The following is a 72,089-nucleotide window of genomic DNA, read 5'->3' as shown; positions in this document are numbered from 1 at the left end:
CGTTATCCTCTAAAATATTGATCCAAACCAGGTTTAATGGAATCTTTCAGTGTGGTACCACATTACTACGTGATCCAATCCAGAAATAGCCCAGGATCTAGCCATGAAGTATGAGAAATATGCGAAAATATGAGCCTGATGAGGGCAAATCCTAGACCTAATCCAGACCTAACATGCGTTATTCTCTAAAATATTGATGGAAACCAGGTTTAATTGACTGTTTCAGTGTTGTACTTCATTACTACGTCATGCAATCCAGAAAAAGACCAGGATCTAGCCATCAAGTATGAGAAATATGCGAAAGAATGAGCCTGATGAGAGCAAATCCCAGACCTAACCTAGACCTAACATGAATTATTCTCTAAAATATTGATCGAAACCAGGTTTAATTGACTGTTTCAGTGTTGTACTTCATTACTACGTGATGCAATCCAGAAAAAGTCCAGGATCTAGCCATCAAGTATGAGAAATATGCGAAAGAATGAGCCTGATGAGAGCAAATCCTTGACCTAACCTAGACCTAACATGAATTATTCTCTAAAATATTGATCGAAACCTGGTTTAATCGACTGTTTCAGTGTGGTACCACATTACTATGTGATCCAAACCAGAAAAAACCCAGGATCCGTTCAACAAGTATATGAAGAATGCGAAAGTATGAGTCTGATGAGTGAAAATCCCAGACCTAACCTAGACCTAACATGCGTTATCCTCTAAAATATTGATCCAAACCAGGTTTAATGGACTGTTTCAGTGTGGTACCACACTACTACGTGATCCAAACCAGAAAAAACCCAGGATCTGTTCAACAAGTATGTGAAAAACGCAAAAGTATGAGTCTGATGAGTGAAAATCCCAGGGCTAACCTAGACCTAACATGCGTTATCCTCTAAAATATTGATCGAAACCAGGTTTAATCGACTGTTTCAGTGTGGTACCACATTACTACGTGATCCAAACCAGAAAAAACCCAGGATCCGTTCAACAAGTATGTGAAGAATGCGAAAGTATGAGTCTGATGAGTGAAAATCCCCGACCTAACCTAGACCTAACATGCGTTATCCTCTAAAATATTGATCCAAACCAGGTTTAATGGACTGCTTCAGTGTGGTACCACACTACTACGTGATCCAAACCAGAAAAAACCCAGGATCTCTCAACATGTATGTGAAAAACGCGAAAGTATGAGCTTGATGAGGGCAAATCCCAGACCTAAACCAGACCTAACTTGCGTTATCCTCTAAAATATTGATCGAAACCAGGTTTAATTGACTGTTTCTGTGTTGTACTTCATTACTACGTGATGCAATCCAGAAAAAGCCCAGCATCTAGCCATCAAGTATGAGAAATATGCGAAAGAATGAGCCTGATGAGAGCAAATCCCAGACCTAACCTAGACCTAACATGTATTATTCTCAAAAATATTGATCGAAACCAGGTTTAATTGACTGTTTCAGTGTGGTCCCACATTACTACGTGATCCAAACCAGAAAAAACCCAGGATCCGTACAACAAGTATGCGAAGAATGCGAAAGTATGAGCCTGATGAGTGAAAATCCCAGGCCTAACCTAGACCTAACATGCGTTATCCTCAAAAATATTGATCGAAACCTGGTATAATCGACTGTTTCAGTGTGGTACCACATTACTATGTGATCCAAACCAGAAAATGACCCAGGATCTGTTGAACGAGTATGTGAAGTGTGCGAAAGTATGAGTCTGATGAGTGAAATTCCCAGACCTAACCTAGACCTAACATGCGTTATCCTCTAAAATATTGATCCAAACCAGGTTTAATGGACTGTTTCAGTGTGGTACCGCACTACTACGTGATCCAAACCAGAAAAAACCCAGGATCTGTTCAAAAAGTATGTGAAAAACGCGAAAGTATGAGCCTGATGAGGGCAAATCCAAGACCTATCCCAGACCTAACTTGCGTTTTCCTTTAAGATAATGATGGAAACCAGGTTTAAGTGACTGTTTCAGTGTTGTACTTCATTACTACGTGATGCAATCCAGAAAAAGCCCAGCATCTAGCCATCAAGTATGAGAAATATGCGAAAGAATGAGCCTAATGAGAGCAAATCCCAGACCTAACCTAGACATAACATGAATTATTCTCTAAAATATTGATCGAAACCAGGTTTAATTGACTGTTTCAGTGTGGTCCCACATTACTACGCGATCCAAACCAGAAAATAACCCAGGATCTGTCAAACGAGTATGTGAAGTGTGCGGAAGTATGAGCCTGATGAGAGCAAATCCCAGACCTAACCTAGACCTAACATGAATTATTCTCTAAAATATTGATCGAAACTAGGTTTAATTGACTGTTTCAGAGTGGTCCTACATTACTACGTGATCCAAACCAGAAAAAACCCAGGATCCGTTGAACAAGTATGTGAAGATTGCGAAAGTATGAGTCTGATGAGTGAAAATCCCAGGCCTAACCTAGACCTAACATGCGTTATCCTCAAAAATATTGATCGAAACCTGGTTTAATCGACTGTTTCAGTGTGGTACCACATTACCATGTGATCCAAACCAGAAAATAACCCAGGATCTGTTCAACGAGTATGTGAAGTGTGCGAAAGTATGAGTCTGATGAGGTCAAATCCCAAACCAATCCCAGACTTAACTTGCGTTATCCTCTAAAATATTGATCGAAACCAGGTTTAATCGACTGTTTCAGTGTGGTACCACATTACTACGTGATCCAAACCAGAAAAAACCCAGGATCCGTTCAACAAGTATGTGAAGAATGCGAATGTATGAGTCTGATCAGTGAAAATCACAGGCCTTATCTAGACCTAACTTGCGTTGTCCTCTAAAATATTGATGAAAACCAGGTTTCATTGACTGTTTCAGTGTGGTACTACATTACTACGTGATGCAATCCAGAAAAAACCCAGGATCCGTTCAACAAGTATGTGAAGAATGCGAAAGTATGAGTCTGATCCCCTCAGGGGCTGCCAGCCTTTCAGCTGCAGTACGGGCTTAACGAACCCGGGGTACCCGAGTCATACACACACCGTAAGCCTCCTGTTGGTCGTCACAACGACCCATTCACAATTCCCTATTGGTTTTGTGAATGGTACGTGACGGCAGGAGGAACGGGGGTCTTGGCTTAACCGCCTGGGCCACGAGTATGGCGACTCTATAAAATCGCCCTCCAATCCTAAGCTATGGTGCGCGGCGATGGGATGCATGGTTGGGGGAGAAGGCCCAATCCCAAGCGACCACCTCCGGGGAACCTGCCGAACCCCCGGAGTATATAGGCTTACCCGGGTAAGGCGGCTCTGCCCGGGCGGACCTTTTCTTCCGACCTGCTCGTGGGAATATTATGGAGTTCAATATTAAAACGGGGATGGGACGGGGTAAGTCAGAGGGGGAGGACGAAGGCGGTGTTGGGACTGGAGTGACGGCGCTCGCGCCGCCTCCAGCGCCTGGCCCGGCTTCGTGGAAGGTGGAGGAGGACGACGAGACTGCGTCAGTCTCGTCCTTCTCCTCCACCAGGAGCCTCATAGGCTCTAAGAGGAAGAGGGCGGGGCAGGCCGTCGTCGAGGTGGGCGGGGCGATGAGCCCGTCGGTGAGGCTGAGTTGCCTCAGGGACGAGGTGACCGAGGAGATATCGGAGAGGATCTCCTCGTCCCTGAGGCGGGTGGAGAAAGTCGCCGCTGCCTGCGCCTTTAAGGGGCAGAAAAGCGGTGGCGCGGAGGCCCTGAAGGCCGCGGCGGAGGAAATGAGGGAGGCGGCGCGGGAGCTCAGAGGGCGGAACGCCCGTCTGCAGCTCCTGTTGGAGGAGGAGCGACAGGGGAGGAGGAGGGCAGAGGCGCTGTGGAACAGCGCGGCCCTCCCTCCCATCCTCCCTCCTCCTCCACCGCCGCGTCCCTCGGCGGAGGTAAATAAGCGGAGTGCGGCGGCAGTGGTGCGGGGCACCGCGGGCCCCTCCACCCGCACTCCGCCCGTGAAGAAGTCCCCGTCCTCCTCAGAAGACGATCTTCTGAGGAGGATTGGGGACATGATTGATGGCAAGCTGACCGCCTTCCGGGAGGAGCTCCTCGCCGGAAGAGCGGTCAGCAGGAAGGCGGTGCCTCCCCGACCTGTTCCGGTACAGTCGGGGAAGGCAAAGAAGGGCGGAGTGAAGGCTCCGCCCAGCGTTGCGGCACCAGGGCCCCGGGTCGCGACCCCCAAGGGGGGTGGTGTACCCGTGGTCGCGGTGGTCGCGTCCTCCACGGCACCCTCCCAAGGGGGGGTGGCGTGGAGTGAGGTGGTGGGGCGGAAGGCGAAGCGGGCGGCGAGGAAGGCCTCGCAACCGCGGCCTCCGCCTCCGCCGCCGGCGGCCAAGGTAAAGGCCGCGAAGGTCGGAGAGGCACGACCAGGTCGTCCCCCAAAAACGGCAGCGGTGACGCTGACCGTTGCGCAGGGGGGCGACCTGACCCTCGCGGAGGCGATGCGGCTCGCCAGGGAGAATATCTCCCTGGAAGAGCTGGGCATCGCCTCCGTGAGGGCGAAGAGGGCCGTGACCGGGGGTCTCTTGCTGGAGATCCCCGGTGCAGAAGGCGGCGCGAAGGCGGATCGTCTCGCCCAGAGGCTCCGGGAGCAGCTGGGCGAGCGAGGTGTCCGGGTCGCCCGGCCCACGAAGCGCACGGAGATGCGCATTTGTGGGCTGGACGACTCGGTCAGCGCACAGGATGTGTCCCGTGCCCTTGCGAGGGCGGGGGACTGTCCTGTGGAGGACCTGCGGATCGGAGAGATCCGCAGGTCGCCCTCCGGCCTCGGGTCGGTGTGGGCCCGGTGCCCCCTCTCCGCCGCCCGTAAGGTGGCGGAATCCGGGAGGGTGTTGGTGGGGTGGGTTTCGGCGCGAGTGGAAATCCTCGCGCCGCGCCCGCTCCAGTGTCACCGCTGCCTCGAATTGGGGCACGTGAGGCAGTGGTGCACCTCGCCGGTGGACCGCAGCGGTCAGTGTTACCGCTGCGGTGCCAAAGAGCACCGTGCGAGCCAGTGCTCGGCGGCCCCCCACTGCCCGCTGTGTGCGGACATGGGGAGGCCAGCCGATCACAGGGTGGGGAGCAAGAAGTGCTCCCCCCCCCCCTCCCGGAAGGAGAGGAAGAGGCGGGCTGCACCGGCTCCGGTGCCGAGGGCGGTGGCATCGTCCTCCATGGAGGTGGACGGTGCTACGGGGACGGACGGCCGGGAGGAGGCTGGCGCGGCCATTAATTAATGCCGCCCCGCCTCCTCCTCCAGGCCAACCTCAACCACTGCCGCGCGGCACAGGACTTGATGTCCCAAGTCCTCGCGGAGTGGGGGGTTGGCCTGGCGGTCGCCGCCGAGCCGTACCGCGTCCCTGATCACCCTCATTGGGTGGGCGACGCGGACGGCTTGGTGGCGACGGTATGGGGAGGGGGCGACGGGTCCCCACCGTTCTCCTTGTTGGAGCGCGGTCGGGGATTCGTCGCCGTGGACTGGGGGGGAGTCGCTGTGGTGGGGTGCTACATTTCGCCCCGTAGCGGTCACGCTGCGTTCGAACTGTACTTGGCCGAGGTCGCGGCATGCGTGCAGCGCTACGCGGCCCGGCCGGTGCTGGTCCTGGGGGATTTTAATGCCAAGTCGGTGGCTTGGGGATCCCCCAGGACCTCCGTTCGCGGCGGGATCCTGGGCGATTGGGCGGCGGGGCTCGACCTCCGGGTATTGAACCGGGGGTCGGAGCACACATGCGTGCGGCGATATGGGGGGTCCATCGTGGATGTTGGATTCGCGACCCCCAACGCCGTGTGCATGGTGTCGGGTTGGCACGTGGTCGCTGGGGCAGAGACACTCTCCGATCACCGGTACATCCGGATGGAGGTCTCTGCCGCCGCGAGTGCATCCCGACACGGCCGCCTGCGTGGCACCCCACCACGCCGCTGGGCGCTTCGGCGCCTGGACAAGGACGCCCTGATGGCAGCTGCCCTCGCTGCAACTTGGCCGCAGGGAGCGGCCGAGTTGCCGAGCATAGAGGAGGAGGTCGCCCGGCTCGGAGCATTGGTCGCGGGTATTTGCGACGCGGGGATGCCTCGGGTCGGGCGGGCTTCTCCTCGCCGGGCGGTGTACTGGTGGTCGGACGCGATCGCGGAGTTGCGAGTCGCGACTGTCCGCGCCCGACGCCAGTACACCCGCGCGCGCCGTCGTCAACGTACAGGCGACGGCGTGGCGCGAGCGAGGGCAGCTGATGACCTGTATGGAGCATACCGCGTGGCGCGGGTTGCTCTGCAGGTCGCCATCAAACGGGCCAAGACCCAGGCATGGAAGGAGCTCCTCCAGACCCTTGATGACGATCCATGGGGGCGCCCATATAAGGTGGTGCTGAATAAGCTCCGCCCGTGGGCGCCCCCCGTCACCGAGGGTCTTGACCCCCGGCTGCTGGAGGACGTGGTCAATACACTCTTCCCAATTGGGGAGAGGGGACCGCGTCCTCCGGCGGCGGCGGCTGTCCCAGTGGAGTGGACGGCCGAGCTGGGGGTCACGCAGGAGGAGCTGGCAGCGGCCATCAGACGGCTCGGGGTTCGTAACACGGCCCCGGGTCCGGATGGTGTGCCCGGCCGGGTTTGGGTCTTGACCCAGGGCGTCCTTGGGGCCGACCTCAGGCGGTTGTTCGACCGCTGCCTGAGGGACGGGCGATTCCCCCCCAGTTGGAAGGTGGCGAGGATGGTCCTCCTCCGGAAGGAGGGTCGGCCCGCGGAGTCTCCCTCCGCATACCGGCCCATTTGTCTCCTCGACGAGGTGGGCAAGCTCTTCGAGCGTGTGATTGCTGCCCGCCTCGTCGAGCACCTGTCGCGGGGTGATCCCGGTCTGGCCGACTGCCAGTTCGGTTTCCGGGGGGGCCGATCGACTATCGACGCGATAGGTCGTGTGAGGGCCCTCTCGGAGGCGGCCGTCTCCCGGGGAGGGGTGGCATTGGCAATATCCTTGGATATTGCCAATGCCTTTAACACCCTCCCCTGGGAAGAGATAAGGAGGGGACTCGAATATCATCGAGTCCCCCTTTGTCTCAGGGCGGTCGTCGGGGATTATCTCCGCGGCAGGTGGATCGAGTATCCGGGCCGGGATGGTGATATGCGGAGGGAGGTGTACTGCGGTGTTCCGCAGGGGTCGGTCCTCGGGCCACTCCTGTGGAACATCGCGTACGACTCGGTGTTGCGGGCCGGCCTCCCCGACGGCGTCAGCACGGTGTGTTATGCGGATGACACACTGGTGCTGGCCGTCGGGGCGCACTGGGGGAGGGCCATGCGTCGCGCGGAGGAGGGGTCGCAACGCGTCGTCGACCGGATCAGGGGGATGGGGATGACGGTGGCGGTCCATAAGACCGAGGTGATTGCGTTTCATTCACGTCGGCAGGATCCGCCACCCCCTCTCATCCGGGTGGGTGGGGCTGACATCGAGGTGAAGCCCCAGATCAGGTATCTAGGGCTGATCCTCGATAGCCACTGGCGTTTCGAGGAGCATTTCCGCTGCCTGGTCCCCCGGTTGGAAAGGATGGTTGCGGCTCTGGGCCGGATCCTGCCCAACCTGGGGGGCCCGGCGGGCCGAGTTCGTCGCCTCTATGTGGCAATGGTCCAGTCGGTGGCCCTATACGGGGCCCCCGTCTGGGCGGACGACCTGGCTGCCTCCCGGCGCAGCATGACTATGCTGCGTCGGGTGCAGAGGCGCATGGCGCTCAGGGTCGTCCGCGGGTATCGGACCGTGTCACATGAGGCGGCGACGGTTCTAGCGGGGATGCCGCCCTTGGACCTGCTCGCGCGGTCGCACGCGGTGATGTATCGGCACCGCGTCGATTTGAAGCGCCAGGCCCGGCAGTCCGTGTTGCTCGCGTGGCAGGAGCGGCTGGCTCTGCCAACCGCGGGGCACCGGACTGTCGGGGCTGTTCGGCCACTCCTGAAGGAGTGGCTGGACAGAGGCCATGGCAGCCTCACCTACCGGCTGGCACAGGTATTTTCCGGGCATGGCAGCTTCGGAAGATACCTGTGCCGGATAGGGAAGGAGCCGACGGCGCGTTGCTGCCACTGCAACGCTGAGCAGGACACGGCGGATCATACCCTGGAGGTATGCCCCGCGTGGGAGGGGGAGCGCCGTGTCCTGGTCGGCGTCGTCGGGCGGGATGTCTCGCTGCCGGGCGTGGTGCGCGCCATGCTCGGCAGCGAGGAGAAGTGGAGGGCCGTGGCCTCCTTCTGCGAGAACGTAATGTTGCAGAAGGAGGCCGCGGGGAGGGAGCGCGAGCTTCAGCGGCGCGCAGAAGCTCGCGCTCGTGCGGTGGCCCGAGGTCGTCGCCCGGTCGCGAGGCGTCGCGGGCGGCCGCCTCGGCGTGGCGGATGACCTAGGCTGGGAGGGGGGTCCTGAGGGGACCCTCCTCCCGCCAGGCGGCGCCGGGTCGGACCGGTTGGGGGTAGGAGTGCCTCCCCCTACCGGTCCGACGCAAGGGGAGGCACCCTCGGCGGTGTGGTGCGGCCATGAACGCCCGGCCGCCGAGGGGTGGAAACGGGGTCGCGAGCGGTTGCGAGTTGGGGCTCGCAGCCGCCACTAAACGCGGCCCCGGGACGGATAGCGGCGGGATGGAGTGGCCCCGTCTCGCCGCTATGAGGCAGTGTGTCTACTGGGGGGACCGATTGTCCCCCCGGGGGATGGGCGCGAAAGCGCGGGCACGGGGAGGATACCGGAAGAATGCTTCGAGCGATTCCCGGTATCCTCCCAAAGCGTGCCGAAGGGTCACCGTGGGGTTTTTAGTGGGTAGGTCCCGCGCCTGTCGTTGTACGGGCGCGGGGAATCCCACACACCCCTCCCACCTCTCCCCAAGGAGGTGGGAGGGAGTCTTTCGAAGATTTTCCCCACGACAAAAAAAAAAAAAAAAAAAAAAAAAAAAAGTATGAGTCTGATCAGTGAAAATCTCAGGCCTTACCTAGACCTAACTTGCGTTGTCCTCTAAAATATTGATGAAAACCAGGTTTCATTGACTGTTTCAGTGTGGTACTACATTACTACGTGATGCAATCCAGAAAAAGCCCAGGATCTAGCCATCAAGTATGAGAAATATGCGAAAGAATGAGCCTGATGAGAGCAAATCCCAGACCTAACCTAGACCTAACATGCGTTATCCTCTAAAATATTGAGCGAAACCAGGCTTAATGAACTGTTTCAGTGTGGTCCCACATTACTACGTGATCCAAACCAGAAAAAACCCAGGATCAGTTCAACAAGTATGTGAAGAATGCGAAAGTATGAGTCTGATGAGTGAAAATCCCAGACCTAACCGAGGCCTAACTTGCGTTATCCTCTAAAATATTGATTGAAACCAGGTTTAATTGACTGTTTCAGCGTGGTACCACATTACTACGTGATACAATCCAGAAACAGCCCAGGATCTAGCCATGAAGTATGAGAAATATGCGAAAGTATGAGCCTGATGAGGGCAAATCCTAGACCTAACCCAGACCTAACATGCGTTATCCTCTAAAATATTTATCAAGACCAGGTTTAATTGGGTGTTTCAGTGTGGTTCCACATTACTAAGTGATCCAAACCAGAAAAAACCCAGGATCTGTTCAACATGTATGAGAAATATGCGAAAGAATGAGCCTGATGAAAGCAAATCCCAGAACTAACCTAGACGTCACATGAATTATTCTCTAAAATATTGATCGAAACCTGGTTTAATTGACTGTTTCAGAGTGGTCCTACATTACTACGTGATCCAAACCAGAAAAAACCCAGGATCCGTTGAACAAGTATGTGAAGATTGCGAAAGTATGAGTCTGATGAGTGAAAATCCCAGGCCTAACCTAGACCTAACATGCGTTATCCTCAAAAATATTGATCGAAACCTGGTTTAATCGACTGTTTCAGTGTGGTACCACATTACCATGTGATCCAAACCAGAAAATAACCCAGGATCTGTTCAACGAGTATGTGAAGTGTGCGAAAGTATGAGTCTGATGAGGTCAAATCCCAAACCAATCCCAGACTTAACTTGCGTTATCCTCTAAAATATTGATCGAAACCAGGTTTAATCGACTGTTTCAGTGTGGTACCACATTACTACGTGATCCAAACCAGAAAAAACCCAGGATCCGTTCAACAAGTATGTGAAGAATGCGAATGTATGAGTCTGATCAGTGAAAATCACAGGCCTTATCTAGACCTAACTTGCGTTGTCCTCTAAAATATTGATGAAAACCAGGTTTCATTGACTGTTTCAGTGTGGTACTACATTACTACGTGATGCAATCCAGAAAAAACCCAGGATCCGTTCAACAAGTATGTGAAGAATGCGAAAGTATGAGTCTGATCCCCTCAGGGGCTGCCAGCCTTTCAGCTGCAGTACGGGCTTAACGAACCCGGGGTACCCGAGTCATACACACACCGTAAGCCTCCTGTTGGTCGTCACAACGACCCATTCACAATTCCCTATTGGTTTTGTGAATGGTACGTGACGGCAGGAGGAACGGGGGTCTTGGCTTAACCGCCTGGGCCACGAGTATGGCGACTCTATAAAATCGCCCTCCAATCCTAAGCTATGGTGCGCGGCGATGGGATGCATGGTTGGGGGAGAAGGCCCAATCCCAAGCGACCACCTCCGGGGAACCTGCCGAACCCCCGGAGTATATAGGCTTACCCGGGTAAGGCGGCTCTGCCCGGGCGGACCTTTTCTTCCGACCTGCTCGTGGGAATATTATGGAGTTCAATATTAAAACGGGGATGGGACGGGGTAAGTCAGAGGGGGAGGACGAAGGCGGTGTTGGGACTGGAGTGACGGCGCTCGCGCCGCCTCCAGCGCCTGGCCCGGCTTCGTGGAAGGTGGAGGAGGACGACGAGACTGCGTCAGTCTCGTCCTTCTCCTCCACCAGGAGCCTCATAGGCTCTAAGAGGAAGAGGGCGGGGCAGGCCGTCGTCGAGGTGGGCGGGGCGATGAGCCCGTCGGTGAGGCTGAGTTGCCTCAGGGACGAGGTGACCGAGGAGATATCGGAGAGGATCTCCTCGTCCCTGAGGCGGGTGGAGAAAGTCGCCGCTGCCTGCGCCTTTAAGGGGCAGAAAAGCGGTGGCGCGGAGGCCCTGAAGGCCGCGGCGGAGGAAATGAGGGAGGCGGCGCGGGAGCTCAGAGGGCGGAACGCCCGTCTGCAGCTCCTGTTGGAGGAGGAGCGACAGGGGAGGAGGAGGGCAGAGGCGCTGTGGAACAGCGCGGCCCTCCCTCCCATCCTCCCTCCTCCTCCACCGCCGCGTCCCTCGGCGGAGGTAAATAAGCGGAGTGCGGCGGCAGTGGTGCGGGGCACCGCGGGCCCCTCCACCCGCACTCCGCCCGTGAAGAAGTCCCCGTCCTCCTCAGAAGACGATCTTCTGAGGAGGATTGGGGACATGATTGATGGCAAGCTGACCGCCTTCCGGGAGGAGCTCCTCGCCGGAAGAGCGGTCAGCAGGAAGGCGGTGCCTCCCCGACCTGTTCCGGTACAGTCGGGGAAGGCAAAGAAGGGCGGAGTGAAGGCTCCGCCCAGCGTTGCGGCACCAGGGCCCCGGGTCGCGACCCCCAAGGGGGGTGGTGTACCCGTGGTCGCGGTGGTCGCGTCCTCCACGGCACCCTCCCAAGGGGGGGTGGCGTGGAGTGAGGTGGTGGGGCGGAAGGCGAAGCGGGCGGCGAGGAAGGCCTCGCAACCGCGGCCTCCGCCTCCGCCGCCGGCGGCCAAGGTAAAGGCCGCGAAGGTCGGAAAGGCACGACCAGGTCGTCCCCCAAAAACGGCAGCGGTGACGCTGACCGTTGCGCAGGGGGGCGACCTGACCCTCGCGGAGGCGATGCGGCTCGCCAGGGAGAATATCTCCCTGGAAGAGCTGGGCATCGCCTCCGTGAGGGCGAAGAGGGCCGTGACCGGGGGTCTCTTGCTGGAGATCCCCGGTGCAGAAGGCGGCGCGAAGGCGGATCGTCTCGCCCAGAGGCTCCGGGAGCAGCTGGGCGAGCGAGGTGTCCGGGTCGCCCGGCCCACGAAGCGCACGGAGATGCGCATTTGTGGGCTGGACGACTCGGTCAGCGCACAGGATGTGTCCCGTGCCCTTGCGAGGGCGGGGGACTGTCCTGTGGAGGACCTGCGGATCGGAGAGATCCGCAGGTCGCCCTCCGGCCTCGGGTCGGTGTGGGCCCGGTGCCCCCTCTCCGCCGCCCGTAAGGTGGCGGAATCCGGGAGGGTGTTGGTGGGGTGGGTTTCGGCGCGAGTGGAAATCCTCGCGCCGCGCCCGCTCCAGTGTCACCGCTGCCTCGAATTGGGGCACGTGAGGCAGTGGTGCACCTCGCCGGTGGACCGCAGCGGTCAGTGTTACCGCTGCGGTGCCAAAGAGCACCGTGCGAGCCAGTGCTCGGCGGCCCCCCACTGCCCGCTGTGTGCGGACATGGGGAGGCCAGCCGATCACAGGGTGGGGAGCAAGAAGTGCTCCCCCCCCCCCCTCCCGGAAGGAGAGGAAGAGGCGGGCTGCACCGGCTCCGGTGCCGAGGGCGGTGGCATCGTCCTCCATGGAGGTGGACGGTGCTACGGGGACGGACGGCCGGGAGGAGGCTGGCGCGGCCATTAATTAATGCCGCCCCGCCTCCTCCTCCAGGCCAACCTCAACCACTGCCGCGCGGCACAGGACTTGATGTCCCAAGTCCTCGCGGAGTGGGGGGTTGGCCTGGCGGTCGCCGCCGAGCCGTACCGCGTCCCTGATCACCCTCATTGGGTGGGCGACGCGGACGGCTTGGTGGCGACGGTATGGGGAGGGGGCGACGGGTCCCCACCGTTCTCCTTGTTGGAGCGCGGTCGGGGATTCGTCGCCGTGGACTGGGGGGGAGTCGCTGTGGTGGGGTGCTACATTTCGCCCCGTAGCGGTCACGCTGCGTTCGAACTGTACTTGGCCGAGGTCGCGGCATGCGTGCAGCGCTACGCGGCCCGGCCGGTGCTGGTCCTGGGGGATTTTAATGCCAAGTCGGTGGCTTGGGGATCCCCCAGGACCTCCGTTCGCGGCGGGATCCTGGGCGATTGGGCGGCGGGGCTCGACCTCCGGGTATTGAACCGGGGGTCGGAGCACACATGCGTGCGGCGATATGGGGGGTCCATCGTGGATGTTGGATTCGCGACCCCCAACGCCGTGTGCATGGTGTCGGGTTGGCACGTGGTCGCTGGGGCAGAGACACTCTCCGATCACCGGTACATCCGGATGGAGGTCTCTGCCGCCGCGAGTGCATCCCGACACGGCCGCCTGCGTGGCACCCCACCACGCCGCTGGGCGCTTCGGCGCCTGGACAAGGACGCCCTGATGGCAGCTGCCCTCGCTGCAACTTGGCCGCAGGGAGCGGCCGAGTTGCCGAGCATAGAGGAGGAGGTCGCCCGGCTCGGAGCATTGGTCGCGGGTATTTGCGACGCGGGGATGCCTCGGGTCGGGCGGGCTTCTCCTCGCCGGGCGGTGTACTGGTGGTCGGACGCGATCGCGGAGTTGCGAGTCGCGACTGTCCGCGCCCGACGCCAGTACACCCGCGCGCGCCGTCGTCAACGTACAGGCGACGGCGTGGCGCGAGCGAGGGCAGCTGATGACCTGTATGGAGCATACCGCGTGGCGCGGGTTGCTCTGCAGGTCGCCATCAAACGGGCCAAGACCCAGGCATGGAAGGAGCTCCTCCAGACCCTTGATGACGATCCATGGGGGCGCCCATATAAGGTGGTGCTGAATAAGCTCCGCCCGTGGGCGCCCCCCGTCACCGAGGGTCTTGACCCCCGGCTGCTGGAGGACGTGGTCAATACACTCTTCCCAATTGGGGAGAGGGGACCGCGTCCTCCGGCGGCGGCGGCTGTCCCAGTGGAGTGGACGGCCGAGCTGGGGGTCACGCAGGAGGAGCTGGCAGCGGCCATCAGACGGCTCGGGGTTCGTAACACGGCCCCGGGTCCGGATGGTGTGCCCGGCCGGGTTTGGGTCTTGACCCAGGGCGTCCTTGGGGCCGACCTCAGGCGGTTGTTCGACCGCTGCCTGAGGGACGGGCGATTCCCCCCCAGTTGGAAGGTGGCGAGGATGGTCCTCCTCCGGAAGGAGGGTCGGCCCGCGGAGTCTCCCTCCGCATACCGGCCCATTTGTCTCCTCGACGAGGTGGGCAAGCTCTTCGAGCGTGTGATTGCTGCCCGCCTCGTCGAGCACCTGTCGCGGGGTGATCCCGGTCTGGCCGACTGCCAGTTCGGTTTCCGGGGGGGCCGATCGACTATCGACGCGATAGGTCGTGTGAGGGCCCTCTCGGAGGCGGCCGTCTCCCGGGGAGGGGTGGCATTGGCAATATCCTTGGATATTGCCAATGCCTTTAACACCCTCCCCTGGGAAGAGATAAGGAGGGGACTCGAATATCATCGAGTCCCCCTTTGTCTCAGGGCGGTCGTCGGGGATTATCTCCGCGGCAGGTGGATCGAGTATCCGGGCCGGGATGGTGATATGCGGAGGGAGGTGTACTGCGGTGTTCCGCAGGGGTCGGTCCTCGGGCCACTCCTGTGGAACATCGCGTACGACTCGGTGTTGCGGGCCGGCCTCCCCGACGGCGTCAGCACGGTGTGTTATGCGGATGACACACTGGTGCTGGCCGTCGGGGCGCACTGGGGGAGGGCCATGCGTCGCGCGGAGGAGGGGTCGCAACGCGTCGTCGACCGGATCAGGGGGATGGGGATGACGGTGGCGGTCCATAAGACCGAGGTGATTGCGTTTCATTCACGTCGGCAGGATCCGCCACCCCCTCTCATCCGGGTGGGTGGGGCTGACATCGAGGTGAAGCCCCAGATCAGGTATCTAGGGCTGATCCTCGATAGCCACTGGCGTTTCGAGGAGCATTTCCGCTGCCTGGTCCCCCGGTTGGAAAGGATGGTTGCGGCTCTGGGCCGGATCCTGCCCAACCTGGGGGGCCCGGCGGGCCGAGTTCGTCGCCTCTATGTGGCAATGGTCCAGTCGGTGGCCCTATACGGGGCCCCCGTCTGGGCGGACGACCTGGCTGCCTCCCGGCGCAGCATGACTATGCTGCGTCGGGTGCAGAGGCGCATGGCGCTCAGGGTCGTCCGCGGGTATCGGACCGTGTCACATGAGGCGGCGACGGTTCTAGCGGGGATGCCGCCCTTGGACCTGCTCGCGCGGTCGCACGCGGTGATGTATCGGCACCGCGTCGATTTGAAGCGCCAGGCCCGGCAGTCCGTGTTGCTCGCGTGGCAGGAGCGGCTGGCTCTGCCAACCGCGGGGCACCGGACTGTCGGGGCTGTTCGGCCACTCCTGAAGGAGTGGCTGGACAGAGGCCATGGCAGCCTCACCTACCGGCTGGCACAGGTATTTTCCGGGCATGGCAGCTTCGGAAGATACCTGTGCCGGATAGGGAAGGAGCCGACGGCGCGTTGCTGCCACTGCAACGCTGAGCAGGACACGGCGGATCATACCCTGGAGGTATGCCCCGCGTGGGAGGGGGAGCGCCGTGTCCTGGTCGGCGTCGTCGGGCGGGATGTCTCGCTGCCGGGCGTGGTGCGCGCCATGCTCGGCAGCGAGGAGAAGTGGAGGGCCGTGGCCTCCTTCTGCGAGAACGTAATGTTGCAGAAGGAGGCCGCGGGGAGGGAGCGCGAGCTTCAGCGGCGCGCAGAAGCTCGCGCTCGTGCGGTGGCCCGAGGTCGTCGCCCGGTCGCGAGGCGTCGCGGGCGGCCGCCTCGGCGTGGCGGATGACCTAGGCTGGGAGGGGGGTCCTGAGGGGACCCTCCTCCCGCCAGGCGGCGCCGGGTCGGACCGGTTGGGGGTAGGAGTGCCTCCCCCTACCGGTCCGACGCAAGGGGAGGCACCCTCGGCGGTGTGGTGCGGCCATGAACGCCCGGCCGCCGAGGGGTGGAAACGGGGTCGCGAGCGGTTGCGAGTTGGGGCTCGCAGCCGCCACTAAACGCGGCCCCGGGACGGATAGCGGCGGGATGGAGTGGCCCCGTCTCGCCGCTATGAGGCAGTGTGTCTACTGGGGGGACCGATTGTCCCCCCGGGGGATGGGCGCGAAAGCGCGGGCACGGGGAGGATACCGGAAGAATGCTTCGAGCGATTCCCGGTATCCTCCCAAAGCGTGCCGAAGGGTCACCGTGGGGTTTTTAGTGGGTAGGTCCCGCGCCTGTCGTTGTACGGGCGCGGGGAATCCCACACACCCCTCCCACCTCTCCCCAAGGAGGTGGGAGGGAGTCTTTCGAAGATTTTCCCCACGACAAAAAAAAAAAAAAAAAAAAAAAAAAAAAGTATGAGTCTGATCAGTGAAAATCTCAGGCCTTACCTAGACCTAACTTGCGTTGTCCTCTAAAATATTGATGAAAACCAGGTTTCATTGACTGTTTCAGTGTGGTACTACATTACTACGTGATGCAATCCAGAAAAAGCCCAGGATCTAGCCATCAAGTATGAGAAATATGCGAAAGAATGAGCCTGATGAGAGCAAATCCCAGACCTAACCTAGACCTAACATGCGTTATCCTCTAAAATATTGAGCGAAACCAGGTTTAATGAACTGTTTCAGTGTGGTCCCACATTACTACGTGATCCAAACCAGAAAAAACCCAGGATCCGTTCAACAAGTATGTGAAGAACGCGAAAGTATGAGTCTGATGAGTGAAAATCCCAGACCTAACCGAGGCCTAACATGCGTCATCCTCTAAAATATTGATTGAAACCAGGTTTAATTGACTGTTTCAGCGTGGTACCACATTACTACGTGATACAATCCAGAAACAGCCCAGGATCTAGCCATGAAGTATGAGAAATATGCGAAAGTATGAGCCTGATGAGGGCAAATCCTAGACCTAACCCAGACCTAACATGCGTTATCCTCTAAAATATTTATCAAGACCAGGTTTAATTGATTGTTTCAGTGTGGTCCCACATTACTAAGTGATGCAAACCAGAAAAAACCCAGGATCTGTTCAACGAGTATGTGAAGTGTGCGAAAGTATGAGACAGATGGGGTCAAATCCCAGACCTATCCCAGACCTAACTTGCGTTATCCTCTAAAATATTGATTGAAACAAGGTTTAATCGACTGTTTCAGTGTGGTACCACATTACTACGTGATCCAAACCAGAAAATAACCCAGGATCTGTTCAACGAGTATGTGAAGTGTGCGAAAGTATGAGTCTGATGAGGTCAAATCCCAAACCAATCCCAGACTTAACTTGCGTTATCCTCTAAAATATTGATCGAAACCAGGTTTAATCGACTGTTTCAGTGTGGTACCACATTACTACGTGATCCAAACCAGAAAAAACCCAGGATCCGTTCAACAAGTATGTGAAGAATGCGAATGTATGAGTCTGATCAGTGAAAATCTCAGGCCTTACCTAGACCTAACTTGCGTTGTCCTCTAAAATATTGATGAAAACCAGGTTTCATTGACTGTTTCAGTGTGGTACTACATTACTACGTGATGCAATCCAGAAAAAGCCCAGGATCTAGCCATCAAGTATGAGAAATATGCGAAAGAATGAGCCTGATGAGAGCAAATCCCAGACCTAACCTAGACCTAACATGCGTTATCCTCTAAAATATTGAGCGAAACCAGGTTTAATGAACTGTTTCAGTGTGGTCCCACATTACTACGTGATCCAAACCAGAAAAAACCCAGGATCCGTTCAACAAGTATGTGAAGAACGCGAAAGTATGAGTCTGATGAGTGAAAATCCCAGACCTAACCGAGGCCTAACATGCGTCATCCTCTAAAATATTGATTGAAACCAGGTTTAATTGACTGTTTCAGCGTGGTACCACATTACTACGTGATACAATCCAGAAACAGCCCAGGATCTAGCCATGAAGTATGAGAAATATGCGAAAGTATGAGCCTGATGAGGGCAAATCCTAGACCTAACCCAGACCTAACATGCGTTATCCTCTAAAATATTTATCAAGACCAGGTTTAATTGATTGTTTCAGTGTGGTCCCACATTACTAAGTGATGCAAACCAGAAAAAACCCAGGATCTGTTCAACGAGTATGTGAAGTGTGCGAAAGTATGAGACAGATGGGGTCAAATCCCAGACCTATCCCAGACCTAACTTGCGTTATCCTCTAAAATATTGATTGAAACAAGGTTTAATCGACTGTTTCAGTGTGGTACCACATTACTACGTGATCCAAACCAGAAAAAACCCAGGATCCGTTCAACAAGTATGTGAAGAATGCGAAAGTATGAGTCTGATGAGTGAAAATCCCAGACCTAACCGAGGCCTAACATGCGTCACCTCTAAAATATTGATTGAAACCAGGTTTAATTGACTGTTTCAGCGTGGTACCACATTACTACGTGATACAATCCAGAAACAGCCCAGGATCTAGCCATGAAGTATGAGAAATATGCGAAAGAATGAGCCTGATGAGAGCAAATCCCAGACCTAACCTAGACATCACATGAATTATTCTCTAAAATATTGATCGAAACCTGGTTTAATCGACTGTTTCAGTGTGGTACCACATTACTATGTTATCCAAACCAGAAAATAACCCAGGATCTGTTCAACGAGTATGTGAAGTGTGCGAAAGTATGAGTCTGATGGGGTCAAATCCCAGACCTATCCCAGACCTAACTTGCGTTATCCTCTAAAATATTGATTGAAACCAGGTTTAATCGACTGTTTCAGTGTGGTACCATATTACTACGTGATCTAATCCAGAAATTGCCCAGGATCTAGCCATGAAGTATGAGAAATATGCGAAAGTATGAGTCTGATGAGTGAAAATCCCAGGGCTAACCTAGACCTAACATGCGTTATCCTCTAAAATATTGATCCAAACCAGGTTTAATGGACTCTTTCAGTGTGGTACCACACTACTACGTGATAAAAACCAGAAAAAACCCAGGATCTGTTCAACAAGTATGTGAAAAACGCGAAAGTATGAGCCTGATGAGGGCAAATCCCAGACCTATCCCAGACCTAACTTGCGTTGTCCTCTAAGATATTGATGGAAACCAGGTTCAATTGACTGTTTCAGTGTTGTACTTCATTACTACGTGACGCAATCCAGAAAAAGCCCAGGATCTAGCCATGAAGTATGAGAAATATGCGAAAGTATGAGTCTGATGAGTGAAAATCCCAGGGCTAACCTAGACCTAACATGCGTTATCCTCTAAAATATTGATCGCAACCAGGTTTAATCGACTGTTTCAGTGTGGTACCACATCACTGCGTGATCCAAACCAGAAAATACCCAGGATCTGTTCAACGCGTATGTGAAGTGTGCGAAAGTGTGAGTCTGATGAGGTCAAATCCCAGACCAATCCCAGACTTAACTTGCGTTATCCTCTAAAATATTGATCGCAACCAGGTTTAATCGACTGTTTCAGTGTGGTACCACATTACTATGTGATCCAAACCAGAAAATAACCCAGGATCTGTTCAACGAGTATGTGAACTGTGCGAAAGTATGAGTCTGATGAGGGCAAATCCCAGACCTATCCCAGACCTAACATGCGTTATCCTCTAAAATATTTATCAAGATCAGGTATAATTGATTGTTTCAGTGTGGTCCCACACTACTACGTGATCCAAACCAGAAAAAACCCAGGATCTGTTCAACAAGTATGTGAAAAACGCGGAAAGTATGAGCCTGATGAGGGCAAATCCCAGACCTATCCCAGACCTAACTTGCGTTGTCCACTAAGATAATGGTGGAAACCAGGTTTAATTGACTGTTTCAGTGTTGTACTTCATTACTACGTGATGCAATCCAGAAAAAGCCCAGCATCTAGCCATCAAGTATGAGAAATATGCGAAAGAATGAGCCTGATGAGAGCAAATCCCAGACCTAACCTAGACATAACATTCTCTAAAATATTGATCGAAACCTGGTTTAATCGACTGTTTCAGTGTGGTACCACATTACTACGTGATCCAAACCAGAAAAAACCCAGGATCCGTTCAACAAGTATGTGAAGAATGCGAAAGTATGAGTCTGATCAGTGAAAATCTCAGGCCTTACCTAGACCTAACTTGCGTTGTCCTCTAAAATATTGATGAAAACCAGGTTTCATTGACTGTTTCAGTGTGGTACTACATTACTACGTGATGCAATCCAGAAAAAGCCCAGGATCTAGCCATCAAGTATGAGAAATATGCGAAAGAATGAGCCTGATGAGAGCAAATCCCAGACCTAACCTAGACCTAACATGCGTTATCCTCTAAAATATTGAGCGAAACCAGGCTTAATGAACTGTTTCAGTGTGGTCCCACATTACTACGTGATCCAAACCAGAAAAAACCCAGGATCAGTTCAACAAGTATGTGAAGAATGCGAAAGTATGAGTCTGATGAGTGAAAATCCCAGACCTAACCGAGGCCTAACATGCGTTATCCTCCAAAATATTGATTGAAACCAGGTTTAATTGACTGTTTCAGCGTGGTACCACATTACTACGTGATACAATCCAGAAACAGCCCAGGATCTAGCCATGAAGTATGAGAAATATGCGAAAGTATGAGCCTGATGAGGGCAAATCCTAGACCTAACCCAGACCTAACATGCGTTATCCTCTAAAATATTTATCAAGACCAGGTTTAATTGGGTGTTTCAGTGTGGTTCCACATTACTAAGTGATCCAAACCAGAAAAAACCCAGGATCTGTTCAACATGTATGAGAAATATGCGAAAGAATGAGCCTGATGAAAGCAAATCCCAGACCTAACCTAGACGTCACATGAATTATTCTCTAAAATATTGATCGAAACCTGGTTTAATCGACTCTTTCAGTGTGGTACCACATTACTATGTTATCCAAACCAGAAAATAACACAGGATCTGTTCAACGAGTATGTGAAGTGTGCGAAAGTATGAGTCTGATGGGGTCAAATCCCAGACCTATCCCAGACCTAACTTGCGTTATCCTCTAAAATATTGATTGAAACTAGGTTTAATCGACTGCTTCAGTGTGGTACCACATTACTACGTGATCCAAACCAGAAAAAACCCAGGATCAGTTCAACAAGTATGTGAAGAATGCGAAAGTATGAGTCTGATGAGTGAAAATCCCAGGGCTAACCTAGACCTAACATGCGTTATCCTCTAAAATATTGATCCAAACCAGGTTTAATGGACTCTTTCAGTGTGGTACCACACTACTACGTGATACAAACCAGAAAAAACCCAGGATCTGTCCAACAAGTATGTGAAAAACGCGAAAGTATGAGCCTGATGAGGGCAAATGCCAGACCTATCCCAGACCTAACTTGCGTTGTCCTCTAAGATATTGATGGAAACCAGGTTTAATTGACTGTTTCAGTGTTGCACTTCATTACTAAGTGATGCAATCCAGAAAAAGCCCAGTATCTAGCCATCAAGTATGAGAAATATGCGAAAGAATGAGCCTGATGAGAGCAAATCCCAGACCTAACCTAGACCTAACATGAATTATTCTCCAAAATGTTGATCGAAACCAGGTTTAATTGACTGTTTCAGTGTGGTCCCACATTACTACGTGATCCAAACCAGAAAAAACCTAGGATCCGTTCAACAAGTATGTGAAGAATGCGAAAGTATGAGCCTGACGAGTGAAAATCCCAGGCCTAACCTAGACCTAACATGCGTTATCCTCAAAAATATTGATCGAAACCTGGTTTAATCGACTGTTTCAGTGTGGTACCACATCACTACGTGATCCAAACCAGAAAATACCCAGGATCTGTTCAACGAGTATGTGAAGTGTGCGAAAGTGTGAGTCTGATGAGGTCAAATCCCAGACCAATCCCAGACTTAACTTGCGTTATCCTCTAAAATATTGATCGAAACCAGGTTTAATCGACTGTTTCAGTGTGGTACCACATTACTACGTGATCCAAACCAGAAAAAACCCAGGATCCGTTCAACAAGTATGTGAAGAATGCGAAAGTATGAGCCTGACGAGTGAAAATCCCAGGGCTAGCCTAGACCTAACATGCGTTATCCTCTAAAATATTGATCCAAACCAGGTTCAATGGACTGTTTCAGTGTGGTACCATACTACTACGTGATCCAAACCAGAAAAAACCCAGGATCTGTTCAAAAAGTATGTGAAAAACGCGAAAGTATGAGCCTGATGAGGGCAAATCCGAGACCTATCCCAGACCTAACTTGCGTTGTCCTTTAAGATATTGATGGAAACCAAGTTTAATTGACTGTTTCAGTGTGGTACCACATTACTACGTGATCTAATCCAGAAATAGCCCAGGATCTAGCCATGAAGTATGAGAAATATGCGAAAGTATGAGCCTGACGAGGGCAAATCCTAGACCTTACCCAGACCTAACATGCGTTATCCTCTAAAATATTTATCAAGACCAGGTTTAATTGACTGTTTCAGTGTGGTACCACATTACTACGTGATCCAATCCAGAAATAGCCCAGGATCTAGCCATGAAGTATGAGAAATATGCGAAAGTATGAGCCTGATGAGGGCAAATCCTAGACCTATCCCAGACCTAACATACGTTATCCTCTAAAATATTTATCAAGACCAGGTTTAATTGATTGTTTCAGTGTGGTCCCACATTACTACGTGATCCAAACCAGAAAAAACCCATGATCCGTTCAACAAGTATGTGAAAAACGCGGAAAGTATGAGCCTGATGAGGGCAAATCCCAGACCTTTCCCAGACCTAACTTGCGTTGTCCTCTAAGATAATGATGGAAACCAGGTTTAATTGACTGTTTCAGTGTTGTACTTCATTACTACGTGGTGCAATCCAGAAAAAGCCCAGCATCTAGCCATCAAGTATGAGAAATATGCGAAAGAATGAGCCTGATGAGAGCAAATCCCAGACCTAACCTAGACGTAACATGAATTATTCTGTAAAATATTGATCGAAACCAGGTTTAATTGACTGTTTCAGTGTGGTCCCACATTACTACGTGATCCAAACCAGAAAATAACCCAGGATCTGTCAAACGAGTATGTGAAGTGTGCGAAAGTATGAGTCTGATGAGGTCAAATCCCAAACCAATCCCAGACTTAACTTGCGTTATCCTCTAAAATATTGATGGAAACCAGGTTTAATCGACTGTTTCAGTGTGGTACCACATTACTACGTGATCCAAACCAGAAAAAACCCAGGATCCGTTCAACAAGTATGTGAAGAATGCGAAAGTATGAGTCTGATGAGTGAAAATCCCAGGCCTAACATAGACCTAACATGCGTTATCCTCAAAAATATTGATCGAAACCTGGTTTAATCGACTGTTTCAGTGTGGTACCACATTACTATGTGATCCAAACCAGAAAATAACCCAGGATCTGTTCAACGAGTATGTGAAGTGTGCGATAGTATGAGTCTGATGAGGTCAAATCCCAAACCAATCCCAGACTTAACTTGCGTTATCCTCTAAAATATTGATGGAAACCAGGTTTAGTCGACTGTTTCAGTGTGGTACCACATTACTACGTGATCCAAACCAAAAAAAACCCAGGATCCGTTCAACAAGTATGTGAAGAATGCGAAAGTATGAGTCTGATGAGTGAAAATCCCAGGCCTAACCTAGACCTAACATGCGTTATCCTCAAAAATATTGATCGAAACCTGGTTTAATCGACTGTTTCAGTGTGGTACCACGTTACTTTGTGATCCAAACCAGAAAATAACCCAGGATCTGTTCAACGAGTATGTGAAGTGTGCGAAAGTATGAGTCTGATGAGGGCAAATCCCTGACCTATCCCAGACCTAACATGCGTTATCCTCTAAAATATTTATCAAGATCAGGTTTAATTGACTGTTTCAGTGTGGTCCCACATTACTACGTGATCCAAACCAGAAAATAACCCAGGATCTGTCAAACGAGTATGTGAAGTGTGCGAAAGTATGAGCCTGATGAGAGCAAATCCCAGACCTAACCTAGACCTAACATAAATTATTCTCTAAAATATTGATCGAAACTAGGTTTAATTGACTGTTTCAGTGTCGTCCCACATTACTACGTGATCGAAACCAGAAAAAACCCGGGATCCGTTTAACAAGTATGTGAAGAATGCGAAAGTATGAGTCTGATGAGTGAAAATCCCAGGCCTAACCTAGACCTAACATGCGTTATCCTCAAAAATATTGATCGAAACCTGGTTTAATCGACTGTTTCAGTGTGGTACCACGTTACTTTGTGATCCAAACCAGAAAATAACCCAGGATCTGTTCAACGAGTATGTGAAGTGTGCGAAAGTATGAGTCTGATGAGGTCAAATCCCAAACCAATCCCATACTTAACTTGCGTTATCCTCTAAAATATTGATCGAAACCAGGTTTAATCGACTGTTTCAGTGTGGTCCCACATTACTACGTGATCCAAACCAGAAAAAACCCAGGATCAGTTCAGCAGGTATGTGAAGAATGCGAAAGTATGAGTCTGATGAGTGAAAATCCCAGACCTAGCCGAGGCCTAACATGCGTTATCCTCTAAAATATTGATTGAAACCAGGTTTAATTGACTGTTTCAGCGTGGTACCACATTACTACGTGATACAATCCAGAAACAGCCCAGGATCTAGCCATGAAGTATGAAAAATATGCGAAAGTATGAGCCTGATGAGGGCAAATCCTAGACCTATCCCAGACCTAACTTGCGTTATCCTCTAAAATATTGATTGAAACCAGGTTTAATCGACTGTTTCAGTGTGGTCCCACATTACTACGTGATCCAAACCAGAAAATAACCCAGGATCTGTCAAACGAGTATGTGAAGTGTGCGAAAGTATGAGCCTGATGAGAGCAAATCCCAGACCTAACCTAGACCTAACATGAATTATTCTCTAAAATATTGATCGAAACTAGGTTTAATTGACTGTTTCAGTGTGGTCCCACATTACTACGTGATCCAAACCAGAAAAAACCCAGGATCAGTTCAGCAGGTATGTGAAGAATGCGAAAGTATGAGTCTGATGAGTGGAAATCCCAGACCTAACCGAGGCCTAACATGCGTTATCCTCTAAAATATTGATTGAAACCAGGTTTAATTGACTGTTTCAGCGTGGTACCACATTACTACGTGATACAATCCAGAAACAGCCCAGGATCTAGCCATGAAGTATGAAAAATATGCGAAAGTATGAGCCTGATGAGGGCAAATCCTAGACCTAACCCAGACCTAACATGCGTTATCCTCTAAAATATTTATCCAGACCAGGTTTAATTGGGTGTTTCAGTGTGGTTCCACATTACTAAGTGATCCAAACCAGAAAAAACCCAGGATCTGTTCAACATGTATGAGAAATATGCGAAAGAATGAGCCTGATGAGAGCAAATCCCAGACCTAACCTAGACGTCATATGGATTATTCTCTAAAATATTGATCGAAACCTGGTTTAATCGACTCTTTCAGTGTGGTACCACATTACTATGTTATCCAAACCAGAAAATAACCCAGGATCTGTTCAACGAGTATGTGAAGTGTGCGAAAGTATGAGTCTGATGGGGTCAAATCCCAGACCTATCCCAGACCTAACTTGCGTTATCCTCTAAAATATTGATTGAAACCAGGTTCAATCGACTGTTTCAGTGTGGTACCACATTACTACGTGATCCAAACCAGAAAAAACCCAGGATCAGTTCAACAAGTATGTGAAGAATGCGAAAGTATGAGTCTGATGAGTGAAAATCCCAGGGCTAACCTAGACCTAACATGCGTTATCCTCTAAAATATTGATCCAAACCAGGTTTAATGGACTCTTTCAGTGTGGTACCACACTACTACGTGATACAAACCAGAAAAAACCCAGGATCTGTTCAACAAGTATGTGAAAAACGCGAAAGTATGAGCCTGATGAGGGCAAATCCCAGACCTATCCCAGACCTAACTTGCGTTGTCCTCTAAGATATTGATGGAAACCAGGTTTAATTGACTGTTTCAGTGTTGCACTTCATTACTACGTGATGCAATCCAGAAAAAGGCCAGGATCTAGCCATGAAGTACGAGAAATATGCGAAAGTATGAGCCTGACGAGTGCAAATCCTAGACCTTACCCAGACCTAACATGCGTTATCCTCTAAAATATTTATCAAGACCAGGTTTAATTGACTGTTTCAGTGTGGTACCACATTACTACGTGATCCAATCCAGAAAAAACCCATGATCCGTTCAACAAGTATGTGAAAAACGCGGAAAGTATGAGCCTGATGAGGGCAAATCCCAGACCTATCCCAGACCTAACTTGCGTTGTCCTCTAAGATAATGATGGAAACCAGGTTTAATTGACTGCTTCAGTGTTGTACTTCATTACTACGTGATGCAATCCAGAAAAAGGCCAGCATCTAGCCATCAAGTATGAGAAATATGCGAAAGAATGAGCCTGATGAGAGCAAATCTCAGACCTAACCTAGGCATAACATGAATTATTCTCTAAAATATTGATCGAAACCAGGTTTAATTGACTGTTTCAGTGTGGTCCCACATTACTACGTGATCCAAACCAGAAAATAACCCAGGATCTGTCAAACGAGTATGTGAAGTGTGCGAAAGTATGAGCCTGATGAGTGAAAATCCCAGGCCTAACCTAGACCTAACATGCGTTATCCTCAAAAATATTGATCGAAACCTTGTTTTATCGAATGTTTCAGTGTGGTACCACATTACTATGTGATCCAAACCAGAAAATAACCCAGGATCTGTTCAACGAGTATGTGAAGTGTGCGAAAGTATGAGTCTGATGAGGTCAAATCCCAAACCAATCCCAGACTTAACTTGCGTTATCCTCTAAAATATTGATGGAAACCAGGTTTAATCGACTGTTTCAGTGTGGTACCACATTACTACGTGATCCAAACCAGAAAAAACCCAGGATCCGTTCAACAAGTATGTGAAGAATGCGAAAGTATGAGTCTGATCAGTGAAAATCTCAGACCTTACCTAGACCCAACTTGCGTTGTCCTCTAAAATATTGATGAAAACCATGTTTCATTGACTGTTTCAGTGTGGTACTACATTACTACGTGATGCAATCCAGAAAAAGCCCAGGATCTAGCCATCAAGTATGAGAAATATGCGAAAGAATGAGCCTGATGAGAGCAAATCCCAGACCTAACCTAGACCTAACATGCGTTATCCTCTAAAATATTGAGCGAAACCAGGTTTAATGAACTGTTTCAGTGTGGTCCCACATTACTATGTTATCCAAACCAGAAAATAACCCAGGATCTGTTCAACGAGTATGTGAAGTGTGCGAAAGTATGAGTCTGATGGGGTCAAATCCCAGACCTATCCCAGACCTAACTTGCGTTATCCTCTAAAATATTGATTGAAACCAGGTTCAATCGACTGTTTCAGTGTGGTACCACATTACTACGTGATCCAAACCAGAAAAAGGCCAGGATCTAGCCATGAAGTACGAGAAATATGCGAAAGTATGAGCCTGACGAGTGCTAATCCTAGACCTTACCCAGACCTAACATGCGTTATCCTCTAAAATATTTATCAAGACCAGGTTTAATTGACTGTTTCAGTGTGGTACCACATTACTACGTGATCCAATCCAGAAAAAACCCATGATCCGTTCAACAAGTATGTGAAAAACGCGGAAAGTATGAGCCTGATGAGGGCAAATCCCAGACCTATCCCAGACCTAACTTGCGTTGTCCTCTAAAATATTTATCAAGACCAGGTTTAATTGGGTGTTTCTGTGTGGTTCCACATTACTAAGTGATCCAAACCAGAAAAAACCCAGGATCTGTTCAACATGTATGAGAAATATGCGAAAAAATGAGCCTGATGAGAGCAAATCCCAGACCTAACCTAGACATCACATGAATTATTCTGTAAAATATTGATCGAAACCTGGTTTAATCGACTCTTTCAGTGTGGTACCACATTACTATGTTATCCAAACCAGAAAATAACCCAGGATCTGTTCAACGAGTATGTGAAGTGTGCGAAAGTATGAGTCTGATGGGGTCAAATCCCAGACCTATCCCAGACCTAACTTGCGTTATCCTCTAAAATATTGATTGAAACCAGGTTTAATCGACTGTTTCAGTGTGGTACCACATCACTACGTGATCTAAACCAGAAAATACCCAGGATCTGTTCAACGAGTATGTGAAGTGTGCGAAAGTGTGAGTCTGATGAGGTCAAATCCCAGACCAATCCCAGACTTAACTTGCGTTATCCTCTAAAATATTGATTGAAACCAGGTTTAATTGACTGTTTCAGCGTGGTACCAAATTACTACGTGATACAATCCAGAAACAGCCCAGGATCTAGCCATGAAGTATGAGAGATATGCGAAAGTATGAGCCTGATGAGGGCAAATCCAAGACCTATCCCAGACCTAACTTGCGTTGTCCTTTAAGATATTGATGGAAACCAAGTTTAATTGACTGTGTCAGTGTGGTACCACATTACTACGTGATCTAATCCAGAAATAGCCCAGGATCTAGCCTTGAAGTATGAGAAATATGCGAAGGTATGAGCCTGACGAGGGCAAATCCTAGACCTTACCCAGACCTAACATTCGTTATCCTCTAAAATATTTATCAAGACCAGGTTTAATTGATTGTTTCAGTGTGGTTCCACATTATTACCTGATCCAAACCAGAAAAAACCCAGGATCTGTTCAACGAGTATGTGAAGTGTGCGAAAGTATGAGGCTGATGAGGGCAAATCCCCGACCTATCCCAGACCTAACATGCGTTATCCTCTAAAATATTTATCAAGACCAGGTTTAATTGATTGTTTCAGTGTGGTCCCACATTACTACGTGATCCAAACCAGAAAAAACCCATGATCCGTTCAACAAGTATGTGAAAAATGCGACAGTATGAGTCTGATGAGTGAAAATCCCAGACCTAACCAAGACCTAACATGCGTTATCCTCAAAAATATTGATCGAAACCTGGTTTAATTGACTGTTTCAGCGTGGTACCAAATTACTACGTGATACAATCCAGAAACAGACCAGGATCTAGCCATGAAGTATGAGAAATATGCGAAAGTATGAGTCTGATGAGTGAAAATCCCAGGGCTAACCTAGACCTAACATGCGTTATCCTCTAAAATATTGATCGCAACCAGGTTTAATCGACTGTTTCAGTGTGGTACCACATCACTACGTGATCCAATCCAGAAAATACCCAGTATCTGTTCAACGAGTATGTGAAGTGTGCAAAAGTGTGAGTCTGATGAGGTCAAATCCCAGACCAATCCCAGACTTAACTTGCGTTATCCTCTAAAATATTGATCGAAACCAGGTTCAATGGACTGTTTCAGTGTGGTACCATACTACTACGTGATCCAAATCAGAAAAAACCCAGGATCTGTTCAAAAAGTATGTGAAAAACGCGAAAGTATGAGCCTGATGAGGGCAAATCCAAGACCCATCCCAGACCTAACTTGCGTTGTCCTTTAAGATATTGATGGAAACCAAGTTTAATTGACTGTTTCAGTGTTGTACTTCATTACTACGTGATGCAATCCAGAAAAAGCCCAGCATCTAGCCATCAAGTATGAGAAATATGCGAAAGAATGAGCCTGATGAGAGCAAATCCCAGACCTAACCTAGACATAACATGAATTATTCTCTAAAATATTGATCGAAACCAGGTTTAATTGACTGTTTCAGTGTGGTCCCACATTACTACGTGATCCAAACCAGAAAATAACCCAGGATCCGTCAAACGAGTATGTGAAGTGTGCGAAAGTATGAGCCTGATGAGAGCAAATCCCAGACCTAACCTAGACCTAACATGAATTATTCTCTAAAATATTGATCGAAACTAGGTTTAATTGACTGTTTCAGTGTGGTCCCACATTACTACGTGATCCAAACCAGAAAAAACCCAGGATCCGTTCAACAAGTATGTGAAGAATGCGAAAGTATGAGTCTGATGAGTGAAAATCCCAGGGCTAACCTAGACCTAACATGCGTTATCCTCAAAAATATTGATCGAAACCTGGTTTAATCGACTGTTTCAGTGTGGTACCACATTGCTATGTGATCCAAACCAGAAAATAACCCAGGATCTGTTCAACGAGTATGTGAATTGTGCGAAAGTATGAGTCTGATGAGGTCAAATCCCAAACCAATCCCAGACTTAACTTGCGTGATCCTCTAAAATATTGATCGAAACCAGGTTTAATCGACTGTTTCAGTGTGGTACCACATTACTACGTGATCCAAACCAGAAAAAACCCAGGATCCGTTCAACAAGTATGTGAAGAATGCGAAAGTATGAGTCTGATCAGTGAAAATCTCAGGCCTTACCTAGACCTAACTTGCGTTGTCCTCTAAAATATTGATGAAAACCAGGTTTCATTGACTGTTTCAGTGTCGTACTACATTACTACGTGATGCAATCCAGAAAAAGCCCAGGATCTAGCCATCAAGTATGAGAAATATGCGAAAGAACGGGCCTGATGAGAGCAAATGCCAGACCTAACCTAGACCTAACATGCGTTATCCTCTAAAATATTGAGCGAAACCAGGTTTAATGAACTGTTTCAGTGTGGTCCCACATTACTACGTGTTCCGAACCAGAAAAAACCCAGGATCCGTTCAACAAGTATGTGAAGAATGCGAAAGTATGAGTCTGATCAGTGAAAATCTCAGGCCTAACCTAGACCTAACTTGCGCTGTCCTCTAAAATATTGATGAAAACCAGGTTTCATTGACTGTTTCAGTGTGGTACTACATTACTACGTGATGCAATCCAGAAAAAGCCCAGGATCTAGCCATCAAGTATGAGAAATATGCAAAAGAATGAGCCTGATGAGAGCAAATCCCAGACCTAACCTAGACCTAACATGCGTTATCCTCTAAAATATTGAGCGAAACCAGGTTTAATGAACTGTTTCAGTGTGGTCCCACATTACTACGTGTTCCGAACCAGAAAAAACCCAGGATCCGTTCAACAAGTATGTGAAGAATGCGAAAGTATGAGTCTGATGAGTGAAAATCCCAGACCAAACCGAGGCCTAACATGCGTTATCCTCTAAAATATTGATTGAAACCAGGTTTAATTGACTGTTTCAGCGTGGTACCAAATTACTACGTGATACAATCCAGAAACAGCCCAGGATCTAGCCATGAAGTATGAGAAATATGCGAAAGTATGAGCCTGATGAGAGCAAATCCCAGACCTAACCTAGACATAACATGAATTATTCTCTAAAATATTGATCGAAACCAGGTTTAATTGACTGTTTCAGTGTGGTCCCACATTACTACGTGATCCAAACCAGAAAATAACCCAGGATCTGTCAAACGAGTATGTGAAGTGTGCGAAAGTATGAGCCTGATGAGAGCAAATCCCAGACCTAACCTAGACCTAACATGAATTATTCTCTAAAATATTGATCGAAACTAGGTTTAATTGACTGTTTCAGTGTGGTCCCACATTACTACGTGATCCAAACCAGAAAAAACCCAGGATCCGTTCAACAAGTATGTGAAGAATGCGAAAGTATGAGTCTGATGAGTGAAAATCCCAGGCCTAACCTAGACCTAACATGCGTTATCCTCAAAAATATTGATCGAAACCTGGTTTAATCGACTGTTTCAGTGTGGTACCACATTGCTATGTGATCCAAACCAGAAAATAACCCAGGATCTGTTCAACGAGTATGTGAATTGTGCGAAAGTATGAGTCTGATGAGGTCAAATCCCAAACCAGTCCCAGACTTAACTTGCGTTATCCTCTAAAATATTGATCGAAACCAGGTTTAATCGACTGTTTCAGTGTGGTACCACATTACTACGTGATCCAAACCAGAAAAAACCCAGGATCCGTTCAACAAGTATGTGAAGAATGCGAAAGTATGAGTCTGATCACTGAAAATCTCAGGCCTTACCTAGACCTAACTTGCGTTGTCCTCTAAAATATTGATGAAAACCAGGTTTCATTGACTGTTTCAGTGTCGTACTACATTACTACGTGATGCAATCCAGAAAAAGCCCAGGATCTAGCCATCAAGTATGAGAAATATGCAAAAGAATGAGCCTGATGAGAGCAAATCCCAGACCTAACCTAGACCTAACATGCGTTATCCTCTAAAATATTGAGCGAAACCAGGTTTAATGAACTGTTTCAGTGTGGTCCCACATTACTACGTGTTCCGAACCAGAAAAAACCCAGGATCCGTTCAACAAGTATGTGAAGAATGCGAAAGTATGAGTCTGATGAGTGAAAATCCCACACCAAAGTGAGGCCTAACATGCGTTATCCTCTAAAATATTGATTGAAACCAGGTTTAATTGACTGTTTCAGCGTGGTACCAAATTACTACGTGATACAATCCAGAAACAGCCCAGGATCTAGCCATGAAGTATGAGAAATATGCGAAAGTATGAGTCTGATGAGTGAAAATCCCAGGGCTAACCTAGACCTAACATGCGTTATCCTCTAAAATATTGATCGCAACCAGGTTTAATCGACTGTTTCAGTGTGGTACCACATTACTATGTGATCCAAACCAGAAAATAACCCAGGATCTGTTCAACGAGTATGTGAACTGTGCGAAAGTATGAGTCTGATGAGGGCAAATCCCAAACCAATCCCAGACTTAACTTGCGTTATCCTCTAAAATATTGATCGAAACCAGGTTTAATCGACTGTTTCAGTGTGGTACCACATTACTACGTGATCCAAACCAGAAAAAACCCAGGATCTAGCCATGAAGTATGAGAAATATGCGAAAGTATGAGTCTGATGAGTGAAAATCCCAGGGCTATCCCAGACCTAACATGCGTTATCCTCTAAAATATTTATCAAGATCAGGTTTAATTGATTGTTTCAGTGTGGTCCCACACTACTACGTGATCCAAACCAGAAAAAACCCAGGATCTGTTCAACGAGTATGTGAATTGTGCGAAAGTATGAGTCTGATGAGGTCAAATCCCAAACCAATCCCAGACTTAACTTGCGTTATCCTCTAAAATATTGATCGAAACCAGGTTTAATCGACTGTTTCAGTGTGGTACCACATTACTACGTGATCCAAACCAGAAAAAACCCAGGATCCGTTCAACAAGTATGTGAAGAATGCGAAAGTATGAGTCTGATCAGTGAAAATCTCAGGCCTTACCTAGACCTAACTTGCGTTGTCCTCTAAAATATTGATGAAAACCAGGTTTCATTGACTGTTTCAGTGTCGTACTACATTACTACGTGATGCAATCCAGAAAAAGCCCAGGATCTAGCCATCAAGTATGAGAAATATGCAAAAGAATGAGCCTGATGAGAGCAAATCCCAGACCTAACCTAGACCTAACATGAATTATTCTCTAAAATATTGATCGAAACTAGGTTTAATTGACTGTTTCAGTGTGGTCCCACATTACTACGTGATCCAAACCAGAAAAAACCCAGGATCCGTTCAACAAGTATGTGAAGAATGCGAAAGTATGAGTCTGATGAGTGAAAATCCCAGGCCTAACCTAGACCTAACATGCGTTATCCTCAAAAATATTGATCGAAACCAAATTTAATTGACTGTTTCAGTGTTGTACTTCATTACTACGTGATGCAAACCAGAAAATAACCCAGGATCCGTCAAACGAGTATGTGAAGTGTGCGAAAGTATGAGCCTGATGAGAGCAAATCCCAGACCTAACCTAGACCTAACATGAATTATTCTCTAAAATATTGATCGAAACTAGGTTTAATTGACTGTTTCAGTGTGGTCCCACATTACTACGTGATCCAAACCAGAAAATAACCCAGGATCCGTCAAACGAGTATGTGAAGTGTGCGAAAGTATGAGCCTGATGAGAGCAAATCCCAGACCTAACCTAGACCTAACATGAATTATTCTCTAAAATATTGATCGAAACTAGGTTTAATTGACTGTTTCAGTGTGGTCCCACATTACTACGTGATCCAAACCAGAAAAAACCCAGGATCCGTTCAACAAGTATGTGAAGAATGCGAAAGTATGAGTCTGATGAGGTCAAATCCCAAACCAATCCCAGACTTAACTTGCGTGATCCTCTAAAATATTGATCGAAACCAGGTTTAATCGACTGTTTCAGTGTGGTACCACATTACTACGTGATCCAAACCAGAAAATAACCCAGGATCCGTCAAACGAGTATGTGAAGTGTGCGAAAGTATGAGCCTGATGAGAGCAAATCCCAGACCTAACCTAGACCTAACATGCGTTATCCTCAAAAATATTGATCGAAACCTGGTTTAATCGACTGTTTCAGTGTGGTACCACATTGCTATGTGATCCAAACCAGAAAATAACCCAGGATCTGTTCAACGAGTATGTGAATTGTGCGAAAGTATGAGTCTGATGAGGTCAAATCCCAAACCAATCCCAGACTTAACTTGCGTGATCCTCTAAAATATTGATCGAAACCAGGTTTAATCGACTGTTTCAGTGTGGTACCACATTACTACGTGATCCAAACCAGAAAATAACCCAGGATCCGTCAAACGAGTATGTGAAGTGTGCGAAAGTATGAGCCTGATGAGAGCAAATCCCAGACCTAACCTAGACCTAACATGCGTTATCCTCAAAAATATTGATCGAAACCTGGTTTAATCGACGGTTTCAGTGTGGTACCACATTGCTATGTGATCCAAACCAGAAAATAACCCAGGATCTGTTCAACGAGTATGTGAATTGTGCGAAAGTATGAGTCTGATGAGGTCAAATCCCAAACCAATCCCAGACTTAACTTGCGTGATCCTCTAAAATATTGATCGAAACCAGGTTTAATCGACTGTTTCAGTGTGGTACCACATTACTACGTGATCCAAACCAGAAAAAACCCAGGATCCGTTCAACAAGTATGTGAAGAATGCGAAAGTATGAGTCTGATCAGTGAAAATCTCAGGCCTTACCTAGACCTAACTTGCGTTGTCCTCTAAAATATTGATGAAAACCAGGTTTCATTGACTGTTTCAGTGTCGTACTACATTACTACGTGATGCAATCCAGAAAAAGCCCAGGATCTAGCCATCAAGTATGAGAAATATGCGAAAGAACGGGCCTGATGAGAGCAAATGCCAGACCTAACCTAGACCTAACATGCGTTATCCTCTAAAATATTGAGCGAAACCAGGTTTAATGAACTGTTTCAGTGTGGTCCCACATTACTACGTGTTCCGAACCAGAAAAAACCCAGGATCCGTTCAACAAGTATGTGAAGAATGCGAAAGTATGAGTCTGATCAGTGAAAATCTCAGGCCTTACCTAGACCTAACTTGCGTTGTCCTCTAAAATATTGATGAAAACCAGGTTTCATTGACTGTTTCAGTGTGGTACTACATTACTACGTGATGCAATCCAGAAAAAGCCCAGGATCTAGCCATCAAGTATGAGAAATATGCAAAAGAATGAGCCTGATGAGAGCAAATCCCAGACCTAACCTAGACCTAACATGCGTTATCCTCTAAAATATTGAGCGAAACCAGGTTTAATGAACTGTTTCAGTGTGGTCCCACATTACTACGTGTTCCGAACCAGAAAAAACCCAGGATCCGTTCAACAAGTATGTGAAGAATGCGAAAGTATGAGTCTGATGAGTGAAAATCCCAGACCAAACCGAGGCCTAACATGCGTTATCCTCTAAAATATTGATTGAAACCAGGTTTAATTGACTGTTTCAGCGTGGTACCAAATTACTACGTGATACAATCCAGAAACAGCCCAGGATCTAGCCATGAAGTATGAGAAATATGCGAAAGTATGAGCCTGATGAGAGCAAATCCCAGACCTAACCTAGACATAACATGAATTATTCTCTAAAATATTGATCGAAACCAGGTTTAATTGACTGTTTCAGTGTGGTCCCACATTACTACGTGATCCAAACCAGAAAATAACCCAGGATCTGTTCAACGAGTATGTGAATTGTGCGAAAGTATGAGTCTGATGAGGTCAAATCCCAAACCAATCCCAGACTTAACTTGCGTGATCCTCTAAAATATTGATCGAAACCAGGTTTAATCGACTGTTTCAGTGTGGTACCACATTACTACGTGATCCAAACCAGAAAAAACCCAGGATCCGTTCAACAAGTATGTGAAGAATGCGAAAGTATGAGTCTGATGAGTGAAAATCCCAGACCAAACCGAGGCCTAACATGCGTTATCCTCTAAAATATTGATTGAAACCAGGTTTAATTGACTGTTTCAGCGTGGTACCAAATTACTACGTGATACAATCCAGAAACAGCCCAGGATCTAGCCATGAAGTATGAGAAATATGCGAAAGTATGAGCCTGATGAGAGCAAATCCCAGACCTAACCTAGACATAACATGAATTATTCTCTAAAATATTGATCGAAACCAGGTTTAATCGACTGTTTCAGTGTGGTCCCACATTACTACGTGTTCCGAACCAGAAAAAACCCAGGATCCGTTCAACAAGTATGTGAAGAATGCGAAAGTATGAGTCTGATGAGTGAAAATCCCAGACCAAACCGAGGCCTAACATGCGTTTTCCTCTAAAATATTGATTGAAACCAGGTTTAATTGACTGTTTCAGCGTGGTACCAAATTACTACGTGATACAATCCAGAAACAGCCCAGGATCTAGCCATGAAGTATGAGAAATATGCGAAAGTATGAGCCTGATGAGAGCAGATCCCAGACCTAACCTAGACCTAACATGCGTTATCCTCTAAAATATTGAGCGAAACCAGGTTTAATGAACTGTTTCAGTGTGGTCCCACATTACTACGTGTTCCGAACCAGAAAAAACCCAGGATCCGTTCAACAAGTATGTGAAGAATGCGAAAGTATGAGTCTGATGAGTGAAAATCCCAGACCAAACCGAGGCCTAACATGCGTTATCCTCTAAAATATTGATTGAAACCAGGTTTAATTGACTGTTTCAGCGTGGTACCAAATTACTACGTGATACAATCCAGAAACAGCCCAGGATCTAGCCATGAAGTATGAGAAATATGCGAAAGTATGAGTCTGATGAGTGAAAATCCCAGGGCTAACCTAGACCTAACATGCGTTATCCTCTAAAATATTGATCGCAACCAGGTTTAATCGACTGTTTCAGTCTGGTACCACATTACTATGTGATCCAAACCAGAAAATAACCCAGGATCCGTCAAACGAGTATGTGAAGTGTGCGAAAGTATGAGCCTGTTGAGAGCAAATCCCAGACCTATCCCAGACCTAACATGCGTTATCCTCTAAAATATTTATCAAGATCAGGTTTAATTGATTGTTTCAGTGTGGTCCCACACTACTACGTGATCCAAACCAGAAAAAACCCAGGATCTGTTCAACAAGTATGTGAAAAACGCGGAATGTATGAGCCTGATGAGGGCAAATCCCAGACCTATTCCAGACCTAACTTGCGTTGTCCTCTAAAATATTTATCAAGACCAGGTTTAATTGATTGTTTCAGTGTGGTACCACATTGCTATGTGATCCAAACCAGAAAATAACCCAGGATCTGTTCAACGAGTATGTGAATTGTGCGAAAGTATGAGTCTGATGAGGTCAAATCCCAAACCAATCCCAGACTTAACTTGCGTTATCCTCTAAAATATTGATCGAAACCAGGTATAATCGACTGTTTCAGTGTGGTACCACATTACTACGTGATCCAAACCAGAAAAAACCCAGGATCCGTTCAACAAGTATGTGAAGAATGCGAAAGTATGTGTCTGATCAGTGAAAATCTCAGGCCTTACCTAGACCTAACTTGCGTTGTGCTCTAAAATATTGATGAAAACCAGGTTTCATTGACTGTTTCAGTGTCGTACTACATTACTACGTGATGCAATCCAGAAAAAGCCCAGGATCTAGCCATCAAGTATGAGAAATATGCGAAAGAACGAGCCTGATGAGAGCAAATGCCAGACCTAACCTAGACCTAACATGCGTTATCCTCTAAAATATTGAGCGAAACCAGGTTTAATGAACTGTTTCAGTGTGGTCCCACATTACTACGTGTTCCGAACCAGAAAAAACCCAGGATCCGTACAACAAGTATGTGAAGAATGCGAAAGTATGAGTCTGATGAGTGAAAATCCCAGACCAAACCGAGGCCTAACATGCGTTATCCTCTAAAATATTGATTGAAACCAGGTTTAATTGACTGTTTCAGCGTGGTACCACATTACTACGTGATACAATCCAGAAACAGCCCAGGATCTAGCCATGAAGTAAGAGAAATATGCGAAAGTATGAGCCTGATGAGGGCAAATCCTAGACCTAACCCAGACCTAACATGCGTTATCCTCTAAAATATTTATCAAGACCAGGTTTAATTGATTGTTTCAGTGTGGTCCCACATTACTAAGTGATCCAAACCAGAAAAAACCCAGGATCCGTTCAACAAGTATGTGAAGAATGCGAAAGTATGAGTCTGATGAGTGAAAATCCCAGGCCTAACCTAGACCTAACATGCGTTATCCTCAAAAATATTGATCGAAACCTTGTTTTATCGACTGTTTCAGTGTGGTACCACATTACTATGTGATCCAAACCAGAAAATAACCCAGGATCTGTTCAACGAGTATGTGAAGTGTGCGAAAGTATGAGTCTGATGAGGTCAAATCCCAAACCAATCCCAGACTTAACTTGCGTTATCCTCTAAAATATTGATGGAAACCAGGTTTAATCGACTGTTTCAGTGTGGTACCACATTAACACGTGATCCAAACCAGAAAAAACCCAGGATCCGTTCAACAAGTATGTGAAGAATGCGAAAGTATGTGTCTGATCAGTGAAAATCTCAGGCCTTACCTAGACCTAACTTGCGTTGTGCTCTAAAATATTGATGAAAACCAGGTTTCATTGACTGTTTCAGTGTCGTACTACATTACTACGTGATGCAATCCAGAAAAAGCCCAGGATCTAGCCATCAAGTATGAGAAATATGCGAAAGAACGAGCCTGATGAGAGCAAATGCCAGACCTAACCTAGACCTAACATGCGTTATCCTCTAAAATATTGAGCGAAACCAGGTTTAATGAACTGTTTCAGTGTGGTCCCACATTACTACGTGTTCCGAACCAGAAAAAACCCAGGATCCGTACAACAAGTATGTGAAGAATGCGAAAGTATGAGTCTGATGAGTGAAAATCCCAGACCAAACCGAGGCCTAACATGCGTTATCCTCTAAAATATTGATTGAAACCAGGTTTAATTGACTGTTTCAGCGTGGTACCACATTACTACGTGATACAATCCAGAAACAGCCCAGGATCTAGCCATGAAGTAAGAGAAATATGCGAAAGTATGAGCCTGATGAGGGCAAATCCTAGACCTAACCCAGACCTAACATGCGTTATCCTCTAAAATATTTATCAAGACCAGGTTTAATTGATTGTTTCAGTGTGGTCCCACATTACTAAGTGATCCAAACCAGAAAAAACCCAGGATCCGTTCAACAAGTATGTGAAGAATGCGAAAGTATGAGTCTGATGAGTGAAAATCCCAGGCCTAACCTAGACCTAACATGCGTTATCCTCAAAAATATTGATCGAAACCTTGTTTTATCGACTGTTTCAGTGTGGTACCACATTACTATGTGATCCAAACCAGAAAATAACCCAGGATCTGTTCAACGAGTATGTGAAGTGTGCGAAAGTATGAGTCTGATGAGGTCAAATCCCAAACCAATCCCAGACTTAACTTGCGTTATCCTCTAAAATATTGATGGAAACCAGGTTTAATCGACTGTTTCAGTGTGGTACCACATTAACACGTGATCCAAACCAGAAAAAACCCAGGATCCGTTCAACAAGTATGTGAAGAATGCGAAAGTATGAGTCTGATCAGTGAAAATCTCAGGCCTTACCTAGACCTAACTTGCGTTGTCCTCTAAAATATTGATGAAAACCAGGTTTCATTGACTGTTTCAGTGTGGTACTACATTACTACGTGATGCAATCCAGAAAAAGCCCAGGATCTAGCCATCAAGTATGAGAAATATGCGAAAGAACGAGCCTGATGAGAGCAAATCCCAGACCTAACCTAGACCTAACATGCGTTATCCTCTAAAATATTGGGCGAAACCAGGTTTAATGAACTGTTTCAGTGTGGTCCCACTTTACTACGTGTTCCGAACCAGAAAAAACCCAGGATCCGTTCAACAAGTATGTGAAGAATGCGAAAGTATGAGTCTGATGAGTGAAAATCCCAGACCAAACCGAGGCCTAACATGCGTTATCCTCTAAAATATTGATTGAAACCAGGTTTAATTGACTGTTTCAGCGTGGTACCACATTACTACGTGATACAATCCAGAAACAGCCCAGGATCTAGCCATGAAGTAAGAGAAATATGCGAAAGTATGAGCCTGATGAGGGCAAATCCTAGACCTAACCCAGACCTAACATGCGTTATCCTCTAAAATATTTATCAAGACCAGGTTTAATTGATTGTTTCAGTGTGGTCCCACATTACTAAGTGATCCAAACCAGAAAAAACCCAGGATCCGTTCAACAAGTATGTGAAGAATGCGAAAGTATGAGTCTGATGAGTGAAAATCCCAGACCAAACCGAGGCCTAACATGCGTTATCCTCTAAAATATTGATTGAAACCAGGTTCAATGGACTGTTTCAGTGTGGTACCATACTACTACGTGATCCAAACTAGAAAAAACCCAGGATCTGTTCAAAAAGTATGTGAAAAACGCGAAAGTATGAGCCTGATGAGGGCAAATCCTAGACCTAACCCAGACCTAACATGCGTTATCCTCTAAAATATTTATCAAGACCAGGTTTAATTGATTGTTTCAGTGTGGTCCCACATTACTAAGTGATCCAAACGTGAAAAAACCCAGGATCTGTTCAACATGTATGAGAAATATGCGAAAGAATGAGCCTGATGAGAGCAAATCCCAGACCTAACCTAGACATCACATGAATTATTCTCCAAAATATTGATCGAAACCTGGTTTAATCGACTGTTTCAGTGTGGTACCACATTACTATGTGATCCAAACCAGAAAATAACCCAGGATCTGTTCAACGAGTATGTGAAGTGTGCGAAAGTATGAGTCTGATGGGGTCAAATCCCAGACCTATCCCAGACCTAACTTGCGTTATCCTCTAAAATATTGATTGAAACCAGGTTTAATCGACTGTTTCAGTGTGGTACCACATTACTACGTGATCCAAACCAGAAAAAACCCAGGATCAGTTCAACAAGTATGTGAAGAATGCGAAAGTATGAGTCTGATGAGTGAAAATCCCAGACCTAACCTAGACCTAACATGCGTTATCCTCTAAAATATTGATCCAAACCAGGTTCAATGGACTGTTTCAGTGTGGTACCATACTACTACGTGATCCAAACTAGAAAAAACCCAGGATCTGTTCAAAAAGTATGTGAAAAACGCGAAAGTATGAGCCTGATGAGGGCAAATCCAAGACCTATCCCAGACCTAACTTGCGTTGTCCTTTAAGATATTGATGGAAACCAAGTTTAGTTGACTATTTCAGTGTGGTACCACATTACTACGTGATCTAATCCAGAAATATCCCAGGATCTAGCCATGAAGTATGAGAAATATGCGAAAGTATGAGCCTGACGAGGGCAAATCCTAGACCTTACCCAGACCTAACATGCGTTATCCTCTAAAATATTTATCAAGACCAGGTTTAATTGACTGTTTCAGTGTGGTACCACATTACTACGTGATCCAATCCAGAAATAGCCCAGGATCTAGCCATGAAGTATGAGAAATATGCGAAAGTATGAGCCTGATGAGGGCAAATCCTAGACCTATCCCAGACCTAACATGCGTTATCCTCTAAAATATTTATCAAGACCAGGTTTAATTGATTGTTTCAGTGTGGTCCCACATTACTACGTGATCCAAACCAGAAAAAACCCATGATCCGTTCAACAAGTATGTGAAGAATGCGAAAGTATGAGTCTGATGAGTGAAAATCCCAGACCTAACCAAGACCTAACATGCGTTATCCTCAAAAATATTGATCGAAACCTGGTTTAATTGACTGTTTCAGCGTGGTACCAAATAACTACGTGATACAATCCAGAAACAGCCCAGGATCTAGCCATGAAGTATGAGAAATATGCGAAAGTATGAGTCTGATGAGTGAAAATCCCAGGGCTAACCTAGACCTCACATGCGTTATCCTCTAAAATATTGATCGTAACCAGGTTTAATCGACTGTTTCAGTGTGGTACCACATTACTATGTGATCCAAACCAGAAAATAACCCAGGATCTGTTCAACGAGTATGTGAACTGTGCGAAAGTATGAGTCTGATGAGGGTAAATCCCAAACCTATCCCAGACCTAACATGCGTTATCCTCTAAAATATTTATCAAGATCAGGTTTAATTGATTGTTTCAGTGTGGTCCCACACTACTACGTGATCCAAACCAGAAAAAACCCAGGATCTGTTCAACAAGTATGTGAAAAACGCGGAAAGTATGAGCCTGATGAGGGCAAATCCCAGACCTATCCCAGACCTAACTTGCGTTGTCCTCTAAGATAATGATGGAAACCAGGTTTAATTGACTGTTTCAGTGTTGTACTTCATTACTACGTGATGCAATCCAGAAAAAGCCCAGCATCTAGCCATCAAGTATGAGAAATATGCGAATGAATGAGCCTGATGAGAGCAGATCCCAGACCTAACCTAGACATAACATGAATTATTCTCTAAAATATTGATCGAAACCAGGTTTAATTGACTGTTTCAGTGTGGTCCCACATTACTACGTGATCCAAACCAGAAAATAACCCAGGATCTGTCAAACGAGTATGTGAAGTGTGCGAAAGTATGAGCCTGATGAGAGCAAATCCCAGACCTAACCTAGACCTAACATGAATTATTCTCTAAAATATTGATCGAATCTAGGTTTAATTGACTGTTTCAGTGTGGCCCCACATTACTACGTGATCCAAACCAGAAAAAACCCAGGATCCGTTCAACAAGTATGTGAAGAATGCGAAAGTATGAGACTGATGAGTGAAAATCCCAGGCCTAACCTAGACCTAACATGCGTTATCCTCAAAAATATTGTTCGAAACCTGGTTTAATCGACTGTTTCAGTGTGGTACCACATTACTATGTGATCCAAACCAGAAAATAACCCAGGATCTGTTCAACGAGTATGTGAAGTGTGCGAAAGTATGAGTCTGATGAGGTCAAATCCCAAACCAATCCCAGACTTAACTTGCGTTATCCTCTAAAATATTGATCGAAACCAGGTTTAATCGACTGTTGCAGTGTGGTACCACATTACTACGTGATCCAAACCAGAAAAAACCCAGGATCCGTCCAACAAGTATGTGAAGAATGCGAAAGTATGAGTCTGATCAGTGAAAATCTCAGGCCTTACCTAGACCTAACTTGCGTTGTCCTCTAAAACATTGATGAAAACCAGGTTTCATTGACTGTTTCAGTGTGGTACTACATTACTACGTGATGCAATCCAGAAAAAGCCCAGGATCTAGCCAACAAGTATGAGAAATATGCGAAAGAATGAGCCTGATGAGAGCAAATCCCAGACCTAACCTAGACCTAACATGCGTTATCCTCTAAAATATTGAGCGAAACCAGGTTTAATGAACTGTTTCAGTGTGGTCCCACATTACTACGTGATCCAAACCAGAAAAAACCCAGGATCCGTTCAACAAGTATGTGAAGAATGCGAAAGTATGAGTCTGATGAGTGAAAATCCCAGGGCTAACCTAGACCTAACATGCGTTATCCTCTAAAATATTGATCGCAACCAGGTTTAATCGACTGTTTCAGTGTGGTACCACATCACTACGTGATCCAAACCAGAAAATACCCAGGATTTGTTGAACGAGTATGTGAAGTGTGCGAAAGTGTGAGTCTGATGAGGTCAAATCCCACACACATCCCAGACTTAACTTGCGTTATCCTCTAAAATATTGATCGAAACCAGGTTTAATCGACTGTTTCAGTGTGGTACCACATTACTACGTGATCCAAACCAGAAAAAACCCAGGATCCGTTCAACAAGTATGTGAAGAATGCGAAAGTATGAGTCTGATGAGTGAAAATCCCAGACCTAACCTAGACCTAACATGCGTTATCCTCTAAAATATTGATCCAAACCAGGTTCAATGGACTGTTTCAGTGTGGTACCATACTACTACGTGATCCAAACCAGAAAAAACCCAGGATCTGTTCAAAAAGTATGTGAAAAACGCGAAAGTATGAGCCTGATGAGGGCAAATCCAAGACCTGTCCCAGACCTAACTTGCGTTGTCCTTTAAGATATTGATGGAAACCAAGTTTAATTGACTGTTTCAGTGTGGTACCACATTACTACGTGTTACAATCCAGAAACAGCCCAGGATCTAGCCATGAAGTATGAGAAATATGCGAAAGTATGAGCCTGATGAGGGCAAATCCTAGACCTATCCCAGACCTAACATGCGTTATCCTCTAAAATATTTATCAAGACCAGGTTTAATTGATTGTTTCAGTGTGGTCCCACATTACTAAGTGATCCAAACGTGAAAAAACCCAGGATCTGTTCAACATGTATGAGAAATATGCGAAAGAATGAGCCTGATGAGAGCAAATCCCAGACCTAACCTAGACATCACATGAATTATTCTCCAAAATATTGATCGAAACCTGGTTTAATCGACTGTTTCAGTGTGGTACCACATTACTCTGTGATCCAAACCAGAAAATAACCCAGGATCTGTTCAACGAGTATGTGAAGTGTGCGAAAGTATGAGTCTGATGGGGTCAAATCCCAGACCTATCCCAGACCTAACTTGCGTTATCCTCTAAAATATTGATTGAAACCAGGTTTAATCGACTGTTTCAGTGTGGTACCACATTACTACGTGATCCAAACCAGAAATAGCCCATGATCCGTTCAACAAGTATGTGAAGAATGCGAAAGTATGAGTCTGATGAGTGAAAATCCCAGACCTAACCAAGACCTAACATGCGTTATCCTCAAAAATATTGATCGAAACCTGGTTTAATTGACTGTTTCAGCGTGGTACCAAATAACTACGTGATACAATCCAGAAACAGCCCAGGATCTAGCCATGAAGTATGAGAAATATGCGAAAGTATGAGCCTGATGAGGGCAAATCCTAGACCTATCCCAGACCTAACATGCGTTATCCTCTAAAATATTTATCAAGACCAGGTTTAATTGATTGTTTCAGTGTGGTCCCACATTACTACGTGATCCAAACCAGAAAAAACCCATGATCCGTTCAACAAGTATGTGAAGAATGCGAAAGTATGAGTCTGATGAGTGAAAATCCCAGACCTAACCAAGACCTAACATGCGTTATCCTCAAAAATATTGATCGAAACCTGGTTTAATTGACTGTTTCAGCGTGGTACCAAATAACTACGTGATACAATCCAGAAACAGCCCAGGATCTAGCCATGAAGTATGAGAAATATGCGAAAGTATGAGTCTGATGAGTGAAAATCCCAGGGCTAACCTAGACCTAACATGCGTTATCCTCTAAAATATTGATCGCAACCAGGTTTAATCGACTGTTTCAGTGTGGTACCACATTACTATGTGATCCAAACCAGAAAATAACCCAGGATCTGTTCAACGAGTATGTGAACTATGCGAAAGTATGAATCTGATGAGGGTAAATCCCAGACCTATCCCAGACCTAAAATGCGTTATCCTCTAAAATATTTATCAAGATCAGGTTTAATTGATTGTTTCAGTGTGGTCCCACACTACTACGTGATCCAAACCAGAAAAAACCCAGGATCTGTTCAACAAGTATGTGAAAAACGCGGAAAGTATGAGCCTGATGAGGGCAAATCCCAGACCTATCCCAGACCTAACTTGCGTTGTCCTCTAAGATAATGATGGAAACCAGGTTTAATTGACTGTTTCAGTGTTGTACTTCATTACTACGTGATGCAATCCAGAAAAAGCCCAGCATCTAGCCATCAAGTATGAGAAATATGCGAAAGAATGAGCCTGATGAGAGCAGATCCCAGACCTAACCTAGACATAACATGAATTATTCTCTAAAATATTGATCGAAACCAGGTTTAATTGACTGTTTCAGTGTGGTCCCACATTACTACGTGATCCAAACCAGAAAATAACCCAGGATCTGTCAAACGAGTATGTGAAGTGTGCGAAATTATGAGCCTGATGAGAGCAAATCCCAGACCTAACCTAGACCTAACATGAATTATTCTCTAAAATATTGATCGAATCTAGGTTTAATTGACTGTTTCAGTGTGGCCCCACATTACTACGTGATCCAAACCAGAAAAAACCCAGGATCCGTTCAACAAGTATGTGAAGAATGCGAAAGTATGAGACTGATGAGTGAAAATCCCAGGCCTAACCTAGACCTAACATGCGTTATCCTCAAAAATATTGATCGAAACCTGGTTTAATCGACTGTTTCAGTGTGGTACCACATTACTATGTGATCCAAACCAGAAAATAACCCAGGATCTGTTCAACGAGTATGTGAAGTGTGCGAAAGTATGAGTCTGATGAGGTCAAATCCCAAACCAATCCCAGACTTAACTTGCGTTATCCTCTAAAATATTGATCGAAACCAGGTTTAATCGACTGTTGCAGTGTGGTACCACATTACTACGTGATCCAAACCAGAAAAAACCCAGGATCCGTCCAACAAGTATGTGAAGAATGCGAAAGTATGAGTCTGATCAGTGAAAATCTCAGGCCTTACCTAGACCTAACATGCGTTATCCTCTAAAATATTGATCCAACCCAGGTTCAATGGACTGTTTCAGTGTGGTACCATACTACTACGCGATCCAAACCAGAAAAAACCCAGGATCTGTTCAAAAAGTATGTGAAAAACGCGAAAGTATGAGCCTGATGAGGGCAAATCCAAGACCTATCCCAGACCTAACTTGCGTTGTCCTCTAAGATATTGATGGAACCCAAGTTTAATTGACTGTTTCAGGGTGGTACCACATTACTACGTGATCTAATCCAGAAATAGCCCAGGATCAAGCCATGAAGTATGAGAAATATGCGAAAGTATGAGCCTGACGAGGGCAAATCCAAGACCTTACCCAGACCGAACATGCGTTAACCTCTAAAATATTTATCAAGACCAGGTTTAATTAATTGTTTCAGTGTGGTCCCACATTACTACCTGATCCAAACCAGAAAAAACCCATGATCCGTTCAACAAGTATGTGAAGAATGCGAAAATATGAGTCTGATGAGTGAAAATCCCAGACCTAACCAAGACCTAACATGCGTTATCCTCAAAAATATTGATCGAAACCTGGTTTAATTGACTGTTTCAGCGTGGTACCAAATTACTACGTGATACAATCCAGAAACAGCCCAGGATCTAGTCATGAAGTATGAGAAATATGCGAAAGTATGAGTCTGATGAGTGAAAATCCCAGGGCTAACCTAGACCTAACATGCGTTATCCTCTAAAATATTGATCGCAACCAGGTTTAATCGACTGTTTCAGTGTGGTACCACATCACTACGTGATCCAAACCAGAAAATACCCAGGATCTGTACAACGAGTATGTGAAGTGTGCGAAAGTGTGAGTCTGATGAGGTCAAATCCCAGACCAATCCCAGACTTAACTTGCGTTATCCTCTAAAATATTGATCGAAACCAGGTTTAATCGACTGTTTCAGTGTGGTACCACATTACTACGTGATCCAAACCAGAAAAAACCCAGGATCCGTTCAACAAGTATGTGAAGAATGCGAAAGTATGAGTCTGATCAGTGAAAATCACAGGCCTTACCTAGACCTAACTTGCGTTGTCCTCTAAAATATTGATGAAAACCAGGTTTCATTGACTGCTTCAGTGTGGTACTACATTACTACGTGATGCAATCCAGAAAAAGCCCAGGATCTAGCCATCAAGTATGAGAAATATGCCAAAGAATGAGCCTGATGGGAGCAAATCCCAGACCTAACCTAGACCTAACATGCGTTATCCTCTAAAATATTGAGCGAAACCAGGTTTAATGAACTGTTTCAGTGTGGTCCCACATTACTACGTGATACAAACCAGAAAAAACCCAGGATCTGTTCAACATGTATGAGAAATATGCGAAAGAATGAGCCTGATGAGAGCAAATCCCAGACCTAACCTAGACATCACATGAATTATTCTCTAAAATATTGATCGAAACCTGGTTTAATCGACTGTTTCAGTGTAGTACCACATTACTATGTGATCCAAACCAGAGAATAACCCAGGATCTGTTCAACGAGTATGTGAAGTGTGCGAAAGTATGAGTCTGATGGGGTCAAATCCCAGACCTATCCCAGACCTAACTTGCGTTATCCTCTAAAATATTGATTGAAACCAGGTTTAATCGACTGTTTCAGTGTGGTACCACATTACTATGTGATCCAAACCAGAAAATAACCCAGTATCTGTTCCAAAAGTATGTGAAGTGTGCGAAAGTATGAGTCTGATAAGGGCAAATCCCCGACCTATCCCAGACCTAACTTGCGTTGTCCTCTAAGATATTGATGGAAACCAGGTTTAATTGACTGTTTCAGTGTTGTACTTCATTACTACGCGATGCAATCCAGAAAAAGCCCAGGATCTAGATATCAAGTATGAGAAATATGCGAATGAATGAGCCTGATGAGAGCAAATCCCAGACCTAACCTAGACCTAACATGAATTATTCTCTAAAATATTGATCGAAACCAGGTTCAATTGACTGTTTCAGTGTGGTCCCACATTACTACGTGATCCAAACCAGAAAAAACCCAGGATCCGTTCAACAAGTATGTGAAGAATGCGAAAGTATGAGCCTGATGAGTGAAAACCCCAGGCCTAACCTAGACCTGACATGCGTTATCCTCAAAAATATTGATCGAAACCTGGTTTAATCGACTGTTTCAGTGTGGTACCACATTACTACGGGATCCAAACCAGAAAAACCCAGGATCTGTTCAACGAGTATGTGTAGTGTGCGAAAGTATGAGTCTGATGAGGGCAAATCCCAGACCTATCCCAGACCTAACATGCGTTATCCTCTAAAATATTTATCAAGACCAGGTTTAATTGATTGTTTCAGTGTGGTCCCACACTACTACGTGATCCAAACCAGAAAAAACCCAGGATCTGTTCAACAAGTATGTGAAAAACGCGGAAAGTATGAGCCTGATGAGGGCAAATCCCAGACCTATCCCAGACCTAACTTGCGTTGTCCTCTAAGATATTGATGGAAACCAGGTTTAATTGACTGTTTCAGTGTTGTACTTCATTACTACGTGATGCAATCCAGAAAAAGCCCAGCATCTAGCCATCAAGTATGAGAAATATGCGAAAGAATGAGCCTGATGAAAGCAAATCCCAGACCTAACCTAGACCTAACATGAATTATTCTCTAAAATATTGATCGAAACCAGGTTTAATTGACTGTTTCAATGTGGTCCCACATTACTACGTGATCCAAACCAGAAAAAGCCCAGGATCAGTTCAACAAGTATGTGAAAAACGCGAAAGTATGAGTCTGATGAGGGCGAATCCCAGACCTATGCCAGACCTAGCTTGCGTTATCCTGCAAAATATTGATCGAAACCAGGTTTAATTGACTGTTTCAGCGTGGTACCAAATTACTACGTGATACAATCCAGAAACAGCCCAGGATCTAGCCATGAAGTATGAGAAATATGCGAAAGTATGAGCCTGATGAGGGCAAATCCAGGACTTAACCCAAACCTAACATGCGTTATCCCCTCAAATATTTATCAAGATCAGGTTTAATTGAATGTTTCAGTGTGGTACCACATTACTACGTGAACGAAACCAGAAAAAACCCAGGATCCGTTCAACAAGTATGTGAAGAATGCGAAAGTATGAGTCGGATGAGTGAAAATCCCAGGGCTAACCTAGACCTAACATGCGTTATCCTCTAAAATATTGATCCAAACCAGGTTTAATGGACTGTTTCAGTGTGGTACCACTTTACTACATGATCCAAAGCTGAAAAAACCCTCGATCAGGTCAACATGTATGTTAAAACTGCGAAAGTATGACCCTGATGAGGGCAAATCCCAGGCCTAACCTAGACCTAACATGCGTTGTCCTCTAAAATAGTGATGGAAACCAGGTTTAATTGACTGTTTCAGCGTGGTACCACATTACTATGTGATACAATCCAGAAACAGCCCAGGATCTAGCTAAGAAGTATGAGAAATATGCGAAAGTATGAGCCTGATGAGTGAAATTCCCCGGCCTAACCTAGACCTAACATGCGTTATCCTCAAAAATATTGATCAAAACCAGGTTTAATGGACTGTTTCAGTGTGGTACCACTTTACTACGTGATCCAAAGCAGAAAAAACCCTCGATCAGGTCAACATGTATGTTAAAACTGCGAAAGTATGACCCTGATGAGGGCAAATCCCAAGCCTAACCTAGACCTAACATGCGTTGTCCTCTAAAATATTGATGGAAACCAGGTTGAATTGACTGTTTCAGTGTTGTACTTCTTTACTACGTGATGCAATCCAGAAATAGCCCAGGATCCAGCCATGAAGTATGAGAAATAAGCGAAAGTATGAGCCTGATGAGGGCAAATCCTAGACCTAACCCAGACCTAACATGCGTTATCCTCTAAAATATTGATCGCAACCAAGTTTAATGGACTGTTTCAGTGTGGTACCACACTACTACGTGATCCAAACCAGAAAAAAGCCCGGATCTGTTCAACAAGTATGTGAAAGACGCGAAAGTATGAGTCTGATGAGGTCAAATCCCAGACCTATCCCAGACTTAACTTGCGTTATCCTCTAAAACATTGATCGAAACCAGGTTTAATCGACTGTTTCAGCGTGGTACCACATTACTATGTGATACAATCCAGAAACAGCCCAGGATCTAGCCATGAAGTATGAGAAATATGCGAAAGTATGAGCCTGATGAGTGAAATTCCCCGGCCTAACCTAGACCTAACATGCGTTATCCTCAAAAATATTGATCCAAACCAGGTTTAATGGACTGTTTCAGTGTGGTACCACTTTACTACGTGATCCAAAGCAGAAAAAAACCTCGATCAGGTCAACATGTATGTTAAAACTGCGAAAGTATGACCCTGATGAGAGCAAATCCCAGGCCTAACCTAGACCTAACATGCGCTGTCCTCTAAAATATTGATGGAAACCAGGTTTAATTGACTGTTTCAGTGTTGTACTTCATTACTACGTGATGCAATCCTGGAATGCCCAGGTTCTAGCCATCTAGTATGAGAAATATGCGAAAGGATGAGCCTGATGAGAGCAAATCCCTGGCCTATCCTAGACCTAACATGAATTATTCTCTATAATATTCGTCAAAACCAGGTTTAATTGACTGTTTCAGTGTGGTACCACATTACTACGTGATCCAATCCAGAAATAGCCCAGGATCCAGCCAAGAAGTATGAGAAATTTGCCAAAGTATAAGCCTGATGAGGGCAAATCCTAGACCTAACCCAGACCTAACATGCGTTATCCTCTAAAATATTTATCAAGACCAGGTTTAATTGAATGTTTCAGTGTGGTACCACATTACTACGTGAACGAAACCAGAAAAAACCCAGGATCCGTTCAACAAGTATGTGAAGAATGCGAAAGTATGAGTCGGATGAGTGAAAATCCCAGGGCTAACCCAGACCTAACATGCGTTATCCTCAAAAATATTGATCGAAACCTGGTTTAATTGACTGTTTCAGCGTGGTACCAAATAACTACGTGATACAATCCAGAAACAGCCCAGGATCTAGCCATGAAGTATGAGAAATATGCGAATGTATGAGTCTGATGAGTGAAAATCCCAGGGCTAACCTAGACCTCACATGCGTTATCCTCTAAAATATTGATCGTAACCAGGTTTAATCGACTGTTTCAGTGTGGTACCACATTACTATGTGATCCAAACCAGAAAATAACCCAGGATCTGTTCAACGAGTATGTGAACTGTGCGAAAGTATGAGTCTGATGAGGGTAAATCCCAAACCTATCCCAGACCTAACATGCGTTATCCTCTAAAATATTTATCAAGATCAGGTTTAATTGATTGTTTCAGTGTGGTCCCACACTACTACGTGATCCAAACCAGAAAAAACCCAGGATCTGTTCAACAAGTATGTGAAAAACGCGGAAAGTATGAGCCTGATGAGGGCAAATCCCAGACCTATCCCAGACCTAACTTGCGTTGTCCTGTAAGATAATGATGGAAACCAGGTTTAATTGACTGTTTCAGTGTTGTACTTCATTACTACGTGATGCAATCCAGAAAAAGCCCAGCATCTAGCCATCAAGTATGAGAAATATGCGAATGAATGAGCCTGATGAGAGCAGATCCCAGACCTAACCTAGACATAACATGAATTATTCTCTAAAATATTGATCGAAACCAGGTTTAATTGACTGTTTCAGCGTGGTACCACATTACTACGTGTTACAATCCAGAAACAGCCCAGGATCTAGCCATGAAGTATGAGAAATATGCGAAAGTATGAGCCTGATGAGGGCAAATCCTAGACCTATCCCAGACCTAACATGCGTTATCCTCTAAAATATTTATCAAGACCAGGTTTAATTGATTGTTTCAGTGTGGTCCCACATTACTAAGTGATCCAAACGTGAAAAAACCCAGGATCTGTTCAACATGTATGAGAAATATGCGAAAGAATGAGCCTGATGAGAGCAAATCCCAGACCTAACCTAGACATCACATGAATTATTCTCCAAAATATTGATCGAAACCTGGTTTAATCGACTGTTTCAGTGTGGTACCACATTACTCTGTGATCCAAACCAGAAAATAACCCAGGATCTGTTCAACGAGTATGTGAAGTGTGCGAAAGTATGAGTCTGATGGGGTCAAATCCCAGACCTATCCCAGACCTAACTTGCGTTATCCTCTAAAATATTGATTGAAACCAGGTTTAATCGACTGTTTCAGTGTGGTACCACATTACTACGTGATCCAAACCAGAAATAGCCCAGGATCTAGCCATGAAGTATGAGAAATATGCGAAAGTATGAGCCTGATGAGGGCAAATCCTAGACCTATCCCAGACCTAACATGCGTTATCCTCTAAAATATTTATCAAGACCAGGTTTAATTGATTGTTTCAGTGTGGTCCCACATTACTACGTGATCCAAACCAGAAAAATCCCATGATCCGTTCAACAAGTATGTGAAGAATGCGAAAGTATGAGTCTGATGAGTGAAAATCCCAGACCTAACCAAGACCTAACATGCGTTATCCTCAAAAATATTGATCGAAACCTGGTTTAATTGACTGTTTCAGCGTGGTACCAAATAACTACGTGATACAATCCAGAAACAGCCCAGGATCTAGCCATGAAGTATGAGAAATATGCGAAAGTATGAGTCTGATGAGTGAAAATCCCAGGGCTAACCTAGACCTAACATGCGTTATCCTCTAAAATATTGATCGCAACCAGGTTTAATCGACTGTTTCAGTGTGGTACCACATTACTATGTGATCCAAACCAGAAAATAACCCAGGATCTGTTCAACGAGTATGTGAAGTGTGCGAAAGTATGAGTCTGATCAGTGAAAATCTCAGGCCTTACCTAGACCTAACTTGCGTTGTCCTCTAAAATATTGATGAAAACCAGGTTTCATTGACGGCTTCAGTGTGGTACTACATTACTACGTGATGCAATCCAGAAAAAGCCCAGGATCTAGCCATCAAGTATGAGAAATATGCGAAAGTATGAGTCTGATGAGGGTAAATCCCAGACCTATCCCAGACCTAAAATGCGTTATCCTCTAAAATATTTATCAAGATCAGGTTTAATTGATTGTTTCAGTGTGGTCCCACACTACTACGTGATCCAAACCAGAAAAAACCCAGGATCTGTTCAACAAGTATGTGAAAAACGCGGAAAGTATGAGCCTGATGAGGGCAAATCCCAGACCTATCCCAGACCTAACTTGCGTTGTCCTCTAAGATAATGATGGAAACCAGGTTTAATTGACTGTTTCAGTGTTGTACTTCATTACTACGTGATGCAATCCAGAAAAAGCCCAGCATCTAGCCATCAAGTATGAGAAATATGCGAAAGAATGAGCCTGATGAGAGCAGATCCCAGACCTAACCTAGACATAACATGAATTATTCTCTAAAATATTGATCGAAACCAGGTTTAATTGACTGTTTCAGTGTGGTCCCACATTACTACGTGATCCAAACCAGAAAATAACCCAGGATCTGTCAAACGAGTATGTGAAGTGTGCGAAATTATGAGCCTGATGAGAGCAAATCCCAGACCTAACCTAGACCTAACATGAATTATTCTCTAAAATATTGATCGAATCTAGGTTTAATTGACTGTTTCAGTGTGGCCCCACATTACTACGTGATCCAAACCAGAAAAAACCCAGGATCCGTTCAACAAGTATGTGAAGAATGCGAAAGTATGAGACTGATGAGTGAAAATCCCAGGCCTAACCTAGACCTAACATGCGTTATCCTCTAAAATATTTATCAAGACCAGGTTTAATTGATTGATTCAGTGTGGTCCCACACTACTACGTGATCCAAACCAGAAAAAACCCAGGATCTGTTCAACAAGTATGTGAAAAACGCGGAAAGTATGAGCCTGATGAGGGCAAATCCCAGACCTATCCCAGACCTAACTTGCGTTGTCCTCTAAGATATTGATGGAAACCAGGTTTAATTGACTGTTTCAGTGTTGTACTTCATTACTACGTGATGCAATCCAGAAAAAGCCCAGCATCTAGCCATCAAGTATGAGAAATATGCGAAAGAATGAGCCTGATGAAAGCAAATCCCAGACCTAACCTAGACCTAACATGAATTATTCTCTAAAATATTGATCGAAACCAGGTTTAATTGACTGTTTCAATGTGGTCCCACATTACTACCTGATCCAAACCAGAAAAAGCCCAGGATCAGTTCAACAAGTATGTGAAAAACGCGAAAGTATGAGTCTGATGAGGGCGAATCCCAGACCTATGCCAGACCTAGCTTGCGTTATCCTGCAAAATATTGATCGAAACCAGGTTTAATTGACTGTTTCAGCGTGGTACCAAATTACTACGTGATACAATCCAGAAACAGCCCAGGATCTAGCCATGAAGTATGAGAAATATGCGAAAGTATGAGCCTGATGAGGGCAAATCCAGGACTTAACCCAAACCTAACATGCGTTATCCCCTCAAATATTTATCAAGATCAGGTTTAATTGAATGTTTCAGTGTGGTACCACATTACTACGTGAACGAAACCAGAAAAAACCCAGGATCCGTTCAACAAGTATGTGAAGAATGCGAAAGTATGAGTCGGATGAGTGAAAATCCCAGGGCTAACCTAGACCTAACATGCGTTATCCTCTAAAATATTGATCCAAACCAGGTTTAATGGACTGTTTCAGTGTGGTACCACTTTACTACATGATCCAAAGCTGAAAAAACCCTCGATCAGGTCAACATGTATGTTAAAACTGCGAAAGTATGACCCTGATGAGGGCAAATCCCAGGCCTAACCTAGACCTAACATGCGTTGTCCTCTAAAATAGTGATGGAAACCAGGTTTAATTGACTGTTTCAGCGTGGTACCACATTACTATGTGATACAATCCAGAAACAGCCCAGGATCTAGCTAAGAAGTATGAGAAATATGCGAAAGTATGAGCCTGATGAGTGAAATTCCCCGGCCTAACCTAGACCTAACATGCGTTATCCTCAAAAATATTGATCAAAACCAGGTTTAATGGACTGTTTCAGTGTGGTACCACTTTACTACGTGATCCAAAGCAGAAAAAACCCTCGATCAGGTCAACATGTATGTTAAAACTGCGAAAGTATGACCCTGATGAGGGCAAATCCCAGGCCTAACCTAGACCTAACATGCGTTGTCCTCTAAAATATTGATGGAAACCAGGTTGAATTGACTGTTTCAGTGTTGTACTTCTTTACTACGTGATGCAATCCAGAAATAGCCCAGGATCCAGCCATGAAGTATGAGAAATAAGCGAAAGTATGAGCCTGATGAGGGCAAATCCTAGACCTAACCCAGACCTAACATGCGTTATCCTCTAAAATATTGATCGCAACCAAGTTTAATGGACTGTTTCAGTGTGGTACCACACTACTACGTGATCCAAACCAGAAAAAAGCCCGGATCTGTTCAACAAGTATGTGAAAGACGCGAAAGTATGAGTCTGATGAGGTCAAATCCCAGACCTATCCCAGACTTAACTTGCGTTATCCTCTAAAACATTGATCGAAACCAGGTTTAATCGACTGTTTCAGCGTGGTACCACATTACTATGTGATACAATCCAGAAACAGCCCAGGATCTAGCCATGAAGTATGAGAAATATGCGAAAGTATGAGCCTGATGAGTGAAATTCCCCGGCCTAACCTAGACCTAACATGCGTTATCCTCAAAAATATTGATCCAAACCAGGTTTAATGGACTGTTTCAGTGTGGTACCACTTTACTACGTGATCCAAAGCAGAAAAAAACCTCGATCAGGTCAACATGTATGTTAAAACTGCGAAAGTATGACCCTGATGAGAGCAAATCCCAGGCCTAACCTAGACCTAACATGCGCTGTCCTCTAAAATATTGATGGAAACCAGGTTTAATTGACTGTTTCAGTGTTGTACTTCATTACTACGTGATGCAATCCTGGAATGCCCAGGTTCTAGCCATCTAGTATGAGAAATATGCGAAAGAATGAGCCTGATGAGAGCAAATCCCTGGCCTATCCTAGACCTAACATGAATTATTCTCTAAAATATTCGTCAAAACCAGGTTTAATTGACTGTTTCAGTGTGGTACCACATTACTACGTGATCCAATCCAGAAATAGCCCAGGATCCAGCCAAGAAGTATGAGAAATTTGCCAAAGTATAAGCCTGATGAGGGCAAATCCTAGACCTAACCCAGACCTAACATGCGTTATCCTCTAAAATATTTATCAAGACCAGGTTTAATTGAATGTTTCAGTGTGGTACCACATTACTACGTGATCCAAACCGGTAAAAACCCAGGATCCGCTCAACAAGTATGTGAAGAATGCGAAAGTATGAGTCTGATGAGTGAAAATCCCCGGCCTAACCTAGACCTAACATGCGTTATCCTCAAAAATATTGATCGAAACCAGGTTTAATCGACTGTTTCAGTGTGGTACCACACTACTACGTGACCCAATCCAGAAAAAAGCCAGGATCTGTTCAACAAGTATGTGAGAAACGCGAAAGTATGAGTCTGATGAGGGCAAATCTGAGACCTAACCTAGACCTAACATGCGTTGTCCTCTAAAATATAGATCCAAACCAGGTTTAATGGACTGTTTCAGTGTGGTACTCTATACTACGTGATCCAAACCAGAAAAAACCCAGGATCTGTTCAACAAGTATGTGAAAAACGCGAAAGTATGAGCCTGATGTGGACAAATCCCAGGCCTTTCCCAGACCTAACTTGCGTTGTCCTCTAAGATATTGATGGAAACTAGGTTTAATTGACTGTTTCAGTGTTGTACTTCATTACTACGTGATGCAATCCAGAAAAAGCCCAGGATCTAGCCATCAAGTATGACAAATAATGGAAAGAATGAGCCTGATGGGAGCAAATCCCAGACCTAACCTAGACCTAACATGAATTATTCTCTAAAATATTCATCGAAACCTGGTTTAATTGACTGTTTCAGTGTTGTACTTCATTGCTACGTGATGCAATCCAGAAAAAGCCCAGGATCTAGCCATCAAGTATGAGAAATATGCGAAAGAATGAGCCTGATGAGAGCAAATCGCAGACCTAACCTAGACCTAACATGAATTATTCTCTAAAATATTGATCAAAACCAGGTTTAATGGACTGTTTCAGTGTGGTACCACACTACTACGTGATCCAAACCAGAAAGAACCCAGGATCAGTTCAACAAGTATGTGAAAAATGCGAAAGTATGAGTCTGATGAGGTCAAATCCCAGACCTATCCCAGACTTAACTTGCGTTATCCTCTAAAATATTGATCAAAGCCAGGTTTAATCGACTGTTTCAGCGTGGTACCACATTACTATGTGATACAATCCAGAAACAGCCCAGGATCTAGCCATGAAGTATGAGAGATATGCGAAAGTATGAGCCTGATGAGGGCAAATCCTAGACCTAACCCAAACCTAACATGCGTTATCCTCTAAAATATTTATCAAGACCAGGTTTAATTGAATGTTTCAGTGTGGTACCACATTACTACGTGATCCAAACCAGAAAAAAACCCAGGATCTGTTCAACAAGTATGTGAAAAATGCGAAAGCATGAGTCTGATGAGGGCAAATCCCAGGCCTAACCAAGACATAACTTTCGTTATCCTCTAAAATATTGATCAAAACCAGGTTTAGTGGGCTGTTTCAGTGTGGTACCACATTACTGCGCGATCCAAACCAGAAAACCCCCAGGATCTGTTCAACAAGTATGTGAAAAATGCGAAAGTATGACCCTGTTGTGGGCAAATCCCAGACCTATCCCAGACCTAACATGCGTTATCCTCAAAAATATTTATCAAGACCAGGTTTAACTGAATGTTTCAGTATGGTACCACATTACTACGTGAACCATACCAGTAAAAACCCAGGATCCGTTCAACAGGTATCTGAAGAATGCGAAAGTATGAGTCTGATGACTGAAAATCTCAGGGCTAACCTAGACCTAACATGCATTATCCTCTAAAATATTGATCCAAACCAGGTTTAGTGGACTGTTTCAGTGTGGTACCACTTTACTACGTGATCCAAAGCAGAAAAAACCCTCGATCAGGTCAACATGTATGTTAGAACTGCGAAAGTATGACCCTGATGAGGGTAAATCCCAGGCCTAACCCAGACCTAACATGCGTTATCCTCAAAAATATTTATCAAGACCAGGTTTAACTGAATGTTTCAGTATGGTACCACATTACTACGTGAACCATACCAGAAAAAACCCAGGATCCGTACAACAGGTATCTGAAGAATGCGAAAGTATGAGTCTGATGAGTGAAAATCTCAGGGCTAACCTTGACCTAACATGCATTATCCTCTAAAATATTGATCCAAACCAGGTTTAGTGGACTGTTTCAGTGTGGTACCACTTTACTACGTGATCCAAAGCAGAAAAAACCCTCGATCAGGTCAACATGTATGTTAGAACTGCGAAAGTATGACCCCGATGAGGACAAATCCCTGGCCTAACCCAGACCTAACATGCGTTATCCTCTAAAATATTTATCAAGACCAGGTTAAATTGATTGTTTCAGTGTGGTCCCACATTACTGCGAGATCCAAACCAGAAAAAACCCAGGATCCGTACAACAGGTATCTGAAGAATGCGAAAGTATGAGTCTGATGAGTGAAAATCCCAGACCTAACCTAGACCTAACATGCGTTATCCTCTAAAATATTGATCCAAACCAGGTTCAATGGACTGTTTCAGTGTGGTACCATACTACTACGCGATCCAAACCAGAAAAAACCCAGGATCTGTTCAAAAAGTATGTGAAGAATGCGAAAATATGAGTCTGATGAGTGAAAATCCCAGACCTAACCAAGACCTAACATGCGTTATCCTCAAAGATATTGATCGAAACCTGGTTTAATTGACTGTTTCAGCGTGGTACCACATTACTATGTGATCCAAACCAGAGAATAACCCAGGATCTGTTCAACGAGTATGTGAAGTGTGCGAAAGTATGAGTCTGATGGGGTCAAATCCCAGACCTATCCCAGACCTAACTTGCGTTATCCTCTAAAATATTGATTGAAACCAGGTTTAATCGACTGTTTCAGTGTGGTACCACATTACGTCGTGATCCAAACCAGAAAAAACCCAGGATCAGTTCAACAAGTATGTGAAGAATGCGAAAGTATGAGTCTGATGAGTGAAAATCCCAGGGCTAACCTAGACCTAACATGCGTTATCCTCTAAAATATTGATCGCAACCAGGTTTAATCGACTGTTTCAGTGTGGTACCACATTACTATGTGATCCAAACCAGAAAATACCCAGGATCTGTTCAACGAGTATGTGAAGTGTGCGAAAGTGTGAGTCTGATGAGGTCAAATCCCAGACCAATCCCAGACTTAACTTGCGTTATCCTCTAAAATATTGATCGAAACCAGGTTTAATCGACTGTTTCAGTGTGGTACCACATTACTACGTGATCCAAACCAGAAAAAACCCAGGATCCGTTCAACAAGTATGTGAAGAATGCGAAAGTATGAGTCTGATCAGTGAAAATCTCAGGCCTTACCTAGACCTAACTTGCGTTGTCCTCTAAAATATTGATGAAAACCAGGTTTCATTGACTGTTTCAGTGTGGTACTACATTACTACGTGATGCAATCCAGAAAAAGCCCAGGATGTAGCCATCAAGTATGAGAAATATGCGAAAGAATGAGCCTGATGAGAGCAAATCCCAGACCTAACCTAGACCTAACATGCGTTATCCTCTAAAATATTGAGCGAAACCGAGTTTAATGAACTGTTTCAGTGTGGTCCCACATTACTACGTGATACAAACCAGAAAAAACCCAGGATCTGTTCAACATGTATGAGAAATATGCGAAAGAATGAGCCTGATGAGAGCAAATCCCAGACCTAACCTAGACATCACATGAATTATTCTCTAAAATATTGATCGAAACCTGGTTTAATCGACTGTTTCAGTGTGGTACCACATTACTATGTGATCCAAACCAGAGAATAACCCAGGATCTGTTCAACGAGTATGTGAAGTGTGCGAAAGTATGAGTCTGATGGGGTCAAATCCCAGACCTATCCCAGACCTAACTGGCGTTATCCTCTAAAATATTGATTGAAACCAGGTTTAATCGACTGTTTCAGTGTGGTACCACATTACGTCGTGATCCAAACCAGAAAAAACCCAGGATCAGTTCAACAAGTATGTGAAGAATGCGAAAGTATGAGTCTGATGAGTGAAAATCCCAGGGCTAACCTAGACCTAACATGCGTTATCCTCTAAGATATTGATGGAAACCAGGTTTAATTGACTGTTTCAGTGTTGTACTTCATTACTACGTGATGCAATCCAGAAAAAGCCCAGGATCTAGCCATCAAGTATGAGAAATATGCGAAAGAATGAGCCTGATGAGAGCAAATCCCAGACCTAACCTAGACATAACATGAATTATTCTCTAAAATATTGATCGAAACCAGGTTTAATTGACTGTTTCAGTGTGGTCCCACATTACTACGTGATCCAAACCAGAAAATAACCCAGGATCTGTCAAACGAGTATGTGAAGTGTGCGAAAGTATGAGCCTGATGAGAGCAAATCCCAGACCTAACCTAGACCTAACATGAATTATTCTCTAAGATATTGATCGAAACTAGGTTTAATTGACTGTTCAGTGTGGTCCCACATTACTACGTGATCCAAACCAGAAAAAACCCAGGATCCGTTCAACAAGTATGTGAAGAATGCGAAAGGATGAGTCTGATGAGTGAATATCCCAGGCCTAACCTAGACCTAACATGCGTTATCCTCGAAAATAATGATCGGAACCTGGTTTAATCGACTGTTTCAGTGTGGTACCACATTACTATGTGATCCAAACCAGAAAATAACCCAGGATCTGTTCAACGAGTATGTGAAGTGTGCGAAAGTATGAGGCTGATGAGGGAAAATCCCCGACCTATCCCAGACCTAACATGCGTTATCCTCTAAAATATTTATCAAGACCAGGTTTAATTGATTGTTTCAGTGTGGTCCCACATTACTACGTGATCCAAACCAGAAAAAACCCATGATCCGTTCAACAAGTATGTGAAGAATGCGAAAGTATGAGTCCGATGAGTGAGAATCCCAGGGCTAACCTAGACCTAACATGCGTTATCCTCTAAAATATTGATCCAAACCAGGTTTAATGGACTGTTTCAGTGTGGTACCACACTACTACGTGATCCAAACCAGAGAAAACCCAGGATCTGTTCAACAAGTATGTGAAGAATGCGAAAGTATGAGCCTAATGGGTGAAAATCCCAGACCTATCCCAGACCTAACTTGCGTTGTCCTCTAAGATATTGATGGAAACCAGGTTTAATTGACTGTTTCTGTGTTGTACTTCATTACTACGTGATGCAATCCAGAAAAAGCCCAGGATCTAGCCATCAAGTATGAGAAATATGCGAAAGAATGAGCCTGATGAGAGCAAATCCCAGACCTAACCGAGACCTAACATGAATTATTCTCAAAAATATTGATCGAAACCTGGTTTAATCTACCGTTTCAGTGTGGTATCACATTACTATGTGATCCAAACCAGAAAATAACCCAGGATCTGTTCAACGAGTATGTGAAGTGTGCGAAAGTGTGAGTCTGATGAGGTCAAATCCCAGACCAATCCCAGACTTAACTTGCGTTATCCTCTAAAATATTGATCGAAACCAGGTTTAATCGACTGTTTCTGTGTGGTACCACATTACTACGTGATCCAAACCAGAAAAAACCCAGGATCCGTTCAACAAGTATGTGAAGAATGCGAAAGTATAAGTCTGATGAGTGAAAATCCCAGACCTAACCTAGACCTAACATGCGTTATCCTCTAAAATATTTATCAAGACCAGGTTTAATTCATTGTTTCAGTGTGGTCCCACATTACTACGTGATCCAAACCAGAAAAAACCCATTATCCGTTCAACAAGTATGTGAAGAATGCGAAAGTATGAGTCTGATGAGTGAAAATCACAGGCCTTACCAAGACCTAACATGCGTTGTCCTCAAAAATATTGATCGAAACCTGGTTTAATCGACTGTTTCAGTGTGGTACCACATTACTATGTGATCCAAACCAGAAAATAACCCAGGATCTGTTCCAAAAGTATGTGAAGTGTGCGAAAGTATGAGTCTATATGAGGGCAAATCCCCGACCTATCCCAGACCTAACTTGCGTTGTCCTCTAAGATATTGATGGAAACCAGGTTTAATTGACTGTTTCAGTGTTGTACTTCATTACTACGTGATGCAATCCAGAAAAAGCCCAGGATCTAGATATCAAGTATGAGAAATATGCGAATGAATGAGCCTGATGAGAGCAAATCCCAGAACTAACCTAGACCTAACATGAATTATTCTCTAAAATATTGATCGAAACCAGGTTCAATTGACTGTTTCAGTGTGGTCCCACATTACTACGTGATCCAAACCAGAAAAAACCCAGGATCCGTTCAACAAGTATGTGAAGAATGCGAAAGTATGAGCCTGATGAGTGAAAACCCCAAGCCTAACCAAGACCTAACATGCGTTATCCTCAACAATATTGATCGAAACCTGGTTTAATCGACTGTTTCAGTGTGGTACCACATTACTACGTGATCCAAACCAGAAAAACCCAGGATCTGTTCAACGAGTATGTGTAGTGTGCGAAAGTATGAGTCTGATGAGGGCAAATCCCAGTCCTATCCCAGACCTAACATGCGTTATCCTCTAAAATATTTATCAAGACCAGGTTTAATTGATTGTTTCAGTGTGGTCCCACACTACTACGTGATCCAAACCAGAAAAAACCCAGGATCTGTTCAACAAGTATGTGAAAAACGCGGAAAGTATGAGCCTGATGAGGGCAAATCCCAGACCTATCCCAGACCTAACTTGCGTTGTCCTGTAAGATATTGATGGAAACCAGGTTTAATTGACTGTTTCAGTGTTGTACTTCATTACTACGTGATGCAATCCAGAAAAAGCCCAGCATCTAGCCATCAAGTATGAGAAATATGCGAAAGAATGAGCCTGATGAGAGCAAATCCCAGACCTAACCTAGACCTAACATGAATTATTCTCTAAAATATTGATCGAAACCAGGTTTAATTGACTGTTTCAATGTGGTCCCACATTACTACGTGATCCAAACCAGAAAATAACCCAGGATCAGTCAAACGAGTATGTGAAGTGTGCGAAAGTATGAGCCTGATGAGAGCAAATCCCAGACCTGTGCCAGACCTAGCTTGCGTTATCCTGCAAAATATTGATCGAAACCAGGTTTAATTGACTGTTTCAGCGTGGTACCCAATTACTACGTGATACAATCCAGAAACAGCCCAGGATCTAGCCATGAAGTATGAGAAATATGCGAAAGTATGAGCCTGATGAGGGCAAATCCAGGACTTAACCCAAACCTAACATGCGTTATCCCTTCAAATATTTATCAAGATCAGGTTTAATTGAATGTTTCAGTGTGGTACCACATTACTACGTGAACGAAACCAGAAAAAACCCAGGATCCGTTCAACAAGTATGTGAAGAATGCGAAAGTATGAGTCTGATGAGTGAAAATCCCAGGGCTAGCCTAGACCTAACATGCGTTATCCTCTAAAATATTGATCCAAACCAGGTTTAATGGACTGTTTCAGTGTGGTACCACACTACTACGTGATCCAAACCAGAGAAAACCCAGGATCTGTTCAACAAGTATGTGAAGAATGCGAAAGTATGAGCCTAATGAGTGAAAATCCCAGACCTATCCCAGACCTAACTTGCGTTGTCCTCTAAGATATTGATGGAAACCAGGTTTAATTGACTGTTTCTGTGTTGTACTTCATTACTACGTGATGCAATCCAGAAAAAGCCCAGGATCTAGCCGTCAAGTATGAGAAATATGCGAAAGAATGAGCCTGATGAGAGCAAATCCCAGACCTAACCGAGACCTAACATGAATTATTCTCAAAAATATTGATCGAAACCAGGTTTAATTGACTGTTTCAGTGTGGTTCCACATTACTACGTGATCCAAACCAGAAAAAACCCAGGATCCGTACAACAAGTATGTGAAGAATGCGAAAGGATGAGTCTGATGAGTGAAAATCCCAGGCCTAACCTAGACCTAACATGCGTTATCCTCAAAAATATTGATCGAAACCTGGTTTAATCTACCGATTCACTGTGGTATCACATTACTATGTGATCCAAACCAGAAAATAACCCAGGATCTGTTCAACGAGTATGTGAAGTGTGCGAAAGTGTGAGTCTGATGAGGTCAAATCCCAGACCAATCCCGGACTTAACTTGCGTTATCCTCTAAAATATTGATCGAAACCAGGTTTAATCGACTGTTTCAGTGTGGTACCACATTAAAACGTGATCCAAACCAGAAAAACCCAGGATCCGTTCAACAAGTATGTGAAGAATGCGAAAGTATGAGTCTGATGAGTGAAAATCCCAGCACTAACCTAGACCTAACATGCGTTATCCTCTAAAATATTTATCAAGACCAGGTTTAATTCATTGTTTCAGTGTGGTCCCACATTACTACGTGATCCAAACCAGAAAAAACCCATGATCCGTTCAACAAGTATGTGAAGAATGCGAAAGTATGAGTCTGATGAGTGAAAATCCCAGGCCTAACCAAGACCTAACATGCGTTGTCCTCAAAAATATTGATCGAAACCTGGTTTAATCGACTGTTTCAGTGTGGTACCACATTACTATGTGATCCAAACCAGAAAATAACCCAGGATCTGTTCCAAAAGTATGTGAAGTGTGCGAAAGTATGAATCTGATGAGGGCAAATCCCCGACCTATCCCAGACCTAACTTGCGTTGTCCTCTAAGATATTGATGGAAACCAGGTTTAATTGACTGTTTCAGTGTTGTACTTCATTACTACGTGATGCAATCCAGAAAAAGCCCAGGATCTAGATATCAAGTATGAGAAATATGCGAATGAATGAGCCTGATGAGAGCAAATCCCAGACCTAACCTAGACCTAACATGAATTATTCTCTAAAATATTGATCGAAACCAGGTTCAATTGACTGCTTCAGTGTGGTCCCACATTACTACCTGATCCAAACCAGAAAATAACCCAGGATCAGTCAAACGAGTATGTGAAGTGTGCGAAAGTATGAGCCTGATGAGAGCAAATCCCAGACCTAACCTAAACCTAACATGAATTATTCTCTAAAATATTGATCGAAACCAGGCTTAATTGACTGTTTCAGTGTGGTACCACATTACTACGTGATCCAAACCAGAAAAAGCCCAGGATCAGTTCAACATGTATGTGAAAAACGCGAAAGTATGAGTCTGATGAGGGCGAATCCCAGACCTATGCCAGACCTAGCTTGCGTTATCCTGCAAAATATTGATCGAAACCAGGTTTAATTGACTGTTTCAGCGTCGTACCAAATTACTACGTGATACAATCCAGAAACAGCCCAGGATCTGGCCATGAAGTATGAGAAATATGCGAAAGTATGAGCCTGATGAGGGCAAATCCAGGACTTAACCCAAACCTAACATGCGTTATCCTCTAAAATATTTATCAAGACCAGGTTTAATTGAATGTTTCAGTGTGGTACCACATTACTACGTGAACCATACCAGAAAAAACCCAGGATCCGTTCAACAAGTATGTGAAAAACGCGGAAAGTATGAGCCTGATGAGGGCAAATCCCAGACCTATCCCAGACCTAACTTGCGTTGTCCTGTAAGATATTGATGGAAACCAGGTTTAATTGACTGTTTCAGTGTTGTACTTCATTACTACGTGATGCAATCCAGAAAAAGCCCAGCATCTAGCCATCAAGTATGAGAAATATGCGAAAGAATGAGCCTGATGAGAGCAAATCGCACACCTAACCTAGACCTAACATGAATTATTCTCTAAAATATTGATCAAAACCAGGTTTAATGGACTGTTTCAGTGTGGTACCACACTACTACGTGATCCAAACCAGAAAGAACCCAGGATCTGTTCAACAAGTATGTGAAAAATGCGAAAGTATGAGTCTGATGAGGTCAAATCCCAGACCTATCCCAGACTTAACTTGCGTTATCCTCTAAAATATTGATCGAAGCCAGGTTTAATCGACTGTTTCAGCGTGGTACCACATTACTATGTGATACAATCCAGAAACAGCCCAGGATCTAGCCATGAAGTATGAGAGATATGCGAAAGTATGAGCCTGATGAGGGCAAATCCTAGACCTAACCCAAACCTAACATGCGTTATCCTCTAAAATATTTATCAAGACCAGGTTTAATTGAATGTTTCAGTGTGGTACCACATTACTACGTGAACCATACCAGAAAAAACCCAGGATCCGTTCAACAGGTATCTGAAGAATGCGAAAGTATGAGTCTGATGAGTGAAAATCTCAGGGCTAACCTAGACCTAACATGCATTATCCTCTAAAATATTGATCCAAACCAGGTTTAGTGGACTGTTTCAGTGTGGTACCACTTTACTACGTGATCCAAAGCAGAAAAAACCCTCGATCAGGTCAACATGTATGTTAGAACTGCGAAAGTATGACCCCGATGAGGGCAAATCCCTGGCCTAACCCAGACCTAACATGCGTTATCCTCTAAAATATTTATCAAGACCAGGTTTAATTGATTGTTTCAGTGTGGTCCCACATTACTGCGAGATCCAAACCAGAAAAAACCCAGGATCCGTTCAACAAGTATGTGAAGAATGCGAAAGAATGAGTCTGATGAGTGAAAATCCCAGGCCTAACCTAGACCTAACATGCGTTATCCTCAAAAATATTGATCGAAACCTGGTTTAATCGACTGTTTCAGTGTGGTACCACATTACTATGTGATCCAAACCAGAAAATAGCCCAGGATCTATCCATGAAGTATAAGAAATATGCGAAGGTATGAGCCTGACGAGGGCAAATCCTAGACCTAACCCAGACCTAACATGCGTTATCCTCAAAAATATTTATCAAGACCAGGTTTAACTGAATGTTTCAGTATGGTACCACATTACTACGTGATCCATACCAGAAAAAACCCAGGATCTGTTCAACAAGTATGTGAAAAATGCGAAAGCACGAGTCTGATGAGAGCAAATCCCAGGCGTAACCTAGACATAACTTTCGTCATCCTCAAGAATATTGATCGAAACCAGGTTTAATGGACAGTTTCAGTGTGGTACCACACTACTACGTGATCCAAACCAGAAAAAAACCCAGGATCTGTTCAACAAGTATGTGAAAATCGCGAAAGTATGAGCCTGATGAGGGCAAATCCCAGACCTAAACCAGACCTAACTTGCGTTATCCTCTAAAATATTGATCGAAACCAGGTTTAATTGACTGATTCGGTGTGGTACCACATTACTACGTGATCCAATCCAGAAATAGCCCAGGATCTAGCCATGAGGTATGAGAAATATGCGAAAGTATGAGCCTGACGAGAGCGAATCCTAGACCTAACCCAGACCTAACATGCGTTATCCTCCAAAATATTTATCAAGACCAGGTTTAACTGAATGTTTCAGTGTGGTCCCACATTACTACGTGATCCATACCAGAAAAAACCCAGGATCTGTTCAACAAGTATGTGAAAAATACGAAAGCATGAGTCTGATGAGGGCAAATCCCAGGCCTAACCTAGACATAACTTCCGTTATCCTCTAAAATATTGATCCAAACCAGGTTTAGTGGGCTGTTTCAGTGTGGTACCACATTACTGCGCGATCCAAACCAGAAAAAACCCAGGATCTGTTCATCAAGTATGAGAAATATGCGAAAGTATGAGCCTGATGAGGGCAAATCCTAGACCTAACCCAGACCTAACATGCGTTATCATCTAAAATATTTATCAAGACCTGGTTTAATTGATTGTTTCAGTGTGGTACCACATTACTACGTGAACCATACCAGAAAAAACCCAGGATCCGATCAACAGGTATCTGAAGAATGCGAAAGTATGAGTCTGATGAGTGAAAATCTCAGGGCTAACCTGGACCTAACATGCATTATCCTCTAAAATATTGATCCAAACCAGGTTTAGTGGACTGTTTCAGTGTGGTACCACTTTACTACGTGATCCAAAGCAGAAAAAACCCCCGATCAGGTCAACGTGTATGTTAGAACTGCGAAAGTATGACCCTGATGAGGGCAAATCCCAGGCCTAACCCAGACCTAACATGCGTTATCCTCAAAAATATTTATCAAGACCAGGTTTAACTGAATGTTTCAGTATGGTACCACATTACTACGTGATCCAAGCCAGAAAAAACCCAGGATCCGTTCAACAAGTATGTGAAGAATGCGAAAGAATGAATCTGATGAGTGAAAATCCCAGGCCTAACCTAGACCTAACATGCATTATCCTCTAAAATATTGATCCAAACCAGGTTTAGTGTACTGTTTCAGTGTGGTACCACTTTACTACGTGATCCAAAGCAGAAAAAACCCTCGATCAGGTCAACACGTATGTTAGAACTGCGAAAGTATGACCCTGATGAGGGCAAATCCCAGGCCTAACCTAGGCCTAACATGAGTTATTCTCTGAAATATTTATCGAAACCAGGTTTAATTGACTGTTTCAGTGTTGTACTTCATTACTACGTGATGCAATCCAGAAAAAGCCCAGGATCTAGCCATGAAGTATGAGAAATATGCGAAAGTATGAGCCTGATGAGGGCAAATCCTAGACCTAACCCAAACCTAACATGCGTTATCCTCTAAAATATTTATCAAGACCAGGTTTAATTGATTGTTTCAGTGTGGTCCCACATTACTACGTGATCCAAACCAGAAAAAACCCAGGATCCGTTCAACAGGTATGTGAAGTATGCGAAAGAATGAGTCTGATGAGTGAAAATCCCAGGCCTAACCTAGACCTAACATGCGTTATCCTCAAAAATATTGATCGAAACCTGGTTTAATCGACTGTTTCAGTGTGGTACCACATTACTATGTGATCCAAACCAGAAAATAGCCCAGGATCTATCCATGAAGTATAAGAAATATTCGAAAGTATGAGCCTGATGAGGGCAAATCCTAGACCTATCCCAGACCTAACTTGCGTTGTCCTCTAAGATATTGATGGAAACCAGGTTTAATTGACTGTTTCAGTGTTGTACTTCATTACTACGTGATGCAATCCAGAAAAAGCCCAGGATCTAGCCATCAAGTATGAGAAATATGCGAAAGTATGAGCCTGATGTGGGCAAATCCTAGACCTAACCCAAACCTAACATGCGTTATCCTCTAAAATATTTATCAAGACCAGGTTTATTTGAATGTTTCAGTGTGGTACCACTTTACTACGAGATCCAAAGCAGAAAAAACCCATGATCCGTTCAACAGGTATGTGAAGAATGCGAAAGAATGAGAGTGATGAGTGAAAATCCCAGGCCTTACCTAGACCTAACATGCGTTATCCTCAAGAATATTGATCGAAACCTGGTTTAATCGACTGTTTAAGTGTTGTACCACATTACTACGTGAACCATACCAGAAAAAACACAGGATCCATTCAACGAGTATCTGAAGAATGCGAAAGTATGAGTCTGATGAGTGAAAATCTCAGGGCTAACCTAGACCTAACATGCATTATCCTCTAAAATATTGATCCAAACTAGGTTTAGTGGACTGTTTCAGTGTGGTACCACATTACTATGTGATCCAAACCAGAAAATAGCCCAGGATCTATCCATGAAGTATAAGAAATATGCGAAAGTATGAGCCTGATGAGGGCAAATCCTAGACCTAACCCAGACCTAACATGCGTTATCCTCAAAAATATTTATCAAGACCAGGTTTAACTGAATGTTTCAGTGTGGTACCACATTACTGCGTGATCCATACCAGAAAAAACCCAGGATCTGTTCAACAAGTATGTGAAAAATGCGAAAGCATGAGTCTGATGAGAGCAAATCCCAGGCCTAACCTAGACATAACTTTCGTTATCCTCTAAAATATTGATCGAAACAAGGTTTAGTGGGCTGTTTCAGTGTGGTACCACATTACTACGTGAACCAAACCAGAAAAAACCCAGGATCTGTTCAACAAGTATGTGAAAAACGCGAACGTATGAGTCTGATGAGGGCAAATCCCAGACCTATCGCAGACCTAACTTGCGTTGTCCTCTAAGATATTGATGGAAACCAGGTTTAGTGGGCTGTTTCAGTGTGGTACCACATTACTGCGCGATCCAAACCAGACAAAACCCAGGATCTGTTCAACAAGTATGTGAAAAATGCGAAAGTATGACCCTGATGTGGGCAAATCCCAGACCTATCCCAGACCTAACTTGCATTGTCCTCTAAAATATTGATCGAAACCAGGTTTAATTGACCGTTTCATTGTGGTACCACATTACTACGTGATCCAATCCAGAAATAGCCCAGGATCTAGCCATGAAGTATGAGAAGTATGCGAAAGTATGAGCCTGATGAGGACAAATCCTAGACCTAACCCAGACCTAACATGTGTTATCATCTAAAATATTTATCAAGACCTGGTTTATTTGAATGTTTCAGTGTGGTACCACATTACTACGTGATCCAAACCACAAAAAACCCAGGATCCGTTCAACAAGTATGTGAAAAACGCGTACGTATGAGTCTGATGAGGGCAAATCCCAGACCTATCGCAGACCTAACTTGCGTTGTCCTCTAAGATATTGATGGAAACCAGGTTTAATTGACTGTTTCAGTGTTGTACTTCATTACTACGTGATGCAATTCAGAAAAAGCCCAGGATCTAGCCATCAAGTATGAGAAATATGCGAAAGTATGAGCCTGACGAGAGCAAATCCTAGACCTAACCCAGACCTAACATGCGTTATCCTCTAAAATATTTATCCAGACCAGGTTTAATTGATTGCTTCAGTGTGGTCCCACATTACTACGTGATCCAAACCAGAAAAAACCCAGGATCCGTTCAACAGGTATGTGAAGAATGCGAAAGAATGAGTCTGATGAGTGAAAATCCCAGGCCTTACCTAGACCTAACATGCGTTATCCTCAAGAATATTGATCGAAACCTGGTTTAATCGACTGTTTCAGTGTGGTACCACATTACTATGTGATCCAAACCAGAAAGTAGCCCAGGATCTATCCATGAAGTATAAGAAATATGCGAAAGTATGAGCCTGATGAGGGCAAATCCTAGACCTAACCCAGACCTAACTTGCGTTATCCGCAAAAATATTTATCAAGATCAGGTTTAGCTGAATGTTTCAGTGTGGTACCACATTACTACGTGATCCATACCAGAAAAAACCCAGGATTTGTTCCACAAGTATGTGAAAAATGCGAAAGCATGAGTCTGATGAGAGCAAATCCCAGGCCTAACCTAGACATAACTTTCGTTATCCTCTAAAATATTGATCGGAACCAGGTTTAGTGGGCTGTTTCAGTGTGGTACCACATTATTACGTGATCCAATCCAGAAATAGCCCAGGATCTAGCCAT

The sequence above is a fragment of the Colletes latitarsis genome, unplaced genomic scaffold (assembly GCF_051014445.1).
Source record: "Colletes latitarsis isolate SP2378_abdomen unplaced genomic scaffold, iyColLati1 scaffold0006, whole genome shotgun sequence".
NCBI classification, from domain to species: domain Eukaryota; kingdom Metazoa; phylum Arthropoda; class Insecta; order Hymenoptera; family Colletidae; genus Colletes; species Colletes latitarsis.
The sequence above is the reverse complement of the archived record's forward strand: the minus strand, read 5'-3'. Positions refer to the sequence as shown.